The following is a 72089-nucleotide window of genomic DNA, read 5'->3' on the forward strand; positions in this document are numbered from 1 at the left end:
CAGGAGTTCCATCTCCCCCAAATGTTGACATCCCCACCCTCATTAATTACATTCTCTGCCAGCATGCACCAGTCTAGGTCACGTTTCCATTCCTCCAACCCAGGCAGGCTAGTGGCTTTCCAAGCACGGGCTATATTGTGTTTCTCCACTATCAATCCCAACGTCATCCATATCTGATCCATATGGGTAAGATCGGTTACTCCCCATATATACTAGTACACACCACTTAGGTTGAGGCTCTGCAGTGTTTCCAAAAACAGTATTTATACAGGATACCACTGCATTCCAGTATCACTGTATCGTCGGGCACAATTTTGAGGACACAAGGGTAAAGCTGCCCTGCTCATCTTAGAATTTTCAGTTGCACTAATCAAAATCTTGCTTGCATGCCTGCTTCCCACCACTCGTAGTCATCTAATTCCTCAATATCATGTGCCCATCCTGTTCTCAGGCCCTTACATACATATGGTAGATTATTGATCATTTTATACGATATGTGAGGGACATTGCCTTTTTCTGTATATATTCGGATAGTACTCGGTGTTCAAGCAGTCTTTCCCTGGTGAGGTCCCATTTATTAAATCCTGGCTGGGTCGCCAGCGTGCCCAGTGCTGCAGTCTCCCATTGGGAAGAGCTTTGCGTGATAGTATTTTCCCACCCTAGGACGCCCAGTGTTTCATGCCAGAGAGTTAGCGTAACTGCTGTAGGAGAAGGGCAGGTCTGAGGTCTCTGCCCACCATACAAAGCCCGCAGAACCCCTCCCGGCTGCATGGCATCTCTGTCCATTCGATAGGCTGGCTCCGTTACAGGCAGAAAGGTCCATTGATTGATAGCCCTTAGCTGGGCTGCTCGATAATAGTTACGTATGTCTGGCAAGGCAATGCCTCCATCACACCAGCTTCTCATTAACTTAGCAATAGCTATCCATTGGGTACCCCCATCTCATAAGAGAGTATGCATCTCTGTTCAATATCTCAGAAATAAGAGGTAGAAATCGGATACAGGGTATTATGAAGTATATAAGGAAACGAGGCAGCGCCATAATTTTAAACAGTGCGGCCCTACCCAGGAGCAACAGTGGAAGAGATCTCCATCTCTCAAAGCCTCTCCTAAGGCGTCACAATGGAGGTGCTAAATTGCGTGCATAAAATCTAGCAGGAGCTCCAGTTACATACATACCCAAGTATCGAAACCCTTCCGTAGCGATGTGGGTGGAGCAACCCATCGGAAGACATGGACCTGGGCCATATAGTAGGTAAATCACTGATTTGTCCCAGTTAATAGTATAGCCAGAATAGTGGCGGAGGAGTGTACGGATGTGCATTACCCTATCAAGGGGAATTTGGATCCTAGATGTAGAGCAGAATATCATTGGCATAAAGTGATATTATATCTTCCCATGCCGCTGACCATCGCAAACCTCTGTTTAGAGGATCACCATGTATCCACGCCACCAATGGCTCTAGTGCTATAGCAAGAATTAAGGGAGAAAACAGGCATCCCTGACATGTACCACACTGAAGTCGAAAAACAGAGGATGTACTTTGGTTGACAATCACCTGGGCCAAAGGCTCGGTACATAGGAGGCGCACCCAGACTATGAATCTTGGTCTGAACCCAAACTTTTTTAAGCTTCAAAGAGATAATCCCATTCTATGGTATCAAAGGCCATCCGTGCGTCCAGTGAAAACACCAGCGCGGCCTCCCTTATTCTAGATATCCGACCCAGAACACCGTGTAGGCATCTGTCAACACCAGGGCAGTGCGTGCTCTACGGGCATCTAGAATGCAAAAACCCAACACTCGCAAGATAATGTAATTTATGCATTGTGATGATATGTTATTGTTTAACCTTTTGCATTGCAGAATTCCATCCAAATGATTCATTTTTAAGGTGCTTATAAATACTGTACATTTGCAATGTATTGCTGCAGACATTCAGAGTGAGTTAGGGTGTGGCAGGGTGTGGTCCCTTTCCAGGGCCTTTCAGAGACTTTCCTTGAAACATGCCTGGGCGTGGTTCTAGGCGGGGCCAAGACTCTATAAAAGAGAGTCAGCCCAAATCCCAGTGCTCACTATTCAGAGGTCCCAGTGCAGAGCAGCAGCTTCTTCCTGAGCTCCTGTCCCGGCGGCCTATTTGGATTTTCCTGTCTTCTGCACTCATCTCTCATTGGTGATCACTGTTTCCAGGCGGTAAGACGGTGTTTGGACATTTCCCAACACCGTAATTGAGAATTTTCATATTCTTGATTTTAATTCTTAAATGAATAACAGATTACTTGTGCGCTGCAATTTTTTGACATTTACATGGTGGCATTCGAATCTGCGAAACGCGCGATTCACTTCTCGTGTGTAATTCATGCTGTTCATTGTGCGCTACCATTTTCTGGCATTTACATGTTGGCATTCGAATCGGCAACACGCGCGATTCTTTCCTTGAGTGTTTTTTCATGTTATTCATTGTGCGCTACCATTTCTTGGCATTTGCATGGTGGCATTTGAATCGACAAGACGCGCAATTCTTTCCCTGAGTGCTTTTCATGTTGTTTATTGTGCGCTACCATTTCTTGATATTTGTATGGTGGCATTTGAATCGGCAAGACGCGCAATTCTTTCCTCGTGTATAAATAATGTAAATTACTGTGCGCTACTATTCTAAGACATTTTCTTGGTAGCATTTCAAGTTGACACGTTGCGTGATTTATTCCTTGAATCTACGTTGTGTGATTTCATGGTGCACAATCCTTTATGGTGTTTAATACTCATATAAAAATCTGCAATGTGCGCAATTCACTTCCCAATGTTTTTTCTGAGATGAACACAACAATACCAGAATTCTAGATGTAATGCTGTGTGTTCCTGATATGTATTCTTAAAAGGAGATTCATATGGTTGTTTAGAAATTGCTCAGAGTGTTTCCTGATTCTCATGCTAAAGAAAGTACTCGAATCTGAAAGTCCTATTTAACTTTTCCTGTTTCCTCCTCAGGTATTCGGTCATCTAAAGCCTAGTCAGTTTTAGGTCTATTCTAGGGTTGTTCATGTTTTTTGGAAAAGACGAAGCTTAGAGTTGTAGCATGGTACTGAATTCATGAGATGTAATTTTGATGTTGTGTTTTAACCTTTTGCTTCCTACAGGTCTCCTTCCCAGCTGTTCCTGTCCTAATCCCATTTTCCCCACTTGGACTCTCTTAGACTCTGTGATAAATCTAATCAGAGTATTGGAGCTGTCTTGTGGTAGAAGTGTTGGGAACGTGCACAGACCCCGAGGATCTGGTGACTCTGACAGAATAGTGAGCCCACAAATTATTATCCTCCTGGTTTGTGTATGTTCTCAGCATGGCCACACTGAACGAGCTAGTCAAGGCTATCACCCAGCTCCAGTCAGAAGTGGTATCATCAAAGGATTTGACAAATAGTCTAGCTGAGAGGGTGAGTCAGTTACAGAATAAGGTTGAGAAGAAAGAACAAAGTCCCACAGGTGTGTCTTGGCCAGGTACTTCTTCTCAGACTTCTGGAGGTAATCCGACTAACATTTCCCTCAATGTTCCTTCAGCCATTCCTTTAGCTCCCCCAGAACGCTTCTCAGGTGATCCCTTGGAAGCGCAATCTTTTCTGGTTCAAGTGGAACTTCACTTCACCTGCAGACCACATACTTTCCCCGATGCCCAGTCTAAAGTAGCTTTCTTGTTGTCATATCTGTCTGGAGATGCAGCTACCTGGGCTATTCCTCTTGTGCGTAAAAATAGTCCCCTGTTGTACAATTGGAAAAATTTTGTTCGTGAATTTGAGAGAGTTTTCGATCGTAGAACTGTAACACAGTCAGCAGATCGTGAATTATTAGACTTACGCCAAGGGAATCAGGACTTAGGGGGTCATTCCAACCTTGGCGGTCGGTGTTAAAGCGGCGGCTAAACCGCCAACAGTCTGGCGGTAAAAAAAATGGAATTACGACCCTGGCGGTAACCACCAACAGAGACCGCCACTTCAACACACCGCTCGCCACGGCGGGACAAACAAACAGCGCGGCGGTCACCGCCAACAGACAGGCGAGAGTCAATGTACCGCCCACCCCATCACAACCTACCAATCCGCCCCCTTTTCCGGGGCGGTAGCCCCGCCGATAAAAACACGGCGGAAACAGCCATTTCTAACGGAAAACGCTCACCTCCATACACCCCACGAGGAATCTGGACAGCATGGAACCCGAACTCCACATCCTCCCAGCGATTGTCTTCCTGCTCCTCTACCAGGAGCACGAACGCCGGCGCAGAAGACAACAGTGAGTACTGCACCTACGACACAGGGGAGGGGGGAGGGAAAAAATTACGGGGACACATATATGCGACACCCCCACCCCCACCCTCACCCACTACAACACACACATCAATGCATAGCAACAACTCAGAGTTACACCCCCAAACCCCCCGGAAGAATACAAAGACAAAAGGAAATGATTCTAAACATTGGAATATATTGTATCACTGGCTTAAAAATATATCACACATCTAAAACCTTTATATACATACATTTTAAAGTCCGATCATTGTAGCAGGCATTGTCCGTGGACCACTGGGCCCAAATCACATGGGCAAAGCCCACACAGGATACCTGACTCCAACAGAGAGAACACTGCAGGGGCATCAGATAGCAAAACTACAGGCACCTCAGGGGGAAGGGAAGGGGGGCACCTCAGCCAGATGAGTCCATGACGCCAGATCCACGAGGGGCCTCCATGGCCACTGTTCCATCCTGGGGAGTGCAAAGCCACAGTCTCTCAAGTCTCTACATTGGGTGGTTTGCCCACTGTTACATCCTGGGGAGTGCAAAGCCACAGTCTCTCAAGTCTCTCCAGTGGGTGGGTTGCCCACTGTTACATCCTGGGGAGTGCAAAGCCACAGTCCCACAAGTGGATAACAGTCTCCACTGGTTCTGGAGGGGGACTGGTGCCCAGACTGCTTCGTGCAGCCCTGCCCGACACAGAGGCGGGCCTGCCCCTTCCGCCAATGGGCCAGCAGTGCTTGAGACGGCGGTGCCCTGTTCAGCGGTGCTTGAGACGGTGGTGCCCAGTTCAGCGGTGCTTGAGATGAAGGGCCCAGTCCAGCGGTGCTTGAGACTGCGGTGCCCTGTTCAGCGGTGCTTGAGATGAAGGGCCCAGTTCAGCGGTGCTTGAGATGAAGGGCCCAGTTCAGCGGTGCTTGAGATGAAGGGCCCAGTCCAGCGGTGCTTGAGACGGCGGTGCCCTGTTCAGCGGTGCTTGAGATGAAGGGCCCAGTTCAGCGGTGCTTGAGATGAAGGGCCCAGTTCAGCGGTGCTTGAGATGAAGGGCCCAGTTCAGCGGTGCTTGAGACGGCGGTGCCCAGTTCAGCGGTGCTTGAGACGGCGGTGCCCTGTTCAGCGGTGCTTGAGATGGCGGTGCCCTGTTCAGCGGTGCTTGAGACGGCGGTGCCCTGTTCAGCGGTGCTTGAGATGAAGGGCCCAGTTCAGCGGTGCTTGAGATGAAGGGCCCAGTTCAGCGGTGCTTGAGACGGCGGTGCCCTGTTCAGCGGTGCTTGAGATGAAGGGCCCAGTTCAGCGGTGCTTGAGACGGCGGTGCCCAGTTCAGCGGTGCTTGAGACGGCGGTGCCCTGTTCAGTGGTGCTTAAGACGGCGGTGCCCTGTTCAGCGGTGCTTGAGACGAAGGGCCCAGTTCAGCGGTGCTTGAGATGAATGGCTCAGTTCAGTGGTGCTTGAGATGAAGGGCCCAGTTCAGCGGTGCTTGAGACGGCGGTGCCCTGTTCAGCGGTGCTTGAGACGGCGGTGCCCTGTTCAGCGGTGCTTGAAATGAAGGGCCCAGTTCAGCGGTGCTTGAGATGAAGGGCCCAGTTCAGCGGTGCTTGAGATGAAGGGCCCAGTTCTGCGGTGCTTGAGACGGCGGTGCCCTGTTCAGCGGTGCTTGAGACGGCGGTGCCCAGTTCAGCGGTGCTTGAGACGGCGGTGCCCTGTTCAGCGGTGCTTGAGACGGCAGTGCCCTGTTCAGCGGTGCTTGAGATGAAGGGCCCAGTTCAGCGGTGCTTGAGACGGCAGTGCCCAGTTCAGCAGTGCTTGAGACAGCGTTGCCCTGTTCAGCGGTGCTTGAGACGGCGGTGCCCTGTTCAGCGGTGCTTGAGATGAAGGGCCCAGTTCAGCGGGGCTTGAGATGAAGGGCCCAGTTCAGCGGTGGTTGAGATGAAGGGCCCAGTTCAGCGGTGCTTGAGACGGCGGTGCCCTGTTCAGCTGTGCTTGAGACGGCGGTGACCTGTTCAGCGGTGCTTGAGACGGCGGTGCCCTGTTCAGCGGTGCTTGAGATGAAGGGCCCAGTTCAGCGGTGCTTGAGATGAAGGGCCCAGTTCTGCGGTGCTTGAGACGGCGGTGGCCAGTGCAGCGGTGCATCGGATGAGCGTCCAGCTCAGCGGATCCGGTCATGGCATGGAGGTCATTCGCCACCTGACCTGTGGCTGGCGGTGCCTTCCTGCCCATCTGTCGTGTGGCTGGCCGGGCCCTCCTGGGCTGCAGTACCGGGCCTGTGGGTGCCCTCCTGCCCACCTGGGATGGGGCTGGCAGGGCCCTCCTGGCCAGCTGGGCTGCTGGCGGACTTGTCGGGCGTGCTGCCCTTCCCAGCCTTGCCTGTTCGCCTGTGGCCCTTCCCCACCTTTGGCGGTGTGCCAGGTGGCACCACACTTCCTGCCGGAGCCATGGTAGGGATTTTGGTCCCTGGTGTCTTCGGCCTCTCGCGCCAGCCACTGACAATCTTCGGATGTTTTACCGGGGGTGGGCTGGCCGTGCCTTGGCTCCTTACTGAACTGGCTGCCCTTGAGGGTGGGGGACTCCACAGTCCATGGCACACTGTCATTACAGGTCCCGCTTTTGTGGTGGCTGAGGTGCTGACTGGAGTCCTATGAGATGGACGGGGTGGGGGAGTTTTTGGAGAGAGGTCAAGTTTGGAAAGGAAAAGCAATTTAGGAACAGAGGGACGGGTAGGTGTAGTGGGTATGGGAGTGGAGGAAGAGGTTGTGGTTGTAGGAGTCTTCAGTCTGGTGTCTTTGGGTGCAGGTGCTTGTGCTGGATGCTGTCGTGAGGTGGATGGCTGTTGGGTGGGTGGCTGCCTGCGTTTGTGTAGCTTGGAATAGGGGGTCACAGACACAGTGGGAGAGGACACAGGGGACGTGTAAATGGTAGTGGGGGTGGTGAATGCACGTGTGCGGGGGTTCTGGTGGGTGTGCTGGTGATGGACGTAGTGGCTGAAGATGTTGTGCATGCAGGTGTGAGTGGAGACGTGAAAGGGAGGGAGGAGGGAGACGAGGAGGAGGGGGATACAGTGGAGGCAGTGGGTGTTGGTATGTCTGTATGTGGATGTTGCTTGTGTGAATGCTTGTGTGATGTGTGGTGCTTATGTCTGGATGAGCTTCCCTTGGGTGTTGAGGTGTGTGCAGGCTGGTCTGATGGTGTGTCTGGGATAGGCAGAGGTACAGGTGATAGGGTATGGGTGGAGGAAGTTGGAGGGGGGAGGTTAGAGACAGGGACAATTGCTGCCATCAGTGCTGAGGCCAGAGTGTTGAACGATCGCTGATGGGCTGCCTGACCAGAATGAATGCCCTCCAGGTATGCATTACTCTGGTGCACCTCCCTTTCTACACCCTGGATGGCATTCAAAAGGGTAGACTGCCCAACAATGAGCGTCCTCAGGAGGTCAATGACCTCCTCACTGAGGGCAGCAGGGGTGACAGGGGCAGGGCCTGAGGTGCCTGGGGCGAAGGAGATGCCCACCTTCCTTGGTGAGCGGGCACGGGCCAAACGCTGAGGGGCTGCTGGGAGGGCGGTGCTGGTGCGCTGGGTGGGGGCTGTACCTGTTGGTGCGGGGGGCACGGATGTTGCCGCCACCACAAGGGAGCTCCCTTCAGAGGACGAGTCTGTGTCACTAATGTCTGCACGAGTCCCCGCTGTGGAGCTCCCCTCGCCCTCCGTCCCACTGGTGTATTCGGAATCCGTTGCATGGCCCTCCAGGGCCATGTGGGATGCAGCTCCCTCGTGCTCCAATGCCTCTTCTCCTCCGCCTGATGATGCTAATGCACACATGAACAGGAAGACCACAAAAAAGGGGGGGGGGAAATAAAGACATGTTGAGTGCATGCATTGGCAACACCGTTGGCGGAGAGGACAGACACAGAAGCCCCCTGCACTACGCCGCGCACTTGGGGTCCACTACTCAATCTGTGGGACATGGCCTACAAGCCTATGGATGACAACTGCACACATAGATGACACAGGGCCATGGATAACTGTACTTGGCACCCTACAGAGGTGGGGTGCGGGGGCACAGGGCCATGCCTTACGGAGGGGCCTAGCCTACAGAAATCGCCCTGGCCTAGGGATTCCCACAGCCCTCCTCCCCCACCCAGACACCCCCACTGCGCGCAAAGTCAGCAGAATGAGGTTGTACTCACCCCCTTGTGTCTGCTGTGATGTCCTCACGCGCCCATCCAAATCGGGGTAGGCCATCGCCAGAATCCGGGACATCAGGGGGGTCAAAGTACGACTGGCACCCCTCCCACGTTGGGAGGCCATCCCCAGCTGAGCCCCCGCCGTCTTCCTACTCCAGCGTCGGATGTCCTCCCATCTCTTCCGGCAGTGGGTGCCCCGTCTGTGGTGGACCCCCAGGGCCCGGACGTCCTTGGCGATGGCACGCCAAATGTCTATCTTCTGGTGGGCGCTGACCTATGTGAAATGTACAGGGGGAGAAAAAGAGTCATCACCTTCTGCACCCTCAATGTGAGTGGCCCCCCATCCCTACCCTTGCCATGTGGCACATCCTGTCATCCGTCGTCTGATGCATGCGTCATTCGCTCCCCTCCCCACCATCTTTCATCCACCCGACTCAACACAGGCATTGGCCACAAAGCATGGTCCCAGTGTACTTACCTGTTGGTCTGGAGGACCGTAGAGTAGCGCATAGTGGGGGAGGACCCCATCCACGAGTTTCTCCAATTCCTGAGCAGTGAAGGCAGGGGCCCTTTCCCCAGTCGCATGAGCCATTGTCTCTTCCAGACCAAGGTCACAGCAGCACTTGCAGTGTAGGTCCTCTCCTGTCGAAAATCAAGTATCGAGTGATTAAGCAGATAGAAAATGGCGGTCACCCCTGCGGCGGTGCGTACCGCGGCGGTGCGTACCGCGACCGCCGGCGCACATCGTCATTGGCTCCTGAGACCCATAGGGTTCAATGTTAACCAATGCTGCTTTGCGCCGCGGTCTTCGACCGCCCACCGTCACGGTGTGCCACGCCAGCGCATTGATCTCACATCCCATTGTCACAGGTCACAGGTCAGGCAGCCGCCATTTCAAAGGCCCACATGGCTTACTTTTAACTCCGTCACACATACCTAGGCCTTGCATCAACACTCCTACAAACCATTCAATGCATTGGGAATTGTGTTTTGTGCAAACTGTGGTTACGTACCTGTGGGCTGATTGACTCTGTGCTCGCTATTGTCCTACATTGGCACCGTCAGCTGGGACATGCGAGGAGATGGAGGAATCTTCCCGTGTACAGACCGCTGGTAGACCTGTCGACAATGGAGGAAAGACATGTCATACTGACATACAGGCTTGACCGAGCCACTGTTCAGGAACTGTGTGCCCAGCTGGAGCCAGACCTGATGTCACCCATCCGCCAACCCACAGGGATCCCACCTCTAGTGCAGGTGCTGTCAGTACTCCATTTCTTTGCAAGTGGGTCATTTCAAACAACAGTGGCCATATCATCAGGGATGTCCCAGCCTATGTTTTCCAAGGTGTTGTCCAGAGTGTTGTCTGCCCTTCTGAAATACATGCGGAGCTACATTGTTTTCCCTGAGGTGGAGGATTTGCCTACAGTGAAAGGTGATTTCTATGCCCTTGGACATATCCCCAACATCATAGGTGCCATTGATGGGACACATGTGGCTTTAGTACCCCCCAGCAGGAGTGAACAAGTGTACAGAAACAGAAAGAGTTATCATTCGATGAATGTACAGATGGTGTGTTTGGCAGACCAGTACATCTCCCATGTTAATGCCAAGTTCCCTGGCTCTGTGCATGACGCCTACATCATGCGGAATAGCAGCATCCCTTACGTGATGGGTCAACTCCAGAGGCACCGTGTGTGGCTGATTGGTGACTCTGGTTACCCCAACCTGTCCTGGCTACTGACCCCAGTGAGGAATCCCCGGACAAGGGCAGAGGAACGGTACAATGAGGCCCATGGGAGAACTAGGAGGGTGATCGAAGGTTCCGCTGCCTCCATATGACAGGTGGATCCCTATTGTACGCACCAAAGAAGGTGTGCCAGATCATCGTGGCCTGCTGTATGCTTCACAACCTGGCTTTGCGACACCAGGTGAATTTTCTGCAGGAGGATGGTCCAGATGGTGGTGTTGTAGCAGCTGTGGAGCCTGTGGAGAGTGAAGAAGAGGAAGCCGAAGAGGACGACATAGACAACAGGAACACAGTAATACAGCAGTATTTTCAATGACACACAGGTAAGAGTCCAACCCGTCATATTACATATACTTAACCCCTACTACCTCTCTACTGTCTGACCTTTTCCCCCTGTGTATGGTAACTGAGTTGTGACTTTCCCTTCCACTTTCAGAGATGTGGGCCATACTGCGTGACATCTGCTTTATTTCCCCATGGACTACAGCTGTGTGACAGTGGTATGTTGGCATCACAATGTAAATATGCATTTTGGGACAGTAATGTCTAATACATTAGTACAAAATCACAGCCAGACTCCTGATTGTTTTGTCGAATAACTGTTTATTTCAGTGTCCTATATTGGTGGGTGGTTGCAAGTCGGTGAGGGGTGATGGTGGAGGATTGTCCATGGCAGAGTCCAGACTATTAGTCTCACAGGTGCAATGTCCAAATGCCTGTGGAAAGTGGATCATGGGCAGTATAAGAATGGACAGGGTGTCAATGTGGGACAGTGGGATGACAATCAGGGAGGTATCCTTTCCTGGCGGGGGTCTTGGCATCTTACTCTGTCTTCTTCCTGGATCTCAGGGCCCGCTTGCGGGGTGGTTCTCCTTCTGCAGGGGGTGGGGTGCTGGTGGCCTGTTGGTCCTGTGGCGGGGCCTCCTGTCCACTAGCGCCGGCGGAGGTGGTAGGCAGTTCTTGGTCCATGCTAGTGTCAGGGGCCCTTTGTCCTGCCACAGTGTCCCGCAATGTGGTGACTACCTGATTCAGAGCCCCTACAATGGTGGCCAGGGCGGAACTGATGTTCCGTAGTTCCTCCCTGAACCCCAAATACTGTTCCTCCTGCAGAAGCTGGATCTCCTGAAACCTGGCCAGGACCGTCGCCATCGTCTCCTGGGAGTGGTGGTAGGCTCCCACGATGGAGGAGAGGGCCTCGTGGAGAGTGGGTTCCCTGGGCCTGTCCCCCCCTGTCGCACAGCAGCCCTCCCAGTTCCCCTGTTTCCCTGTGCCTCTGTCCCCTGGACCGTGTGCCCACTACCACTGCCCCCAGGTCCCTGTTGTTGTTGGGGTGGGGGGTTAACCTGGGTGCCCTGTAGTGGTGGACACACCGCTGATTGACGTGTCCTGGGGACTGAGGGATGGGCCCACTGGGTGGGTGCTGTGCTGGTGTTGCCAGAGGGGGGAAGGTCTGCTATGGGCTGTGGCTGTCTGAGGGGAACCGACTGTCCCAAGGTCCCCGATGGGCCGGGCTGGTCATCTAGATCCAGGTCGACAGAGGTGCTGTCCTCACTGTGGGCCTCTTCTGGGGGTGGAGTGGACATTTGTGGACCCTCCTGCGCGGTGACGTGGCGTTCGGGTCCTGCAGGGGTATAAAAGTATGGTTATTGGATTTGTGTGTGCCATAGCCTGTAATGGGTGGGTGCCCTTGTACCCCAGTGCTGGCATTCCCGTGTGGGGGCTTTTGTGATGGTGATTTGGTGGGGGATGGGTATGTGCAGTGGGCATGCTTTGGTGATGGGTGTCCATGCTTTGTGGTCGCATGCAGGGCTTGGTGTTGGGATGGGTGGGCTGTGATGTGGAGACATTTGCAAGGAGCAGGATGTGATGGGGGTGAGGGTGAGGGTGGGGGTATGAGTTGGCATGCTGGTGGGGTGGGGGGGATGAAGTAGTGAAGATGAGACTTACCAGAGTCCATTCCTCCGCCTACTCCTGCGAGGCCCTCAGGATGCAGGATCGCCAAGACTTGCTCCTCCCATGTTGTAAATTCTGCGGGAGGAGGTGGTGGTCCGCCGCCAGTCCGCTGCACCGCAATGTTGTGCCTGGATACCATTGAACGCACCTTCCCCTGTAGGTCGTTCCACCGCTTCCTGATGTCGTCCCTATTTCTTGGGTGCTGTCCCACAGCGTTGACCCTATCGACTATTCTGCTCCATAGCTCCATCTTCCTGGCAATGGTGGTGTGCTGCACCTGTGTCCCGAAGAGCTGTGGCTCTACCCGTACAATTTCCTCCACCATGACCCTGAGTTCATCCTCGGAGAACCTGGGGTGTCTTTGCAGTGCCATGGGGTGGTGTGGGTGATGTGTGGGGTAGATTGTGTGGTGATGTGTATTGGTGTGTTGTGTGAAGTGCGTGGAAATATTGCTGGGTGAAAGTAAAATGCGCGTCTGGGTGCTCAGTTCTCTTTTTCTCAGTGCGTGGTCCCCATTCTGTAGAAGTGGGGGTTTGTGGGTGATGTGGGTGTGTGTTTTATATTGTGTTGGGTGTGTGGAAGTGGTGTGTGTATGTGTATCAGGTGTGTGTTTTTCGATTTGTCCAATGTGGATGTGTTTTGTAAATGTGTGTGTATTTTGAGCGCGGCGGTGTGTACCACCAATGGATTACCGCGGTTGAAAGACCGCCGCGTGGATTCGTGGGTCGTGATAGTGTGGGCGTATTTCTGTTGGCGTGACGGTGGAGGTTTGGTCATCGCCAGTTTCTCGCTGGCCTTTGGTGTGGCAGACTTTTGTGGATGTCTGCATTTTGGCGGTTTGCCTGTTGTGGGTCAGAATGACTGTGGCGGTTTACCGCGGCCGCGGCGGTATGTTGGCGGTCTTCTGACAGCGGTAAGCAGCTTTTACCGCCAAGGTTGGAATGACCACCTTAGTGTCATATTTAGCCAACTTTAATCTGCTGGTCGCTGAGACATCCTGGCCTGAAGAAAAACAAGCGGCCTTGTTTTACAGGGGCTCAAAGAGGAGCTAAAAGACATCTTAGCGCAAATCGACCCACAACCTGCAAACTGTCAAGATTTAATAAACCTTGTCTTGAGGCTTGATCATCGTTTAAATGAACGAAAAGGAACGCGTAAAAAGACTGAAAAACATTCTTGGCATGCTCATGATAACAAAGACTCAAGAACTCCGAGAGAAAGAACGCCGGAACCGATGGAAATTGGAACCATCATGAGACCTTTGACCAAAGATGAAAAGGACCTACGCAGAAAAAATGGGCAATGTCTCTATTGTGGGCGGAAAGGTCATTTCGCCAAAGATTGTCCAATCAAAACAAAGAGCAATCGAGGCCCAGTTCAGAAAGTTGCAACCAATGCATCAGTCGAGTCGGAAAATCTAAAGCACCCAAGTTGCAGAGAAGGGTTGCTCTTGGGTGTCACCGTGGATCCTTCACAATCCAAACATCTAAAATTGGGAATAAGAGTTCAGGTCAAGAAAAATACCTATTTCAAGAAGGCTCTAGTCGACTCTGGGGCTACCGGAAATTTTGTTGACGCCCATTTGGTTTGTGCATGGGGGATCCCATGTACTGAAAAGAAGACCCCAGAAACCATCCAGAAAACTCTTGACTGGAGGTCCGATAACTCTTCAGACTGTCCCCTTGACAATAATTTGTGAAGGTAAAAATCAAAGAAAGAAACATAAAGAGGAACTCATCCTTGACGTGATCCATGCTCCCCAGTATGGGATCATCCTTGGCTTGCCATGGTTAACTCATCACAATCCAGAGATTAATTGGGCAGAACGAAAGATCGTGTTCTCATCAGTGCTATGTAAAGAACATTGTCTCCAAAGGACTCAAGAATCGGAAGTTCGCCATTCTTACATAGCTGCCGCTGCAGAGAAAGAAGTTCAGTTGCCCAAACAGTATTCGTCTTATGAAGATGTATTTGATGAAAAGGAAGCAGAGAACTTACCTCCTCATAGATCTTATGACTGTCAAATTGATCTAGTCCCAGGGGGGATACTTCCCAACTGTCGTGTGTATGCCCTGTCAGAAAATGAAAATCAACATTTGCGAAAATACTTGGATCAATTCTTAGAGAATGGTTTCATCCGCCCCTCTAAGTCTCCCACAGCTTCTCCTTTGTTTTTTGTTCCAAAAGCGAACGGAGAGCTTCGACCTTGTATCGACTATAGGGGCTTGAATAAAATCACCATCAAGAACAAATATCCTTTGCCTCTAATTCCAGTCTTACTGGACCAAGTAAAGAAAGCAAAAATCTACACGAAGCTTGATCTTCGAGGTGCTTACCATTTGGTCAGAATGAGAGAGGGTGACAAATGGAAAACTGCATTCAAAACAAGATATGGCCTTTTTGAATACACCGTCATGCCTTTTGGTCTGTGCAATGCTCCAGCAGCATTTAAATTTTTCTTAAATTATGTTCTTAGAGAGTACCTCGATATCTTTGCCATAGTTTACATTGATGACATTTTGATCTACTCAGACAATGAGAATGAACATGTTCAACATGTCAAGAAAATTTTGGCAGCCCTTCGTAAACACCATTTATATTGCAAGCTAACCAAGTGTGAGTTTCATGTTACCACAGTTGAGTTTTTAGGGGTTATCCTTACCCCTCAAGGTATGGTGATGGCATAAAGGAAAGTAAAAGCCGTATCTGAATGGCCCATCCCAAAGACTGTTCGTGATGTACAATGTTTCCTGGGCTTTGCAAATCTTTACCGGAGGTTCATCAATCATTTCTCCCAGACAGTGGCTCCAATTACTACGTGCTTACGCTGAAAAAGCACTAAATTCATGGACATCAATGCTCTGGTTAGCTGAGTTAGCCTACAACAACTCCTTCCACACTTCTACTGGCGTTACACCCTTCTTTGGTTTGTTTGGCTATCATGCTGATACCTTGCCCATCACAGTTCCTCAAGAAAGTTCTCTCACTCCAGCTGTGTCTGAAATCATTCAACATTTGCATCAAACTCAGAAATCGATTCAACAACATTTAGAAAAAGCCACAAAAAAAATACAAAAAGCATTATCACAAGAAACATTGTGAGGGACCGCAGTATCAACCTGGTGACAAAGTGTGGCTTTCCACAAAACATATAGACTTCAAGAAGAAGCACATGTTCAACCCCAAATTTATAGGTCCTTACACTGTTCTTCAGCAAATCAATCCTGTGACCTATAAACTGCAATTGCCAAAATCATTACGGATTCATCCAGTGTTCCATACTTCCCTCTTAAAAAGGGCAGTCCAAAAGGTCCACCCTCATCCAGCTCCTGTTCTAGTACAGGGGGAAGAAGAATATGAAGTGAAGAAAGTGTTGGACTCTAAACTGAGAGGGCGTAACCTATGGTACTTAATCTCATGGAAAGGTTATGGCCCTGAAAGCAATTCATGGGTTTCCGCATCTGATGTTCATGCTCCAGTACTTGTGAGACGCTTTCATCGTCTCAATCCAGATAAACCAGACCCTAGAGCACGCCTGGGAGAGGGGAGTACTGTCAACACCAGGACAGTGCGCGCTCTACGGGCATCTAGAATGCAAAAACCCAACACTCGCAAGATAATGTAATTTATGCATTGTGATGATATGTTATTGTTTAACCTTTTGCATTGCAGAATTCCATCCAAAAGATTCATTTTTAAGGTGCTTATAAATACTGTACATTTGCAATGTATTGCTGCAGACATTCAGAGTGAGTTAGGGTGTGGCAGGGTGTGGTCCCTTTCCAGGGCCTTTCAGAGACTTTCCCTGCAACATGCCTGGGCGTGGTTCTAGGCGGGGCCAAGACTCTATAAAAGAGAGTCAGCCCAAATCCCAGTGCTCACTATTCAGAGGTCCCGGTGCAGAGCAGCAGCTTCTTCCTGAGCTCCTGTCCCAGCGGCCTATTTGGATTTTCCAGTCTTCTGCACTCATCTCTCATTGGTGATCACTGTTTCCAGGCGGTAAGACGGTGTTTGGACATTTTCCAACACCGTAATTGAGAATTCATATTCTTGATTTTAATTCTTAAATGAATAACAGATTACTTGTGCGCTGCCATTTTTTGACATTTACATGTTGGCATTCGAATCTGCAATACGCGCGATTCACTTCTCGTGTGTAATTCATGCTGTTCATTGTGCGCTACCATTTTCTGGCATTTATATGGTGCCATTTGAATCGGCAACACGCGCGATTCTTTCCTTGAGTGTTTTTTCATGTTATTCATTGTGCGCTACCATTTCTTGGCATTTGCATGGTGGCATTTGAATTGACAAGACGCGCGATTCTTTCCCTGAGTGCTTTTCATGTTGTTCATTGTGCACTACCATTTCTTGATATTTGTATGGTGGCATTTGAATCGGCAAGACGCGCAATTCTTTCCTTGTGTATAAATAATGTAAATTACTGTGCGCTACTATTCTAAGATATTTTCTTGGTAGCATTTCAAGTTGACAAGTTGCATGATTTATTCCTTGAATCTACGTTGTGTGATTTCATGGTGCACAATCCTTTATGGTGTTTAATACTCATATAAAAATCTGCAATGTGCGCAATTCACTTCCCAATGTTTTTTCTGAGATGAACACAACAATACCAGAATTCTAGATGTAATGCTGTGTGTTCCTGATATGTATTCTTAAAAGGAGATTCATATGGTTGTTTAGAAATTGCTCAGAGTGTTTCCTGATTCTCATGCTAAAGAAAGTACTCAAATCTGAAAGTCCTATTTAACTTTTCCTGTTTCCTCCTCAGGTATTCGGTCATCTAAAGCCTAGTCAGTTTTAGGACTATTCTAGGGTTGTTCATGTTTTTTGGAAAAGACGAAGCTTAGAGTTGTAGCATGGTACTGAATTCATGAGATGTAATTTTGATGTTGTGTTTTAATCTTTTGCTTCCTACAGGTCTCCTTCCCAGCTGTTCCCGTCCTAATCCCCTTTTCCCCACTTGGACTCTCTTAGACTCTGTGATAAATCTAATCAGAGTATTGGAGCTGTCTTGTGGTGGAAGTGTTGGGAACGTGCACAGACCCCGAGGATCTGGTGACTCTGACAGCATCTCAGGTTCAGGGTAGTGCTTTGACCCAGTATAAAGCCAGACTGGTCTGGGTGTATCAAGGATGAGATCACCCGTACCAGTCTAGAAGCCAAAAGTTTCTCTAGGATCTTTACTTCAACGTTAAGAAGCGAGATGGGCCTATAGGAGGCACATCTCTCCAGTGGCTTGCCTTACTTGGGTATGACCACTATGCTAGCGAGCCTCTGGTCCTTAGGTATGGAGCCTCTGTCTCTACTCTCCAGAAACATAGCCAGTAAGTGAGGAGCAATTTTAGATGCAGTAGGTTTGTATAATTCCATGGGTAGCCCGTTAGGACCAATGGCTTTACCCAAGAGCAAGTCTTGTATTGCTTTTAGTATTTCGTCTTGTGTTATCTCTTGTTCTAAGAGATCTTTGTCCTGGTGGCTGAGACTCGGTAGGTTGATATCAGATAGTAATTCCTGGGTGTCAGTATCTGAGGCTAACGGGGTCTTGGAGTACAGGACAGCATAATAATCAGCAAAAAACTCCGCTTTCACGCACCCGGACTCCACTATTAGTCTCTATCTCGGGCACCCATCTACTGGTTCTCTCTTTTCCCGCCAGCCAGGCCAGCAGTTTACCCGCCCTGTCACCCATTTCGTGTAGCCAACGCTGTTCAGCAACATAGTATAAGCGAGCTGCTTTGGTATCGACGTCTCTATATTCTTTTTGTTTTAGAGCTAGCTGGTGTGATCTAGTCATCTGGTCTGTACCCACCAGTCCAGCCTCCAGGTCTTTGCTTTCTCTCTCCAGGGCCTCTGCATGCGCTCTTGCAGCCTTCCTGTGTCCCACTATCGCAGAAACCCCCTGTCTCTTTATTATCACTTTAGAGGCCTCCCATAGTGTCTGTGAGTACTCAACTGATCCTACATTTTCAGTAAAGTAGCATTGGGTTGCCTTACTCAAGCTAGTGCAGATCTGAGGTGTCTGAAGATACCAGGGACCGATCACTAACCATCGCTGTCCAAGTGGGGTCTGATTACCATATGCCACCCAGACCGGCGAGTGGTCTGATATTCCTTGAGCCATGTGTTTGATTTCCTTAAAGTAACATATCTGATGAGGGAGACTGAGGATGTAGTAAATTCTCGAGAGACTGCCATGGGCCCCCAAAAGAAATGTGTATTGTCTCTCTTGTGGATTACAGGCGTGGCAAGTATGAACAAGCCCCATTGCTGAAAAAAAGTCGGCAAGTGAGTGGTGGGGTTGGACCCCTTGCCAATGTGGCCACCTGTCTTTCAGCTTGTAGTGTGTCCCATTAAAGTCTCCCCCCATTAGGAGTTCTCCATCTGGGAGTTTTAAGAACAAAGCACTAAGTTCCGTGTATGCGTCCGTGTGAAAGCGGGGTGGAATATACACTGAGACAATATTTAGTGTGATTTCACCCTAGTCCCGGTGAGCGCTGCGTATCTGCCATACCTATCTACCCATATGTGTTTGATCGTAAAGGGCCAGGATGTGCAAAAAAGAATACCAACTCCCCGAAAGTCTGAAGTGTATCTTGCAGGGGCTGTCATTTTATACCCCCAGCGGTCTAGGACTCGATAGGTGTTTCTGCATAAGTGTGGATCCTGTAGGAGAGCAATATCTGGGGCATGCCATTTTAGATATTGCAGCACTACTAACCTCTTTATTTTGATCCCCAGCCCGTTTACATTCCAGGATAGCAATTAAATGTACATGAGAGTAGGTGTAATTACCCCAGGGAGAAGGGATCAAGGCCCAGATAGTCCATGTGTGGTGATGGGGGTGGCGCAACCTGTATTTTATAGTGGGTCGGCAGGTAGGGTCTGGCTCATGGTGGTATCCATTTGCTGCAGATCACACATAACACTTGTTCAAACAACCAACTGACAACACAGGCAAAACGTTCCCCCCTCCCTGCGTCCCTGCATTGTGGATCCAAAACTACCCACCTCCCCAACTCTGCAGAGCACCTGTCGCCCCAACCCAACATATTGAACTATAGGCACTTGTTGCCAAAAATCGTACATCCCCTATGCTTTATCCTTATATCCAAAGATTATGCCACATTTCTACTGGGCCCTATTGCATGGCAACACTATTTTATCACTTTTGCACTTCTCACCATTTATAAGGCTGAGGGGCCCGGGGACCCGGAAACTCAGAGACCACCTTACCAGCCCTCCTTGTGCAGGTAGAAAACAAAGTGATCTAAAGAGCACCCCATTTGTCAAAGAGAGCTGTTCAATTTTAGGTCTCTAGGAAGGTATTTAACTTGCTTCCAAGTCTGGTTTAGTGCTCTGATCTCCTTGTGGGCCATCCGTGGGCCTCTGCAGTGTCTCATCACTTCGCTAGCATTGCCGTTCTACTGTTGACTTCCTCTGTGGTTTCCCCACCATACACCAGCCCTTAAGCCATGACCAAGCATCTGTCGGAGTCTTGAAGTACCATGTTTTCCCTTCAGCGACTATCCGCAATCTGGCTGGAAAGATCATTAAATACTTAATTTCACGTTCTTGTAGTGCTTTTTCACCTTCCAGAAAATCGCGCCGCTGCACCTGCATTGTAAAGCCTGTGAAAAAGGTTATCTTTGGTTTTCATAGAGGACTGGGGGAGCAGCTAAGTTTCAAGATCAAGTCCTGATCTCTAAAGTTAAAGATTCTGGCTATTATGGGGCGAGGCGGTGCTCCTGATCGGGCGCCCTTCCAGGCACTCTGTGTGCACGCTCTACGGAGAAGAACTTGGAGAGCCCTCTAGGTTGCAGTTCCTTGAGGATAAGATCTTCAATAAACATATCAACTGCAGGTCCCTCTGATTTTTTGAGGCACTATCCGAATATTATTCCTTCTGGTTCCTAGTCCTCCAGGTTGGCCTGCATTTTGGTAGTGAGTACTTGCAGCTTGCTGACTTGGGCCTTTAAACTGTTAGGCCCTAATTACGACTTTGGCAGTCTTTTTGCAAGACCACCGAAGCTACTGCCGCAACAGACTGTCAGTGTTACAAGTTGTCTCGGATTTCTGCCGACGGAGGAAGAGAGGCGGTTCCACTGCCAGCACTGCCACACCAACTGGACTCCGCCCGCTGAATTACGATGCATAAAACACCGTGGCAGTGTCCTGAAAAGCAGTGCCGTGCTGGCAGTGGAAGACGCCAGGAACCATCCTCTCCCGTACGACCACTTCGCTGAAACAGGTAAGTGGACCATCCGAAAGTGGGGGTGTTGAGTGCATGTGTGTGGTGTGTGTGTGTGTATGTGTAGTGGAATGGGTGTGTGTGAGTGCTTGTGTGAATGTATGTGTGCGTGGAGGGTGTGTGTGTCTGCATGCGTGCGGATGAGTGGGGGGTGTATGTGTGCAAGTGTGCGGATGAGTGAGGGGTGCATGGAGGTGTGAGGATGAGTGTGGGGGCATGTGGGGGTGAGTGTGCCGGCTACAGGAATGGGGATTCCTGTCACTGGGTGCGATACCACCAGGCTTTTCGTGGCAGGGAGACTGCCACGAAAAGCCTGGCGGTATGCTGCTTCCTAATACGGCTGGCGGTCTGAGCACTGCCGCCAGCCAGGAGGAGCTCGCCGCTGGCCGTACCGGTGTGAGTGCACCTGCGGCCCGGACGGTTTTGTGGCGGTTTGGCTTCGGCCAAACTGCCATACTCGTAATGCAGCGGTCTTTACCGCCAGGTCCACAGCGGTAAGACCGCCACACGCGTGTGGTGGTCTTAAGACCACCAAACTCGTAATGAAGCCCTCAGTGTCTTCCCGTAGGGTGGCAGTGGAATCCTCGACTTCTCTCACCCGTGCGCCCATATTGCAAAGATCTGCTCACAGAAGAGCTTCTTCCCTTGTCACTGAGTCGATTCTTGACTCCAGGGAGGCACGGACTCCTTTTATGACCTCCATCACATCATGGAGTGTGGTAGTCCCCACCTCAGTCACAGCCTGGGCCGGCATCACTATACCCAAGTCTGGGGGTCCCTCCGCATCTGCAGTCCCCTTTGGTATGGCATATTTGTCTAGCTTAGTTTGCTGCACTGCTTTTCCTCCATGTCCCCCAGTCATGGGGCCACCTCAGGGCTGTCGCTTTAGATGGGCTAAACGTCTTTTCCCAGGAAGCAACAGGAGCAAAAAGTGGGGGTGCAAGCTCGGTACTTGCCACTGCCAGCCTGAGGGAAACAAGAAATGCCCTCAGCGGCCTGTCGGTTATCCCACCACGCAGTCCTCTACATTGTATGTGAGTTGTTGCTACTTCTCCAATCTGGACGCACCCTGACCTGCGGGCTCCATGCGTCGAAATGGGTGAGACAGGATCGCCACCTCCCCTCAAACTGGCTCCATACCTGATCTCGTCGAGGCCCACACTCTTTGCACCCTAATCGATGGCCACTGAGTCTGGAGACGCGGGCACGCGTCTCTTGTCACTTGGCAGTCAGGGGGCGGTGGGCCTTGGGTCATTCAGTTTATCTTCACAGCACTGTAGATCGTGATGTGTTCCATTTTGCTCCATCCCCCTGCTACAAATCTGGCACTCCAGAAAGGGTCAGGGGCCCTCTTATATCTCACCCACAAAGTGCGCCAGTTTTTCTAGGCAGACAGGGATCTTTTAGGCTAGGCCAGATGGGCAATTGGGAGAGACCCAAGGGCTCTGGAGATGTTTTTCCCTTGTCCAGTCACAGGCCTCCAGGCCCCCAGTAATTATAGCAGTCGTCGCCGCCTCTATTCTGGGCCGCCCGCTCTCCACTCCGGCGCGGTCCGACTTGACCACTGACTCTTCATGCCCCTCGCGTCCTCATCCCTAAAAAGAGAGGCCCTCCAATTACTACCCGAGGAGTGAGGGAGACAGTCACTCCTGAGAATGGGTGTCCCATACCTGGCTCAGCCAGTCCACCAGCCACCGCAGCCCCAGCGGTCACTCACCCTCCTCTGAGATCGCTGGGCCGGCTTCAGTCGGCAGCCACCGCCATTTCCTTGCTCCCTCGCTTCCGATCAAGTCTCCTCACGAGGGGCTGCAGCTACCACATCCCGGAGGTCCGAGTTTGCGTGCGGCTCCAAGCCTCAGTGCCACCAGGCCGCAGCACCTCAGATAACTCGTCACGCTCCCCCAGACTTGGCATAAGTCTTAACGGGGCCTAGATTCGTTCCTGCAAGACAGCATGCTCTGTGGCATTAATGTGCCGGATGGCTGGCCGGATGTTTAAGGATTTAAGCGAATTAGCGGAACAGAGCCTTGTTAGTTTGCGGCCATCTTGAAGTAAAACATACTTAATCATAGGAAAAAAGTTCTAGGATTCACACATCTTCTTTTCTGTGAGTAGGCAGTCATGAGTAAGACACTCATGGAGAAAGACACAGCCACTCACAGGGAAATCCATCAAACATCAGTTGAAATTCATGTCCAAGATCAGAGAACGAAGCAATAGTTCATAGAAAACGTTTCTTATCTGTCCCGTTATTTTTCGTTCTTTCCGGGAGTTAGATTTCTCTGGCATGTTTGCAGCCCTGTTAAACGTGACACACTAGAAAGCAAGTGATGCCAGGGACTTTCTAGAACCATTTTACAGGCATTCTTTCATTTGTAGATTTTTCTCCATTATAACGAGTAGATGATGAGTAACATGGCTCAACTCGACTTCCAGATCGGTAATTCAAATAAAATGGATTTCCTGAAGGCTAATTCTGGTTTCAATTTGGAAACATGTTCCCAATCCTTGTCTGTTCCTAGATACAACCGTGGGGCATAAAGTGATGCAGAACATTTAGGAATCTGCCCAACACAGGATGATCTGCTGACAAACATCGACATCAGACAACACTTGCATGTTCCTAGTTGCTTCTTTTGCTTAATCCTGCTTTTATCGTCCTGTCTGATTGACGACCCTCCCTCATGGATATGATCTCTTCGACATGTTGCTGCAATGTGTTTTTGTTTCTGTTCACCCCCTCCTCCAAGTTAGACTGACTCTGATGTTTAAATGAGTAAATTGAGCTTTTACGCGTTGCCAAGTTGTTGGCCAATAATGAGCTTTCCCTGCTTATTTGAGCTTTTTTCCCTTCAAATTATCAAGTACAACTTGGTCCCAAGTTTCTGGTAAAAATGTAAAATCGTTTTTATGTTTCCTGCGAAAAAAAGATGTAAGGATTAGTTATGGGGATTATTGCTCCCTCCACTTCCCATCGCCCTCCTATCTCTGATCTTTTCGGTTGTTCTTCATTACACACTTCAAATACATATAGTGCCTTTCTTTTTATTTACCTTTAATATTTTATGTAGGGCTCACTGTACCTTTGTGCGATTTCGAAGCATTTATGTCACACGATGATGCAGAGTCCTCCGGGAGACGGAAAGGTTCAGATCAAAATCATGCAAGACACTACAGTACTCTCTGCTGGCAAGATGCTCAGTGAGTTGAACGCTTGCTGCTGAAGCATGCGGTGATTTCCCGTTCACAAGTTCAGATATTGGCAACGCTGACTTACCCTTCTATCCTTTCGAGGTGGCAACCTGCGTACCATTAGACACTATAATAGCAAAACCTCGAACTTACACCACACAGAGGTGGCAGATGTGCGCTATGAAGCCCTGTATTGACAGTCAGGGGTAAGTATGCTGTAGGCAGTCTGAAACCGGTTAGTCTCCAGACTGTCGTGGACCTGGAGTTGTCCGCTGGATGAATGAGACTCAGGATAAAGTTCTAAGGGGTTGGATCTTAAAACTAGAGGATCCCCGCCAAACCATTTGCCGCAACCACGCCTAAAACATTTAGAAGCATATTTACAAGCCCCTTGTGCCACCTTAGCTCTGACATAGTGTCATTTTTTTGATGCTAAGGTGTTTTTTCTGCCGTGCCACATTTACAAAGTGGTGCAATGCCACATTATTCCTGCGTCAGGCATAATGTATGGGGGCGTTCCAGCACGGAGAGGCCCTAAAAATGGCACAGTGAAATCTGCAACATTTCACTGCGCCATTTTTAAAGCCTGCCCAGAGAAGGTGCTAAAATGACACACCCATTATAATCAATGGGCCTACCTGTGCTTTGTTGCACTAGCCTAAAAAATGTTGATGGTAGTGTAGCAATACGCCGCAATAGTATCAAAAACGTTGACGCCATTGTGTTAGCAACCGCCATGGTGCACTGTATTGTAATTACGGCGCAACCATGGTGTCGTTAAGTGGCGGTAGGGGGGGGTGCCCAACCTTAGTCACAGGGACAGCTGTGGAGCAAATTGGCAAATTAAGCCAGAGTTGTAACTTGCACAGCTCTTGCACTAGACATAGGGGCACATTTAAGAAAAGTGGCGCTGCACCTAGTGCACTGCCACTTTTCTTGTGCCCCTAGCATTCCCCTGAATTTTGGTGCTAACCCTGAACAGTACATAGGGACCCATTGTTACCAATGGGGTGTCCCATTTTTACGCCTGCTCTAAGAAGGCATTAATAATGCCGCATAAAATGTCACAAAGAAATCTTTTGGATTTCTTTGTGCCATTTTTTCAGCACCCCTAAGGGGGGATTTTTCCCTTGCATACATTATGCCTGGTGCAGGCATAATGTGGTGCAAGGAGTTACAAAAGGGCGCAATAAATGCAGTGCACCAGACTGTAAACATGGCGTGGCGATTTTGGCCTCATTGGGCCACATTAGCGTCAAGAAAATGACGCTAATGTGGTGTAAAGAGGTGCTAGACCCTCTTAAATCTGGGCCATAGATTCTTGGAATGAGAGCTTTCCCTTCGGGAAGAATGTTCAAGGCAATCGGGGTTAGTGACAAAGGTGAACTAAAAGTGTGCAAGCATACAAAGACACAGAAAATGTTGATTTAATGCTCTCGAAATTAGAGTACAAGTTCAACAGACTATAGTTTGTGTCTGTTAAAGTCAACATGGAAATGCTTCGAAGCAGGACCAGCTTTAGCGCTGGTGGTGCCCAGTGCGACAGTCACCCTATGACCACCTCCTTGGATTCCCTCCCTACCACCCGGCAAATGTGCCTCTCATCTCTCCATAGCCCCCCCATTTCACATACATTCATTTGTGTTAAATCGCTTGTAAAGGCTGGCTTTACAAATCCACTCAGCTATCCACATAAAATGTAGCTCTATTCTTTGCAGCAGGCAAATTAATCCTCTGTGCTACTTTATGTAGAGTCAAAGGTGCCACAAAACTCCAATCTCTCTCCCTAGCAGGAACATTAATCACAAGAGGTATCTTGACATTCTAATTGCTTCCTGAAGGCTGGACGCACAAGTAACCTTTCAGCAGGTGCTTTTGAATCGCAAGTTTCTAAGTTATTGCTGAACACAGCACCCCCCCAATCCAGGTCAGCACCCGGTGCAACCGCACCGCTCGCACCGCCCTAAAGCCATCCCTGCGTCAAAGTTTTGACCCATATAAAAGTGATTTCCAATGGGGTTTTCATCAGGACCATTCAGGTAACAACCTCTTACCCTAAGCCAGGAAACAGTCCTTAATAAAAATGCTTCCTTGAGCAGGATGGAAAATATTCCAGAATCAGCTTGTTGCAACCACAAATGATTGGACTGCCTTGTTAGATGCTGCTCCAAGAGGAACCCAAAGAAAAGTACAACAAAATCAGTCATTGAGTCGCAGGACTTGTTTTTGTTAAATGTTTACAAATGTTTAAAAATGGCTCTGGATTCTCACTTTGAATGTAACACATGAAGTCATAAATTAGCAGCTCAGTAGAAGTAAATCCGAATCCAACATTTTCTTTCGACTATTCTCCATTCCAACCAGCAATATACTCTTATAAAACAGATTGCTGTAAGCAAGATGTGTAATGTTGCAAATGTACAGAAAATAGATACTGAAGAACTCATACAAAAAGGCACAGTTTGGATACATTTCACATAGCAAAGCTGGCAAAACTCAGACATCTATTCCCATAGGCTTCCTCTGTTTAGTGCACCTCTAGACTTTTAAGGGTTGAAAAAGGATCCTTCAAGTACTCCCACAAGTCTGACATTGGTACATTTCAATAAATAATCCACCGTGTATATAATCTGAGAATCCCTCAATTATGCAGGAATCTGCATTTGAAAATTTACTTTTTATGGCTTTTTTCCTCTCCGATAGATTTTATTTCTCTGCACATAAAATCCTTTCCAGATTCAACAATGAAAAATTGGGGTATCCATTCCTTTTCTCACCTTGGAAAAGCACATACCCTTTTTAACATTTTACTTAAAATTATTGCAATAAACTGCATCCAAGCCTAGGGTATTTGAATGTTATCAAACAGTAGAGCACTTAGGGCCATATTTATACTTTTTGACGCAAAACTGCGCTAACGCAGTTTTGCGTCAAAAAAATTAGCGCCGGCTAACGCCATTCTGAAACACCATGCGGGCGCCGTATTTAATCAATGACGTTAGCCGGCGTTAGCCGCTGGCGCTGCCTGGTGTGCGTGAAAAAAAACGACGTACACCAGGCAGCGCCGGCGTAGGGGGATATGGAGCTTGGGCGCCAAAAAATGGGGCAAGTCAGGCTGAGGCAAATTTTTCGCCTCAACCCGATTTGCGCCATTTTTTTCGACTCCCAACCCCCATAGAAATGACTCCTGTCTTAGCAAAGACAGGAGTCATGCCCCCTTGCCCAATGGCCATGCCCAGGGGACTTCTGTCCCCTGGGCATGGTCATTGGGCATAGTGGCATGTAGGGGGGCACAAATCAGGCCCCCCTATGCCACAAAAAAATAATAAAAAAAATACTTACCTGAACTTACCTTAATGTCCCAGGGATGGGTCCCTCCAGCCTTGGGTGTTCTCCTGGGGTGGGCAAAGGTGGCAGGGGGTGTCCCTGGGGGCATGGGAGGGCACCTCTGGGCTCCTTCTGAGCCCACAGGTCCCTTAACGCCTGCCCTGAGCAGGCGCTAAAAAACGGCGCAAAAGCGGCCGTACGTCATTTTTTTTTACCCGCCCACTCCCGGGCGTGAATTTTGCCCGGGAGTGTAAATACGGCGCACATGCCTCGGAGTCGATTTTTTAGACGGGAACGCCTACCTTGCATATAATTAACGCAAAGTAGGTGTCCACGCAAAAAAATGACGCTAACTCCATGGACTTTGGCGCTAGACGCGTCTAACGCCAAATTATAAATATGGCGTTAGTTTTGCGTCGGAATTGCGTAAAAAAAAACGATGCAATTCCAGCGCAAACAGAGTATAAATATCCCCCTTAATGTCCCCAAACTAATTGCCCACTTGACAATTATTATACTAGATATTGTATAAAATACTACAAATTGTCACAATGATCAATATTAAAGGTTCAGGGCAGTTTGGGTTTCGAACAGTTCATTAATACTGATCTGAGGAATCAGGATGGGGTATTTTGAAGAGCAGATTGTTTTTTTAGCACATTCCTTTGCACCCCATGAAATATTTGGATTTTCAGTCTGCAGTACCAGCCTTTAGACCGATCTGTAATGCAGGAAACTCACACTGGAATTTTAACAAACCCTCAAGAGAGAAATCTCCATGATTGGGCGAGGTGTAATGCTATTCCCCTTGCAAAGCATTTAGCAAACGAAAGAGACACGGGAAGGAAGTAGATTTTCTTGGAACCAGCCAAGCAGCCGACAACATTTCCTACTACTGTGGACCCACAACAAGGTACAAAGAGAGCACCGGAGAAAATCCACACCTCATTGGCATTGGAATCAGAGTCACTGTGCGCCTCATCTACAGTTCGGCGGACGGGTTAAGGGTGACCAGAGTTTTTTAAAGCCAAAAACCGGGATATTTCACAAAAATAGAAGGACTCCAATTTTACTTCAACTAATAGTATAGAATGACTGCTTTCATCAGCATAGAGCTACCGAAGAGGCACTAAGAACATAAATTATAGGCATGATACTCGCTTAAAAAATTGCATTTGAATTAAATTTCTTTCTTACAATAGCTGATAACTATCCTGCTTTGGAAAACATAAAAACACCCCTCCCGCTGTTTTCAGTCGCCCTTCTCTGAAAATCGGGACATGAGCTAAATTTCCCGAAATCTGCTGGGACAGCTGGTGAAAAACCAGGCCTGTCCAGGCAAATTGGGCACGCCTGGTCACCCTAGTTACTGCGTTACAAACGTAACAGATATCCTGCCGGCCGTATTACAAGTGCATTATATCCAGTGGCACTTTTAATATGAACGAACTGTATATCCATCACACTTGCGACGGAATCACCTAGCTGCCATTTTCTAAATCAGGCCCTAAATCCGCAATCCTCTGTTTACAGGGTTACTCTGACCGAGAGTGAATGAATGGTGTTACATTTTCTTAGGTAGACATGGAAAATTAGAGCCAAAGGAGAGCTGACCTCCCCTTCTATGGGAAAAAGATTTTATAAAATTGTAAGCTGGATCCTGACTCTTCTATAATTGATCTCTGTAGTTTGATGAATATGTTTTATGAAGAATTGTACATGCTGTGTGTTTCCAGCTATTATAAAAGTGTTTATGTTTTCCTTTTTATGGGAGCAATACAGTTTGCTTTTCTCCTCCCAGGAGCACCAACAGCGATCCTCCTATTTACCTGTAGCATCAGACTGCGTATGTTGTCTGTTGACGTGACAAAGAGGACAGGCATCCCGAAAAGTCTAAAAAACTGTGAATGGTGTGGGCATGTGTGTGAGTGTGAGTAAGTTTGAACTTGTATCAATGTTGTGCCCACTGTTCAGCCCTGGTAAAATGCTGGCTCTGGCATAATAGTGGAAATACTTCAGATATCTTGTTTGAATCTATGGCATGATACTCACCTCCGGTAAACTACTAGTGATGGCATACTGACATAATTCTTGGCAAGTTATTGCAACGCGTTGCATGATGACAACCCTGGTATATACGTATGTATGTATGCATTTACAAGAGCACTGGGGCGGGACAAAAAAAACATAAAATTAATGAGTGATAGGTGAGGAAGTTTTGCTGTGGATGGGTATTGCCATGCAATGTGGTTTATATAAAGAGGTGAGTCTTCAGCTCTTTCCTAAATTGGAACAGCACTGCAGCGTCTGTGTTGGATAAAGGGATGTTGTTCCACATGCTGGATGCATTGATAAAAAAGGCCTGCTGCCTTGTTTTTTTGCACTACTTAGTCTGCAGTCTTAAGGTGCCCTTGCTGTAGGTGTGCTGAGAACCACCAGAGGTGGTGAGCTTGTCTGCAAGATTAGCAGGATGCTGATTGCAATCACTTTATGTAGCTGGTTTTGAAGATGGCTGGCAATGAAGTTCCAGCAGGATGGTGGTAAAGTGATCATATTTCTTCAGGCTTTGCATGAGAAGTGATGCATTGTGTAGGGTGCCCTTAAAGGGTGTCAGTGTGGAGTCTGGGATGCCATGGAGCAGACCATTACCACCATCCAGATGCAAGAGTACAGGGGCTTGAGCAGCAGTACTGTGTGCTTTCTGGAAGAACAGTTTCATTTTCTTTAGAACAAAGAGCTGGTACCAGGCTGTAGGAAAGCTGTTTTTTCTGAGTGGTAAACCCATGTTATTCATCTTTTGCTGGACCATATATTTTTGTTGACTTTAGAACTCTGTGCACTACTAACCAGGAATAAAGTGCCGGTATTCCCTCTTTAAACATTGTTGAATTGGCATATTCCTGATTGGTATATTTACCTTACCTTGAAATCCCAAATATAAGGTACAAAATGTACCCAGGGCCTCTAAGTTAAATATCACTAGTGGACTGCAACACCTATTTTGCCATCCACTATAGTAGCAGTGTAAACCATGGCTTTAGGGATAGGGGCAGTGGCAGTTTAAACACTGTGATTAGACCTGTAAAAATAAACCCTTTTGATAGGTCAAAGCCTCCCTTTTAAATATGAATAAATCATCCCTATGTAAGCTTTGTCACACTCTAGACAGGGTGCATGGTATTTTTCACTGTGGCAGGCCCAGATGTTCCATGTAGAAAACCAGAGTACAGATTATACAATCAAACACTGTATCTTGGGAATGGAAATAGCTGGAAATAACTAAACAACTATAATAATAGTTGTTAAAAGTCCAATTGAATGGTGAATTTAGATTATAATAAATATTAAGGAAAAATACTTTTTAGAAAGTTACCTCTTCTCTCCCTGAATTTCCTAGAGGCTAAATTTGCATTTTCTGTTCCACTTCTGCCACCCAGTAATTAGCATCTAAATAGGTGTACAAAAGGTGTGAAATTCTTCTGAGGAGCAAACAAGAGGCTGACCTTAATGGGTAGAGATGACTCCTTGGAACCTGACAGAATATGCAGGGTGGAGGTATGAGAATCTTTCTTGACTTTACAGTGTCAATTTCTGCTTGAATGTCAAATCCTGCTTAACAGGTCTGCCAAGATGTATATATGTCACTGGTGGCACAAGTGATAGGAAGGGAAATTGCATGGCATAACAAATCTTGCGTATCCACTGTCTGGTTGCTGGAAAACCCTCCTTTTGCTCTAACAGACATCTGTCTTTGAGTTATACATGTAACACTTGGGGAGCACTTGAAAGAAAGGGGAAACAGAAAGCCAAAACAGTTCTTGTGTAACCACTGTCTGGTTGCTGGAAACTGTACTTTTATTGTACCAGACTTCTGTTTCTGGGTTTATTGTGGGCAGAGTAACTGTCAAACCAGACTTTACTGTTCGATGTCGGAGAACACTAGGATTACACTAGTACAATACCCACTCACAACACCAGCACTCAGAGCTCAAGTTGAGCGCAGCCAAAGACTTTCACCATCTTGAAAATGCCCAAAGTATGTTGGGTTGGTCCAGGGAATTTTACCACATTGGATAAGGTGTGCCCAGAAGTCATTTTCGCCCACTAGCTCATGCCAACTCTAACTGTGGCACTTCCAGACACCTACAAGAAAATACTCCTGCACCTGAGGAAGATCAGAAGAAGACTGAACATGTTGTCTGAAACCTGAAAAGAGCCCTGAAGGCCTGGACATGCTCTCTTTTGTATCCAGGACAAATAAGTGAATTCCAAAGATCATGAAGCTGACCTTCTGTTAAATGACACAACAAGCCACAAGAGGCCTTTTTCTGCAACTACCCAGCTGACCCGTGGCAACTGGACCTGGACTGGTCCCTGCTGCTTGGCCTCTGTCTTACACCCTGTAAGTTTCAAAGTACCTCCCCTGAGGTCTGGCGGGGGGAAGGCTCATAAAGTGTACTTCTGTGGTGGGTAGGGACTAAAACGACTAAAGCCAGAAAGCAAAACCTTGCACCAGAACAAATCTGGTTGGTGTATACGACCTGCACTTCATTGTGGTCAGTGTCAAACTGAGCCTAGGTTCCAGTGTACTGCAACCATTGACTATCATTGGCTCCTTGGTGGTATTTCTAATATAACTTTAAAAATTCATATCTCCAGATCTCCTTATTAGATTTTTTGCCATTTAGTTGTCATATTACAGTATTTTTCTAATTTGGTTGGGTGTTGTTTTGCATTTCAATTTTATTCCTGTTTTGGTACTGTATAAATACCCTAGCTTAATATTGGCTCTTCGAAAGATAGTCGCTATTCCTGTGAAATTGTGGCCATCCAGCACTTAATTGTACTAATGACAGTATGTTGATAATTCATTCTATATTATGGACATTCGTTATTCATGGTTAGTAAATCTTGACCTATTCTGGGCATCCATGGTGTATGTTGACCTGGCCCTTTTTGTAGGCTCATTCTCAGACCTTTTGCCCTCCTCCTTCCCTTTTTCCTGACGTGGGTTTTGTTGGCTTCAGTACTCTGGGCACTTTACCACTGCTAACCAGTGCTAAAGTGCAGGTGCTCTCTGCTTAAAACATGGTAACATTGGCTTATTCACAATTGGCATTTTTAATTTACTTATACGTCCCTAATAAAGTGCACTATGTGTGCCCAGGCCTCTAAATTACATGCTACTGGTGGACCTGCAGCACTAATTGTACCACCTACTTCAGTAGCCCTCTAAACATGACTCAGACCTGCCATCGCAAAGCCTGTCTGTGCAGTTTTAAACTACCATGTCGATCTGTCAAGTTAACCCTCTTGCTAGGCCCAAACCTTCCTTTTTAATGCATGTAAGTCACCCCTAGGGAATACCCTGGACAGCCCCAATGGCAGGGTGCAGTATATTTAAAAAGTTGAAAATGTACTTTTAAGTACTACATGTCCAGGTAGTGAAAAAACTCTTAAAGTCGTTTTTCACCACTGCAAGGCCTATCTCTCCAGAAGGTTAACATTGGGATTGCTTTATTAAATTTACTAAGTGAAATTTTCCAACTGGAAGAGATGGACCCCCAAGTTTAGTGTCTCTGGAATCACAATTTAAAAGCACAACCAATAGTATAGTCAGATTTTTAATTGCAACTCTGAAAATGCCACTTTTAGAAAAGTGGCATTTTATTACTTTAATTCATCTAGTGCCTTCTGACTGTCTCTAAATACATGCCTGGGTAGGTGACAGCTAGGCTTTTGTGCATTTCCTTCAGACAGACACACACAAAAGGAGTTTAGGTGTGATTGATGGACCATCAACATCCTGATGGCCCACCCTGGGCAGGATCGGAGGGAGGAGCTAACACACCTGAATGGGTTGTGTTCTGAGCCCACACAAAGGGCTGCATAACCCCCTGTAGTGTGTCTGGAATCAGGGTAAGAAAGGCAGGCATCCTGTGTTCTTCCAAGGCCTCTCTTTGAAGTCTCCCACATTGCAAAGGCACCACTGTGTATAAGAACTGGGCTTCTGGCCCCACAAGACCTGTACACATCTGGACCTGAGAAAATTCTGCCAGGTAGAAGGACTGCTGTGCTGATGAAGGGACTGTCACTCTGTTGGACTCTGCAAGACCTTGCTGGTCTCCTGTTCTGCTCTGCCTGCCTTGCTGCCTGCTGCCCTCATTGCCTGGGAGTGAGAAGGATCGGACCCACATCCCTACATCACCAGAGTCAAAGTGACTCCAAGGGCCTACTAACTTGCCTCCTGTTCTGAAGTCTCAGGGACATCAAAGACTACACTTCATCCTGCAACAGCACCTGGACTTTGCTTGCTGCAAGTCTAGCACTGTCAAGTGGTGCCAATCCAGTCCTGGGCCCATGGAAATGTTTTAAGGTTGGCCCCTGTATCTGACCGCGCTCCATCGCGGTCGGCCTGACTTTTATGATTTCACCTGGTCTAGCGCAACCAGATAACCCCGGTTTGCGTGTCATGCTCTAAAGCCCTATATTTGCAGATATTCTTTAAAAATTCATATCTTGCCATCTACTTATTTGATTTTTGAAGTTTTGGTCTTGTTTAGTTTTTTTGTTAATTAAATTAAGATCTGTTTTGAGGTATCTTTTGTGTGTTGTTGTCACTGTTTTACGTGCAAAAATACTTTACACATTGCCTCTTAAGTTAAGCCTGACTGCTCTGTGGCAAGTTAACAGAGGGTGAGCACAGGTTAGTTTAGGTTGTGTATACAACGCACCCTCACTGGGATTGTGGTTTCTTCTTGGACAGCAAGCATACCTCTGCCAACCAGAAACCCAATTTCTAACAGTAGGCATGACATGATGGGGCCTATGCTGTCATAATGCTGACCTTATCTTAAAAATGACAGTAGCTGGCATGTTAATGTCAACCATGATAAGATAGCACCAATGCACATATGTAAATATGATTGACTTAATTAATATTTAAGCACTCATAGAAGAGAGCATTCAGTGCATGTGAACATCTATAAAATGCACACCACAGTACTTGCTTGGACAATCTCAACTTCAAACCCCGGGATACATACAACTTTGTTGATGCCCACGTTTTGGCAAGGATGGCAATAGTGTTCACATGAAAGTAATGTGTCTGTTGAGTGTTACAGCAAAAAGATGGGAAATCAGTGGATCATAATATGAGGTAGCAGATTTCAGTCAGCTGTAGGATAAAAGGATATCAGTTTGGAGCTAGTCTGAATGCTGAGATGAGATGTGCATTCAGATCTTTCCTGAACTTTTTTGAAGCAGTCTTAAGAATCAGGCAGGCGGGTACTGCAGCTGGGAGATCATTACTACCCTGGTCCTTCACTTTTCAGGGCCCTGCTCTTGTGGTGCAACATAAATTTATAGATGCTAGAGCAAGACTCTTCTGTTTATTAATAAGAAGACACATAACACGGTAATGCCGGCATTTTGTTCAAGGTTCAATGAGTCTATGACCCAGTCTCTGTCTGGCATAAATGATCTCAATTCAGAGGGCTGTACAGATGGAGGGCCAGATTTACAAGAAAGTGGTGCATCAGCTGTGATGCACCACTTTCCATGCTCCCCCTTGCGCCCCACTAATGACACCATGTGTGCGCCCTATTTACAATACGGCACACCATGGAATATGTTAGGAAATTAGCGTCAAACTTTATGACGCAATTGTGGCATTTTGCAAGATTAGAGTAATAAATTGTGGCACTAATCCTGCAAAGTAAAGAGAGGCCCATTGAAAGCAATGGGCACGACATATTTAACGGCTTCTCTAGTCAGGCGTTAAAAATGATGCTAAAAATAGCACAGTGAAATGTTGTAAATTTCACTGCACCATTTTTACGGGCCTCTCTGCGGGGGAACGCACTCTTGCATACATTATGCCTGGTGCAGGCTTAATGTGGCGCAAGGGGGCGCAATGTGGCGCAATGTGGCGCAATGCAAGCATTGATTCACTTTGTAAATATGCCGAAGGAGAATGGCCTCCTTAATGCCATATTAGCGTCACAAACAGTTACGCTAGTGTGGCGCTAAAAGGCGCTAGGGCCTTGTAAATCTGGCCTGGGATGCCATAGGTAACAGGAATGGAAGTATGTGAACTGGCTGCAACAATAACTTAGCTGGGAGACTGGCAGCCCTGTCATCGAGAAGCATGGGTCCCATTATCATTGATTTAGACATTTAATTGCTGCCAAGGTAGCCTTAATTGGTCTCCCTTCTCTATGAAACAAAGGACCTACTCTTCATTTTTTTTCGTTTATATATTAAGAAATTTAATAAAATGTGCCTCCAATGGAGATACCCACAAGGCAGAATACAAAAAAACATGGAAACCATTCATAACCTAATTGAGTCACACTTCATTACGTGCCTGAACATTATACAAGTATGGTAAGAAAAGTTCATTTTTTTTGTCTGTAAACAGATTTCTAATAAACAGTATGTGGAATTGCCCGCAAACCAGAAAGGGTAATTTAGCTTGCTCGGGCATATAATTAAGGAGCAGAAAATAGCCTGCTACAGTTATTTCAGAGAGGGTTCTGTTCACCTAAATTCCTAATAGCAGAGCAATTACTCTAAGAACAGCAGCTAAATCTTAACACTTTTCGGAGCAATTTTAAAAAAGTGTTTTGTGTAATTAGTTTTGGTTGTGCCATTTTGGGATCTATAACAGGTTTCACGTTTTGGAAAGTGATTTTATATAGTATAGATTGCAAATGGAGTCACAACGCGGAACTTGGCTAAAATGAGTGAATTTAGGCCCATATTTATACTTTTTGACGCTAAACTGCGCTAACGCAGTTTAGCGTAAAAAAATTTAGCGCCGTCTAACGCCATTCTGAAGCGCCATGCGGGCGCCGTATTTATGGAATGGCGTTAGCCGGCGCAAGCAGACCGGCGCTGCTTGGTGTGCGTGGAAAAAAACCACGTAGACCAGGCAGCGCCGGCGTTGGGGAAAATGGCGTTAGGGCGTCTTAAAATGGGGCAAGTCAGGTTGAGGCAAAAAAATCACCTCAACCCGATTTGCGCCATTTTTTACGACGCCCAGACGCCATTTAAATGACTCCTGTCTTAGTAAAGACAGGAGTCATGCCCCCTTGCCCAATGGCCATGCCCAGGGGACTTCTGTCCCCTGGGCATGGTCATTGGGCATAGTGGCATGTAGGGGGGCACAAATAAGGCCCCCCTATGCCACCCATAAAAAAAAAAAAAAAAAAAAATTATACTTACCTGAACTTACCTGAATGTCCCTGGGATGGGTCCCTCCATCCTTGGGTGTCCTCCTGGGGAGGGCAAGGGTGGCAGGGGGGGTCCCTGGGGGCAGGGGAGGGCACCTCTGGGCTCATTCTGAGCCCACAGGCCCCTTAACGCCTACCCTGACCCAGGCGTTAAAAAGTGGCGCAAATGCAGGGTTTTTTGACCCGACCACTCCCGGGCGTGATTTTTGCCCAGGAGTATAAATACGACGCATTTGCGTCGCCGTCATTTTTTAAGACGGGAACGCCTTCCTTGCATCTCATTAACGCAAGGAAGGCGTTCACGCAAAAAATGACGCTATTTGCCCATACTTTGGCGCTAGACGCGTCTAACGCCAAAGTATAAATATGGCGTTAGTTTTGCGCCGAATTTGCGTCGAAAAAAACGACGCACATTCGGCGCAAACGGAGTATAAATATGCCCCTTAGTGTTTTGCAAGTAGCCCCTCACTGCCAGCTGATGTACCTCAAAATTGCTCAGTAAAGGGGAGAGGCAGTTTTAAGGTCTTGTACTGAAATGTTTGAGTGTGTTAGAAAATGGAGATCCAAAGATACACCGTGAAAAAGAGAGGAAATTTGATATATTCCTACTTAAGTTACAGGAGTGTAAAGTGTGGCGCAATGGAGAAACTGGGCCTGGGCCACTAATGTGACTTATACTTTTGAGTAAGTGTACTGTTTTATATTCACAAATTGCACTTTTGTAGTAACTTACACTGTTGTAGTAATTTGCACTTTAGTAGTAAGTTCAGCATTGCACTTGGTCAACCATTGGTACTGCAACATCCTCCCATAGAAAATAATGGAGGTTGCGCTACCAGTGGTTGGCCATGTGTGGAGCTGGAATTACTACAAAAGTGTAAGTTACTAAAAAAGTGCAGTTTGTGAATACTGAAAAGTTGTAAACTTACTTACAGTGTATATTGACTCAAATGAGCAGTTTGTGAATCAGGTCCTGAAGAATGAAGAGTAAGACGTCTGTGTCTTGTTTAGTGACTACGGTTTGTGAGACACCTGTGTGAGCAGTGAGTGCAAAGAGGTAGAGTGGCCATCAGATTTCAGGTGCATGATCAACCTTTCAATGGCAGTTCTACACTATTTCTGGACTCTATGAAATTAAACAAAACTATACCGTTGTAAAAAGGTAAATATTTGCTACGCATTATCTTTGCAAGAAAATACTTTGGTGGCAGACATACGGCATTGGCTGTGTTTTTGTCCAAGGGGAACTGTATTTGCTGACCACTAACTTTAAGTATCCATCACTTGCCTGAGTATTTTACTGAAGGCTGACTGAGAAATGTGAAGCACCGATCCTACTGTTTGCACTGTGATCCCCAGTGCAAAGACATCTAGCACTCATGAAGAGGCAATCTCAGTGGATCCCTATTTGGGATCCAGGCAGCGGCATAGTGAACCCCCACTTCCACAGCTTAAGCAGGGGTGGTGTTGACAAATATAGTTATTTATGACCCTGTCCTGTCTGAAGCTCTACAGACAAAAGCTCTTAAAACATCAAGAGTAAAGGAAAACGATTCCAGAGAGCAGAGGTTAACGATATCAAACAAAATAAGAGAAAAGGAGAGGGAATGAAAAAGAGAGAAGGTTGGAAGGAAGAGTGAAAGGAAGGACGTGAAAATAAGGAAGAAACTGAGGATAAAAAGAGGAATGAAAGGGTAAACGGAATGATGGATGGAAGGGTAAAACAATATTTGCATGGGTGGGTGAAAGAAAGTGGCTAGAGTCATGAAAGGCTGGATGAATGTGTGGATGGATCAATGGATGACTAAATGGAAGGTAAAAGGGTGGATTGATAAAAGGCCAGTGAATTGGTGGATGGACGGGGCGGCTCCCCCGCTAGGGCAGAGGAGCATCGCCCCCCGCCAGAAGCTGCAAACCCTTTAATACAAAACGATAATAAACTATGATAATAAACTGTGTTTATTATCATTTTGTAATAAGAGGGGCGGGCCACGGATTCTGACGAGCACTAAGAGGAGTATACTGTGCACTCCTCTCAGAACACATGTGTGTTTGGCCGGCTGTCTCGGGCTGGCCAAACACACATGCACAGTGTGCTCTCTCCAGCTTGGAACTGTGCCGAGCTGAAGAGAGCAAGCCCAGGCTCCCAGTCTCCCTGGGAACGCCCTGGCTGGGCGCTCCCAGCCAACCCTAACACTCCTCAGAGCAGCGTCAGGATTGGCCACAGGCAGGATGGGAGTCTGTGCCTGCAGTTGACTCGAGGACGCAGGAGCGGCGTAGCGGAGCAGCACAGCGTGGAATTAAGGTAAGTTTAAAAAATATATATTTTATTTAATTTCTGCCCCCTCTACGTGCCATGCCACCCCACCCCTTTTGCCTCTCACAAGCCGCCACTGTGGATGGATGGATGAATAGACATGTGAGTGAGAGGATGGATGCAAGACTGTATTGATGAAAAGGTAGGTGGATGGAATGGTGGAAGGATGGATGGATGGGTGGAAATATAAAAAGATGGATAGATGGATGGATACATGAAAGGCCTAAAGGATGGAGAGTTAGATGAAGTAGAGTGGGTAGAGTTTATTCACTTTGGTCACATGATGGCATTAGAGGGATACATAAAAATGGGGGGTATTCTAATTGTATGGCCTACATTTGGCTCCCGGTATCAATAATGATGAAAATATGTTTTGTACGGTGTCCATATCAAGTCTGTATACCCTCAAGCTCCCTCATGTTCATAGGTTCCAGCTGTACTGTCAATCCTGGATCTCATCCATTGCTGCCGTGCCGTTTAAGGTCATTGCGTGTGGCCTGGCTTCCGTCTTCACGCTACTTGGTATATTGTAGCATTTTGGCAGAACATGGATCTGGTATAACACAGTATAGTGGCCTAGCAGTGCCGAATCCAGGATGGTGGACTACGGAATGGAAGCACGAGCTGCTGCAATCAACCTGTGAGAATGTCGTCTGTCCATGACTGTTTATTTAGGTGTGACCCTGTGTGGCGGTGTAACTGTATGTGTGGTTTTGTTGTTTCAACTCAAACGGTCTTTTTGCATTGGTCTTAGTTTTTTGCATTGGCTTGCACCTTTTCTTTAATTCCCTACACTTTCAGGAATTTTTACCACCTGCTTTCGATTGGAGGTATTGTATTTTAAGGGAATATTTTTTAAAGGTTTTCAATGACTTCTCGTACCTTTAAGTGGGTGTTATTTGCCACATGTTATTTCTTGCATTTAGTAAATAGCGTATGCTATGAGTAATATATGTGGACCACAGCGGTAATTAGCACATTATGAATATCTCATGCAGTTTGTAACTCTTGATCAGATGAGTCTGTCAGTTCATGCACTATTTACCCAGGCATGTGGTAATTACCCCTACACCTAACTCATAATCAGGGCCAGTGAGTTTTATTTTCAGGGGTAAGCAGTGACTCTTTTGTCTCAGGTGTTAATTCTCCTGATACTTCTTCCCTGCGTTGGGCAGCACTTCATTTAAGTAATTTTGAGCATTTGTCTGAAGTTTATTTATGGATATAGTTCTTGCAAGTCTAAGGGCTTTTTTGGTTTCCCTGAGCTTCTCAAGTCCTTTTGCAAATTTTCTCAACACATTGGAACATTGTCTACGGGCTCTTCCCCTGTTCTGCTTGAGTTGGAATTTCGGACGAATAATTCCTCAAGTGTTTTCCGAGGGAAAGCAGGTTTTGTTAATCTATGCTCTTTGTTATGTCATATGTACCTTTCATAATTTGCTGGTTAGCATCAAATTTCCCAGTTGTTAGAATACATTGCATCACAAGTGGTGAGAGTGAGGATTTTACATTCCAATTGTGTTTGCAAGTGTCTTACCAGTTCCAGCTACTAATTTGTTATTTCTTGGTTCTCAGTTCCTCGTCATTGCACTATCCTGCTCTACAGCTGCAGGGCCCACTCCCTCTTCCAGCCAGAAGGAGAAGCCAGGGGGCAGTTGTATAAAATGAATTTTCTTTATTTTACCACATAAGATTACAGATACTAAAACGTCTTACCGGTGCTTAGCTTCCCAGAGTATCTGTGATTTTCACAGAGTCTACGCTCGTGCCAAACTGCAACATCAATCAAAGATGTCCAAGGCAGAGCAGGTAGCCAAACAATCCAAAATGCTCGTTGGGTAATTTCCCGGGTTTACCATATGTTCATCGCACTGTGTCTTCGTGCTGTACTTTCTCCTTGCCACAGCAAAGAATCTCAGCATCCATCTTGAGGCCCTACCCTCGCCTATAGTCGTCCAGCACACCAAATATGGAAAATGGGGAATTAAAAAGTGATTCCCAGCCATTTTCTTGCAATTTTGGAGCCCACACAAATTTTCTTGAAATCAAAAAATCTAACACACTTTCTACCTTGTGATGCCGGGCAGGCTCACATGTTTCATTAGGCCTGGGAGAAGGTTTGGCTATGCTGTTTTTTTTCTGTACTTTTGGCATTCTGCATTATGGGGGTCATTCTGACCCCCGCGGGCGGCGGGAGCCACCCGCCTGGAGGGAGCCGCCATATGGCCGCTCCGCGGTCGAAAGACCGCGGAGGCCATTCTGGCTTTCCCGCTGGGCTGGCGGGCGACCGCCAGAAGGCCGCCCGCCAGCCCAGCGGGAAACCCCTCCCCACGAGGAAGCCGGCTCCGAATGGAGCCGGCGGAGTGGGTATGTGCGACGGGTGCAGTGGCACCCGTCGCGTATTTCAGTGTCTGCAAAGCAGACACTGAAATACAAAGTGGGGCCCTCTTACGGGGGCCCCTGCAGTGCCCATGCCATTGGCATGGGCACTGCAGGGGCCCCCAGGGGCCCCACGACACCCCTCACCGCCATCCTGTTCCTGGCGGTCGGAGCCGCCAGGAACAGGATGGCGGTGAGGGGGTCGGAATCCCCCATGGCGGCGCAGCAAGCTGCGCCGCCATGGGGGATTCCCAGGGCAGCGGAAAACCGTCGGGAGACCGCCGGTTTTCCTGGTCTGACCGCGGCCAAACCGCCGCGGTCAGAATGCCCTGCGGGGCACTGCCAGCCTGTTGGCGGTGCTCCCGCATCCCCGGCCCCGGCGGTCCTTGACTGCCGGGGTCGGAATGACCCCCTATGTCTGTTATGAAAAATACTTGAAATACTTTCATTAAACCTGGCTGCGTATTTTCCGAACTCTCAGGTAAAATCCCGTTATAGGAGTATAAACCCTTACTCAGATGCTAACACCACCTCCCCAGTCCCTCTCTTTCCATCCATCCATTGTCTTTCTCTTCTGTCTCATGATTGGTTTCTCCCAACCTTCCTCCTCCTCCCCCCTCTCTCTCTCACTTGAAGCCTCCCTGTGCCTGCTACAAATAACTTCGGGGAGCTGGGCACAGTGAAAGAGGCACCAGGAGTGTCCCTGGGATTTAAAAATTGGCTTCCAAGGCTCCAGCCCATTGGGGAAATGCCCAGTGGAATAAAAGGCCTGCGGGGCCTTGACAGGAACAACGCAAACCATCAGATGCAAGCAGCGGTTGTTTGCCACACTTGAGTTTTTCACTTTTTTTTTAGCTAAATACATCCTTTCATCCAAAATGGATGTGAAGATGCAATTCCCACTAAAATATAGTACTACATGCCAGATTGCCATTTCACATAATTGTGCATATTTTTGGACATTTGATATCATTACGCATAAGAAAAAGACTATGCAAATTTCACATGCCCCAACTCTCCACTTGTGGGCTCTCTCTACCCTTTGCAGATGCCTCTAACCCCAACAGGCTCTTTTACACTTCATGCCTAAACAGGGTATTTTTTTAAATTTAATTTAATTTGTTTATTTCGGAATAGTATATCCATAAAACACACATAAATAATTAAAAATCATCACAATCCAGCACTGTACAATAAACTAAAGTAGAGATTAAAATACAAAATTCAAGGACAAAATCTACTCAATAAAAAAAAGTTAGTAAATCCTGATATGGCAATAAGTAGCAAACATACACAACACAACAGCCTGTGAGATTGCTAATACATTGTAGTTGCCAATCATAACCTCACATAAAACGGAAAATGAATCCTTACAAAAGAATCATAAGACATCAATATTATTGCACCTTAGTAATAAAGTGCAGTAGAAATACCAGTAAAGTGCAAAGGGCAATTAAGAACCACAGCTAGATGTGAGATGCAGTAGACTGATAACTAACATTAGACTTTAGAAATTTCTTGTATAATGCAAACAGAAAATTAATATTGAGCGAAACTAATGAAAATCATTTCATTTGTGTCAGTCCTCGGGATTCTCAATGCAATTTCATACTGTCTGATTCCAAGGAGGAGGCAAACCGGCTTAATCCAAGAGAAAATGGTGCAAGGGTTCAGACTCCTGATGACATCACAGGAATAAAGTGCTAATACAGTGATTTTCTCCCCAGCGAATACGCAAACTGTTAATTGATACCATTCCATGCCTAAACTTTATGTACAACTATTTTGCTAAGGGGCACATAATCTTATCAAGAAAAGGTTCAAATGATGGAACAGCTCTATGATCTAAAAACTGATTATCAAGCCAATCAATTTACAGTTACATAATTCCTCAGCCCAAAGGATAGTCTTTAATCACTGGTGTAAGCTCAAGGGCAGCATCGGCAGGAGATTTCCAAAGAACTACAATATCAAACCTAAATAACAGTTCTTTGACATACACTAGCGAGGGAATTTTCTGAAAGCCATTTGAGTGCATAATTTCCATAAGGGGCAACCTATAAGGGGCTAATTCCTTATTAGACCTCAATCTTGGCCAGTACAGTAATGGTCTAAGTTTATACACTGGGGAAATCAGGTACAAACCTACATTAAGTAGTTGTGGTAAACGAGGGGCAGATTTAATAGAGACATAACAAATTTATTTTCTGCCATCATGAGTCCCCTATCCTTTGCGTAGGTCCAAAGCTCTAAACCATAGAGAGAAGACCCTTTAGTCTTAACATAAATTCCCACTGCAGGAGCGAGAAACCTTGACTAATATTCTATACCAGCTTCAAAATGAACCTAGACTCCTACTGAAGCTCTAATACACTCTTGGTAATCTGCAAGCACCATGATAGCTCTTTAGTCAATCTAAATCCTAACTAATCAAAATCTTCAACTTGCTCGAGCGCTTCATTATGTGTCATGATGCCACTTTTCACAGCTCTACAAGGATTAAAAGCCATAAATTTGTTTTTTTAATATTCCGTTCCAATCACCTCGCAGTACAACAATTTAAGAAACACTCCACTAAGGCTTTTCGACCAATGGGGGTTTTAGAGATAAGAAGCATGTCATCTGCAAACAACAGTGTAGGAATTTTGAAACCACCGACCTTTGGGGCATCATTGCCAGGGAAATCCAAATATTGCACTACCCCATTTATATAATGTAAAGAGAGTTGGAGCCAAAACGCAACCCTGGTGGACATCCCTCTCAATTCTAAAACAGTTTCACATCTCACCCCTTTTTCCACACCTAACACGGGCATAATTTATCTTATTAATCTTATCAAAGTTGATAGTATATTGTCTGGGACTCCTTTATTTCCCAAAACATCCCGAAGCTTCTGGCGAGGGATGGAGTCAAAGGTGGATTTTCATTCCACAAATACCACATAAAGATGTCCCTTCTCAAGTATCACTGTTTTCCAGTATATGTACAAAAATAAAAAATGTGATCCATTGCACTAATCTGCTCCCCGAAGCCTGCTTGGAGGTCAGACAGAATATTGTTCTCTATAACCCAGCCAGTAAGTCTCCCCGAGAGTTGACGGCAGAAAGGTTTTTGGAGTCCATCCACGAAACTGATGGGCCTATATTTGCATGGATCATTTTACCTACCCTTCTGATAGATGGGATCGATCTCCGCATACAGAAAGGAGTGAGGGAGAGGTCCACCACTCAAAATAGAATTTGTGAGCAAGTTCAGGTTGGGGCCCCATCTTTTTGGTTCAGCAGCGTGCAAGTCACATTGGGATACTATACTATCCCGTCCCGGAGCTTTCCCAGGAACAATAGCACACAGAGTATTAATAGTTTCTTTGAGTGTCATTTCCGGGGGGCGGTAGAGGTTCATTAGAACTAGGTATAATTAGCTATATTGTGTATCCACAAGTCATTCCAGTATCAGAATACAGCACTTCAAAATGTTTAACCAAGTCTGAGGCTGAAGGTGCAAATCTACCGGAGTTGTAGTAAATCAAATTCCATGGGCATGGATATTCCAGAAGGATTTATTGTCACCTCCTCTTGCTGCAGATGCCAGGTCACCCCACATTTCTTCCCACCACTTAGATCTTGCTTGTTTCAACTCAGCCTCACAATTCCATTTGGCCAGTATGATTTGCTCATGGCTGTTCATTTTAATAGACTGGATTAGAGCCACCGTGGCAAGTCTACACTCCCTATTAAACCATGAGTGTTTCAATGTTTTTAAAGTGAGCTTTTATATTGCCTGTAGAAGACTTCCCCTAACTAAACAAATAAATCATTATGCTGTTTAAGAAGATGATTTGCACCTTTGCCAGAGGGCTCTACATTGGCGATTCACTCGAGAGCTCTTGCTACTCTGTTATAGATTTGGGCCATAAGACTGGGCTGATCTGAAACACAATACCATTTTAGGGCCTGTTTATTGTTTGAAAGGCATAATTCCCCCCTAATACCCAGAATGATATGTATTACTATCAGGTGACATAAACTCTTTTATTATTAAATGTAGTATATTGTGGTCACTGTCACTTCTATCTAGAATCCTCATGTTAACTATGAACAACCACAATTGAAGGAACAACCCTAGATAATCGATTCAACTGAATTGATTAAACCTCTTAAAAGTGTAGACACTTAGTAAAGCTGAGAGGGGTCTAACATTGCAAGTTCTAAGACCAAGATTCGGTGTTAGCCCCAAGAGCTGAGTGGCTAGAACAGACAGCCTTTTCATTGATGTAAGATCTAATTGAGGAATGCTCCGGGCAGTATCTTCCTCCTCAGTAATGCAAAAGTCAGAATTGTTAATGGTTCAAAGGTGATGTTAAAGCCATCAGCAACTATAACAGGCCCCATAGGTAACAAACAATCAATAAAATGCTCTAGACTAGTCAGAATGTAAGACTCCTGGTTCTGACCACTTGGCTTGTTGTAAACATAAACACTAGAGCAATACTTATCATCAATTGAAGAGATTAACAGACCAATTATATCAAGAGAGTCCAAAGTAGACCCTTTAATACTGGAGTTTTCATCCCTACTACAAGACCACCAGTAAGATGCCCTTTGCCCTGGGATATTGACTTGCACCAGAAATTAGTGAACCCCAATCTATAGACCGGATTCACACTCAATGTCTCTTGGAATATAGAAATATCAAAGGACTTAACAAAAGAGCCCTAAGCTGGATCCACCAGTTTTGAACTGAGCCCCACAACATTCCACTCTTTATTGGGAGACAGCAATGTTTTGGTAGTCCATTGATTAAAATCATCCTTAGTAAATCAGTCTCTTCTGGTAGCACTCTGGTGGAGAGGGTCCGGATGGCTCAAGGAGTTGGTGAGGAAACTTAGGTGCAGCGGTGGTTGACATAAAATAAAAGTGGTGGGGCGGGTGGAGGGAGTGGGAGGGAGTGCAAGGGGGAACATAAGGGGGGGTGTGGGGAGTTAATAAAAAAAGCACTTACCTGGTGCTGCCGTCTTCCTTGTGCTCCTCTGTTTCCTGGTCCCAGCAGTCCCTGGAACAGCATGAACGCCTCCCTGTGCAATCCCCGCACTTCTCTCATGCTATTACCTAGCATGAGAGCAGCACGAGGATTGACCTCAGCAGGCTGATTTGCCGCTCACTCAGGCACAGGGAGTCTGTGCTGTTTCTCCAACCCAGCTGCCAAATACAGCTGGGTTGGAGAAACCTAACTGCGCATGTCTGTTTGGCCGGTGTAGAACGGCCACCCAAACAGATATGTGCAGTTAAGGGCACACTCCACTCCCCACTTCCTCCCTCATCCCAAGGCCCACCCCCACCCCTCCCTGCACTCGCTGGCTCAGCAGGCAGCAGAAAAATAAAACAATATGAAAGATCATTTTATTTTTCTGCTGCCCGGCTCAGAGCCAGTGAGGCGACGCTGCTTAGGCGGCAATCTGCCCCAGGTATAGGAGGATTGTACTTTAAACTAATATTAGAGGACACTATACATGTAGTCTGAATCCCCCAAGCAATTAATCAGTCGGCCAACTTCTAAGGTGTCAAAAGAATTTCCACATAGTCAAAATTATCTCTAGGTGCTTATCTCCAGTCACAGAAGCACCACTATTCAAAGGAACAAAAGGTGGTACAGTACTTTGAGAGAATACATGATTTTCTTCCCTCCAAAGGTAGAGAGCTGTGCGCAGATATGACAGCAGGGTTTTCACAATGCAAGGAATTCTTAAAATGAGGGGTTATCAAAATTAAATGCCATAGAAAATGGGTGATTGACACGAACTGAGATTTTAATTGTCTCACTTGTTCCCCGAGATCCACAATTTCAGTTTTAAGGATATTCATCAAAGAAGCTCACTGCATGGAACTGTCTGACATCAGCGGACTATGATCCCGGCCACAGGGGACAGTCGGTTCCTCTTCAGATAGGACAGGAAAACAATTCTTGCATGCTATTGAAACTTCACAATCCACCGCCACAGGAGATGGTTCCCATCTCACCTCTTTCTGAGGGGACTCTATCAAAAGACACCCATGCACAGCATCAGATGAATAAATCACCTGAAGTTCTGTAGTCGTACATGGCTTAGTGGGTTTCTTGGTGAAGATTTTTGCCACAGGATTCTTTTTAACTGTAGATTTAAGGGATGATGGAAAGGAAGGTGATGGTGGCTTGAATATTGACTGTATTTCATCAATTAGTTCATTGATTTCTTTCAATGTATTAGCTTCAAATGGATGGTTTGCTGATTTCTTAGGAAGGGATACTGCCGAAGGAATCTCTTGTGCCTTCCTCTTCCTCATTTTGTCCCTTTCTTTTGTCCCTATTTTCCCTCATCCAGGCTTCTGTTACGCCAATCCTTCTTGTCTGTGTCACTGTAGACATAGACGAAAGACTATTACATTCTTTTATCTGTTTACTCTTCCAACACAAAATTTAATTGGAGTGCTTTGTATTTCCTGCTACAGACATGCTGTGGATCTTGCATACTTCAGAGAGGTATTTGAAATGTGGAGCACTACAAATGAACAGAAGATACCTGCACTACTGCAGCCTGGCAGCAGAGGTCTGATTCACTGCAGCCAGAAGCCAAGGCCCTTTCCATTAGGGCAGACAGATGTCAGAGAACTGATCCACAGAGGTCAGTCTCACTGCAAACAGTAACCAATAAAACTGAACTGTCACAGAGAAGCGTAATAACTTGTTTTTTTACATAAGGCTTCATTCCACACTTCTGCCGTTTCTGAGCGCTGTAAATAGGAGACTTTACGATACCCCAGTTTAACTGAACTCAGTTTAAAAACCCCCAAGAGGCCTGAGTCTGTTTCGATGATGTGTGAACTCATGATCTAATGATAACTTCTTTTTACCCAGTGGTGGACGTTCAACTCACCTAGCTATGAACCTAACGCAGCTTACCTATTGCGCTAGAGACGGGAAGCAGAAAACACTGGCGCTGAAGAAAGAAATCAGAGACTGTCTAATGAAAGCTGAAACATCACCACTCACGCTGCACTCATGTCACTCTTACTGTGCAGCAATCCATCTATATCATAGTCCAGATAAGATGCCTCCTGAAATGGATTGGGATTTTTAGTTTTAAACCGAAATAGACAGGTTTCAAACCGAATGGTGATTCCCTGTGGTAAGACACAACAACCAATAAAGTGAAGCAAGAGTTTACTGTGCTCCAGGGTGTGAGGCTGACACAATGATTGAGACATGTGTGGTAAGGTGGTGTCTACCATGAAGGGGAGTGGTTGTTTTACTAGCGGATGAAAAACTGCTCGTCCTAACGTCTTCAGACCAGGTCAGACTGCAAGAATTGAGGGCCTTCTACAGTCCAGCTGAAAGTTTTTGGTCTTCAGGCTCTCAACACACTGGACAATGCTACTAATCCCACATGCCCCACTGTTAAGCATCTGGTGGAGCAGAGTTCAAAGTCTCTCTAACCCAAGCTGCAACCCACAACAGCTCCTCAACTATGGCGGAGGAGCTTCGCCCCCGCGAGCAGCAGCCACTGCAAACCTTTAACAATAAAACAATAATAAACTGTGTTTTGTATTGCTTTAGTGTTAAAGGGACGGGCCTATGGGATGACCGGCACAGCACTCCCCCTCAGTGCGGATGGATGTTTTGCCGTCCATCTCGGGCCAACCAAACACACATGTGAACAGGGCTCTCTCCAACCTGAAACTGTGTTGCTGGGCTGGAGAGAGTAGGCACAGGCTCCTAGTTTGCCTGGGAGCGCCCAGCCTGGGCACTCTAGCCAATCCTAACGCTGCTTTCATGCAGTGTTATGATTGGCCGCAGGGCAGGCTGGAAGCCTGTGCCTCCAGTGACCAGGAAAGAGGAGCAACGAGGTGCATCAGCAAGGCAAGTAAGTTATATATTTTTTCTTCTTTAACTTAATGTTTATTTTGTTCCCTTCCTCACTGCACGCTGCCCTACCCCTTCACTGCACAGTAAGCCGTGACTAGCTGCAACGTGACTGAAGAGCAGCCAGCAAGAGTGGCAGCCAAGCAATAAGCCTTCAGGCTGCAGAAGGTAAATCATCATTTAAGGAGACAAATATAGAAGGGCTGAAAGTGTAAAATGACTGGCATTCTTCGCTGTCACATCCTTCCTCAATGCCAAATGTGAACACAAAAGCCATACTGAAGTAGCAGGATTTTGTGTTTTGCTTGGGGCAGGTCAATGTTAAAAGTTATACCTGAACTTAATGTCAGATATGTACATGACACATATATTGAACATTATTGGGGAAAAGTGCATTCATTTAAATTTTATGCATGTTTAAACTGAAGTACTATTTCAACCTTTGCCACTTCCTTCACCCTCCCTGGAGCTCCTTTTGGCTTTGTTCTGCAAACTGGTCTTAGATGGACTTGTGTAATTAGGTGAACTGTGGGATGATCATGCTATTACATGCATTGCATTTAAGGTCCATAAATCTGTCAAGGACAGTATTTTTTTAATTTTTACCAAATAGTCACTATAGGCCGACTTTCGATCACGTTGCTTGGCCGCCCATAGAGCGCTGTTAATTGTAACGTCCTGCGCTTCTCGTATTTTGAACCAGCTTTTTATAGTAGTTGATCTACTATTCAGGTCTTGTTTCTTGAGTCCGAATTCAAGACGAATTTGAGCTGGTGATGATGTATATGGCAAGGAGAATGTTCTCCTGCAGGCATGGATCTTCAATTTCTCCAAGAGGGCTGCATGTTGGCCTCTTAGGGCTGTGCTTGCATAGGTGACTGGTGGAAGCAGTTTTGCTGAAATCACTGCTAATAACGGTTGAAAAGAAGGGCCGTCCAGCTTTTCCCTTAATACACTAAAGGCATAAGTTAGTGCCTTCCCTTTTTGTGCCATAAACAGCCTTTGGTGTTGAAAACTGCAGTATGAGTCCAGATACATGCCAAGGTAGATGTAGCTATCTACTGTTTCCAAAGCAGAATTATTTACCAAGCCGCAGCCCTGCACCCTAGCCAGCTCGAGATTTTGAGATAGACATTGTTTTCAGTTTAGTTGTGTTAACCTGCAGATGGTTTGTTTTGACATAGGTAGCCAGAGCGTTAACTAGTTTTTGCAGGCCCACTTTCGTCATGCTAAATAGCATGATGTTATCTGCGTAAGCGAGGTGGGAAAGACATAGCGGACCAAGCCGATGGGGATGTAAATTTTCCTGGTCCAGTGCAGGAGAAAGGTTCGCATAAATAAGTCCAATACACAACCCTGCTTAAGGCCTTGACTTGACTAATCAACATTAAAGAGTCCATCGAGAAAATAGAGCTTGAAAAATGTCCTTGAGCTATTGTTTCATGAAGGGACAGCCTTCGGGGACTGTGGAAGGCGCCAACAGCACTGAGTATGTCATACTTTGAGGGGTCATCAGTGACACTCAGCATCTGTTGGGGCTGATTGAGAGGGGTTGGGAGGAAATATGGGGCTGTATGAGGCTTTCTGGAAGCAGACATGTGCACCCATTAAGAACATAAATGTTAGTGTTCAGCAAATATGCTCACATCAGTGGCAGTAATTGCATGTGTGCAATTATTGCAATTCCTGCAGTGAAATTACACTGCCAAAGGTTTAATGAAGTCAGTAGCAAAATATAAAGTTCTCCATTGCGCCCTAGGTTTACTGGTAGCTCAATCAGCTATTGTCTAATTTCCCTTTTGGAAACAATGACCTATTACTTCGAAGGCACCAGTTTTTATAGGGAATGTTGCTGCCATACTCCAAAATTTTATTATTTGGGAAACAGCCTCCATAAGTCCATCATGTTGGCACCACCGAAAATCCTAGGGTATGAAAAAGACAAACTTTCAATTCTTTTCACGTTTTTTAGGTTTACTTTTTAGGTTTGTTACATTTCCAAACAGAAATGTCCTAATAGAGTCATGGAGGAATATATAGGATTTGAAAAGATGCCAGCACATAAATGTATGAGTAGAGTAAGGAAAGTTGTGTTGAAGTTCATCTTTATTCTCCTTTCGTCTATCATTCTGAAATTTTTCACCTTGTGCCAAATGCTTTTTTGTTGTTGATTATCCACGTTTTACCTCAATACTGATGTCTAATATACCTCATGTGCTATGTCATTTCCCTTGCTAAACCATCAAGTGTGCTATTGGTCTCTGTCCCCTGTGCAGCCACTTGAGCAGACAGTGTTAGCCTTTATGCTGTCAGGAAAGTATATGTACAACCAGTGCTTGAAATGGAAAAATTAAAGTGCAGGTACTCTGTACCAGAGTACCTGCTTGTTTCTGGGAAGTGCCGGTACTCTCCAATTAAAAGTATTACGTTTTTCTTGAGATGTGCCGGTACTCTCCCTCTCAAAATAAAAAAGTGCCGGTACTCAGTACCGGACAGTACCGGCCCATTTAAAGCACTGTGTACAACCTTATGTTAATTTTAAAATTATGTATTGCTGTCTTTCCAAATCGGGCCCATAAACTAGGCTGGATTTTTACTTTGCTCAAGCGTGAGAAGCAAGAGTGCCAACGAGCGATGGGAGAGTGTGAATTAACTATGCCTCACCACGAAAAGCTTCATGGTTCTTGCAGAAAGGATAAACACAAAACCTGAAATACCAAGTGTAAGGTAAACACACTTAGGGGAATAGTTATAGTCCCCTAGCGCCACCTTGCTCACATTAGTGTCATTAATTTTTACGTTAATGTGCCCCAACGAGGCCGAAATCCTGCGCCGTATTTACAGAGTGGCGCAATGGATGCATTGCGCCACTCTGTAACCCTTTGCGCTACATTGTGCCTGCACCAGGCATAATGTATGCAAAGGGGGCGTTCTTCTGTTTGGGGGGGGGGGGTGAAAAAATGTCACAAGGAAATCTCTGAGATTTCCTTGCTTCATTTTGTACGGCACTTTTAACGCCTGCTCAGAGCAGGCATTAAAAGGGGGCTTCCATTATCTAAAATGGGCCCCTTATATTCTCTGCAGGAGTAGCGCCAATATTTTGTGCTACTCCGGCAGAGTGTATCAATAGCATCATGAAAAATGACTCTATTGCCCCCTACCCTGCACCAGGGTGCAACATATTTTAAATACGGTGCACACATGGTGGTGGTAGCGGGGTGCTAAGCACAGGGAAAGAGGCGCTGCACTTGGTGCAGCGACACTTTCCATAAATCTGTCCCTTAGTGCTTTCTGCTGAGCCACACCACCACTGTCACTGTTCACTGCTAAAGGGCTTTTGCAGTGGTTTATATCCATATGACAACAGTGTGTAGGGCCTGGCTGAATGGAGGGCAACGAGTAAGGCTAACATGTATTAGTATTATCCTCATGACTGCTGGCCATTTGAAAAGAGAGGCATTCTTGACTGAGCCCATTAATGGGATTTCCCTTTTCACTCTGTTCAAGCAACACCTGTCTGACACATGCGCTCCTAGACTTGCATCAAGTGGGCAGCATGTTAATGCTTGTAACGTGAATGGTCTTGTATTTAAAGATGCAGTTGTGTAGATGGAAACCTCAACGTCTGGATTACATTTGTAAATGGGTGAGGAGACATCTAGAAGTTAATGATGGCTGATTAGAGTGGTGATCCTTGAGGAGCATTTTGGCAATGTTGCAGTTTTTTGGATAGGAAGTATGCCTTTCATGACTTTTATGGTTTCAGTTATTTTTGATGGGACAAAATGTTAATTCTGCTTCTCCAGTTTCCGCTGATCTATACAGGTGGCTTCTAATTGGTCATGGCCAATATTGCCAAAGGTAACTGAGAAGTCCTGTAGAACTGGACTGTGTAGGTGGAGCAAATATTGCAGGAATTTAGGAGTTCTTCTGGATATTCATAGGAGTTCTTTCCGTCCCTCAGTAAAATCATTATGCAAACCATTGATATTAATTTAAGGGGGAGTATAAGTCACTATATTGAGCATAAACATATTGTGATACAAAAAATCATTACCTAAATAGCTCCTACAACAATATTGACTTTTTTACAAGATCCATATAAAATACTATAATATGAACAATAAAGGTATTGACATAAAAAAATCACAAAATAGAGAATACAAAAGTATAATATTCAAAGCAACGTAATTGACATCAATAATATTGAGAACAAAAATATCAACAGCACATATACAAAACATTATGAATAAACATAAACCAACAACAAATTAGGATTTATATAATAAACTTACAAAAGCCAACTTTAAAGCATATATTAATTAAAAAGTAACATTTACCTAATTAAAGCACGCAGAAAAAAACACAATTATAGTTTGAACCAATCACACTAAAAACTATAACAATTAGCAAATAGAAATCTCAATGTAATATAGAGGAGGAAACATCGAAGATGCCAAAAACATTCAAACCAGTTGCTAGCCTTGCCTGGGGTGAGACAGAATCACTTCAAATCAAACTGAAGTGAGTGCACATTTACTTATATACAATTAATTAACAGACTAACTATAACAAGCCTTAACAATCCCCTACTCTTAATACCAAATTATATTTATAAAGTCAATATATCATTTTAACTACCAATACATATACTGATAATCTATATTGTGGCATTAACAGCAAAAGAAGATGTCTACAGACTTTTGAAGAAAATGTAATGTCACGTTACCCAAAAGTAGAATCAAGAGGAAATAAAAAATATAATTTTAAGTATAAAAAATAAATGAATGGTAACATATCCAGAAAATATAACCCTACTCAAATAATTCTGTTTTATTTACATTTATATCATTTACAGTACCCACAATTCTAACGCCCCCAACATATGCTAATTTAACTTATTTAGTGTACTCATAAACAATACGCCTACTCTAAAGAAAACACTGTAAATGAAAGAACACAGTGTGCTAAATACTACTCCAATGATTGCTATTGTAATGCTACTTCGGTTAGTAACAGCTAAACAAAACAATGTTCCTTTGGAGTACATTTAGGGTAACTTCATTTGGTTTTGAAGGGCATTTAGTGCACACCTACTAAAAGAAAAGTTGAAAAAGCATAAAGCCATGAGAAATAGAAATCAATAAATAACACATGGAATTATAAAAATTCAATACAAATGATAAGTATAGTATACAATGACTTTGCAACAGTGAAACAGAACAGGTGAAGGTGTGGTGCCGGTGACTAATGCAAGAGAGGAGGTGAACACTGAACCAAAAGACAGTTTTAAGAATAGTAAGATACAAAATATTTGACTGTAGCGTCAGAAATCAAACAAAATGGTTGTAAAAGAAATCAGATGTTTGAATGAGTAGCATTAAGGAGACGTACAGTCCAAAAACATTACTAGTCATCAGCGCACATTTCAATCATGATGGGACCATTTGAGAGGGGTCTTCATCAGGACGGAGCACGGCAAAGGGGCCCTGCATGCCAGGTGAAAAGGAACCTGAAAATTAGGTTTGTGGTGGTACAAATGGATTGGAGACCAGCACAATAGAGGAATGTGGATGTGCCCAACATTTGCTAAAATTTAAGTATCTCACGAAGCAGGGCAACCATTCCTGTCAGTTCAGAAAAAAGCAGTGCAAATGTGTCTTAACTTTCCTCTAAAGTAACTATTGTTTTGGTTACTACTGATTGCCCAGGTTCTTACATATGTAGGGCTGCCATTTTAATTACCTACTACAATTAATATAGCAATAGAAAAAACAGAGTTCAACCATCCATCTTCAATGTCTGAAATAAAAACAAGAGGCATGTTAAATCACTTAAAAGCCACAGCATGAATTCTGCAGCATCCGCAGACATAATAATAAAAGACGATAAGCCCCAAATCCAATGCTAACTAGCTGGTCAAATGATACCAGAACAAAATCTTAAAAGAGTCATCAACGGAAAAAGAAGAGCAAGAAAACAGGCCACAGTAGCACCAACATTTTTAAATAAATAGGCATTCCTTGTAATCTATCGCACACCAAGAACAGTAACTTCTCCATAATAACAAAAATTATGTAAAAAAAGAATAATCATTTTAGTAGTGAAAGTAACACTGTAACTTTAACATAAATCATCAAATTCATCCTACAGCTAAATCTGCAATGTATACAGAAAATATGATAACAACAATATCTCTTTAGCTTGCTCCCTAAAGTCATTCAAACCAGCCTCATCCTACCAAACAATTATTTTAATGGCACATCAAAAGACCAATAAATATCCACATGCTTAAATAATAATTGACTTTGAATATGCTACGGTAAACATCATAATCAAAACCTACACAGAAACTAACATTAAAAGCTGCTATTTCTATCTCAATCAAGCTATTTGGTTCAGCTTACAAAAATCTGCTTTAAGGGCCCTGTTCATAAAGGCATTTGTGAGTATAGAAAGTAGTGCTTCAGTAGTACTTCTTCTCATACTCACAAATGCTATTCATGAATCTCAAGTCAGAGATTTCCACACTCACCTGTTCTATCTTACACCTTGAAGAGACCATCACAACAACTGCAGAGATCTCTGCACACTGAGGTATCTGGTTTTGTCGTAAATATGGAAGGTAAGATGAGAAGTGGCTGGAAGATGGAGAATATTTACTACTAAATGGGACAGGTTAAGGGAAATTGACTGAGAGCTTTGGGGAGGGACATCCAAATAATAAAGCACACCCACAGAATACGAAGACCATTGCTATTCACAAAAGTTAAACTTAATTCTACTAAATAGTACTATTGACAAAACAGGATAACACCTTCTCCATCCAAATCTTGGAGTACCTCAAGCACCATTAAAAGACAAAGCAAAACACTCTAATATAACTCAAAGAAGGAAAGTAATAACACTATCACTATAGAGGGTAAAAAAGTGAAGTATTTTGAAAATTTGTTTTGAATTAAAATAAAAGTTATAACTTCTTATTTGTATTTATTTTAATATAATTTAAAACATGTTAACAACATTTTCTAGATACAAATGATATACATAAACTAACAAGACATCAAACACAAGTTACACACCTGCTACTACAAGGGGGGTGAGACTGAACTGTCAGGACTCTGCCACATCTAACAACATGTGGAAATCATAACACCAGCAACAAATCACAAAAAACCCACATGAGAAAGGAAGTCACACACCAAAAACAGCATTTATTTGATTATGTTGGTGAATATTTTTGTTTCTTTTTCCTCATTTTTAGCAACAAATATTTGAGGAGTTGAAACTGAAGGGGGGGTAAACAATGATTTATTAACATGTCTGTTACTATGTAGGTTGTTTAGATGCAGTTTAAGTCACTTTGAGTTTAACATGTTGTAAGATAGGCAGACGTGTGTATAAAGTCAGCCTGTCTGTGAAGAGTAGGGAGAAGGGCAGAGTTGCATGAGTGGTAATGGAGGACCTAGGTCCTGATGTACGCTTCCCATTCACAAACCAGGGATGTGTAATTTGCATAGCAACTGGTTACGAATGAGAATGCAATTTGTAATGCGACCCATTTACTAATATGCCACATTATAAATTGTACATTGGCATGGGGTTGAAAATGAACTTGCCTAATGAATATTAATTAGGGAGGTTGCAAAGTGTCACCCTGTGATTGGCTGCCAGCAAGGGAAAGGGGCCTGCAAAGAACCGCAAACCTCTGCCCCTGTACTCCCAAACTGGATTTCTTTTTTTATAAAAAAGCCCCTTTACATTGAAGAGACCGTTACTGCTTAAAAAAAAAAGTATTTCCCATTTGAAAAGACATCAAAGAAGAAACAGTGGTTAATAAGTTCAACCAGCAGTGATTAATTTGGAAATTAATGTAACAATATTTTAATTAAAATATAACTAAATTAATTGTAATTATTTCTATGAATGACTTTCAATTGATTATTAATGCATAATTATTAATGTTCTTTATGTAGGAATTCATTTGTTTATTTAAATCTCAGAAAAATAATTGTAATTTAATTTAATATATTTTCATTAATTTTAGAACTATCCAAAATTAGAACAATAGTGTTGTAGCATTTTTACATTTGTTTCACATTTACAATAAATATATAAAATGAATTTACATGAAAATAGTTCTGATATTCATTTTCAAATTAAATAAATTTCGTAATTTTTCCCTATACTTTACCATGCAGAGAACTCCGCCTCAACTGCAGTCTCCCATTGGTCCTTGGTCACTGGAATGGCCTGAACTCCTCCTTTTAAGCTTTTGTGATGCAACTTGTCTTCATGCAAGCATTTCACATGAAAATGGTAATGTCTTGGTGAGTGTTAGTATATACTCTCTCTGAATTGCTGTAGGATTCTGAGCATGTATAGGAGACCGTGATGATGCATGGAATGTTGGCAGGTGTGATGATAATGAATCCCTTAAAAAAACTATATAGAAGAAGTCATACTTAATGGCCTGGGATGTAAGTGAAATAGATCCAGCCTCTCACCGAGGAGTCTCTTGACTCATTTTTGTGAAGACATCCCCTCCAGTTTGAACATGCAGGAGAACTTTGAAGGAAGAGACAGCATATTTCTGTATGAGCTGAGAGAAACCACATCAGGATGGGGACAGACCCTATGTAAAGGAGGGTGTAAATGAAGAGGCTACAACTCTCAAATCATCAGTGAGTTGTGTCAGCATCAGCTGTCGAGCAGGAGGAGCACAGGGAGAAGAGCAAGCAGTCAAAGAGATCAACAACTTGACCCTTGTGCTGAGATGTGTCATATCAGGAGCACATTAAGACAATGGGAATGCTGGCTGGATACTGAACACCACTCCCTGTATGGAGATGTGGTAAGACAGGAAGTGATGGAATTAAAGGGCAGTAGCTAGAAGAGTACAGAAACAACATGGGAGGAGACAGGCAGGAGTAGGGGAAGAAATGTATGGGGTAAAGCATTCTTCATAAAGTATAGATTAGTCCGGATAACTCTCTCTGGGTCGGAGCCATCTGCTAATCCCTGTTTACAGAACGTATCAAGTAGGAAAAACAATATGCAAGAGAGCAGTTTTGGCAGTAACATCCCAGACAAGTACATACACCACAGCCCAGGTTTAGTGAATGTGCATATGGAACGTTCAACTGCTTTGCCTGACTTCCACTTGTTTGCTACCTCTTGTGTGTGGTTTAAAATCATGATTTAACACATTATTGTAATTTGGAGAAGACAAGAAAGCCAAAGGTTTTGCAGGCTGAAGTGGCCAGCGGTTTTACAAGTAGAATGCACTTCCACACGTAGGAGGGAATAAAAACACCAGTCCATGCAGAGGACACATCTTGTATAGCGGTGCATAGGCTTTGATGCAAAGGCACTGGTCGCGAGGAACGAGCGCGTAAAATCTATCTCAGGTTGTTCTGTCCTGATTTTCGTAAGAGGACACATGCCTCTTTACACTACTGTGTGCACTGCATGCAAAGCTATGAGAAGGTGTGTTAATTATATGGATGATTGTGAGCATACCTGTCTGACATCTAGCCTTCAGATTTGTTGTGTTGATGAGGGTGGAGCCTTGGCACAGGAGCTCTTAAATTAATCTGAGCACCATGGAAGGGGAGATGGCTTCCATCATGCCCATTTCAAAGTGGAAAACATGGAGTGGGTGTAATTAGCACACCCGGGGCACAATTGATCAAGAAATTATAGTATTTACAGGTTGTGGTAAATACCTCAATCCCATCTGCCCACTTGTGGCCTAAATGTCTAAAGGATAACTGTTTCTCACATTCAGTATTTCACTTGCCACTTTGATATCTCATTTTTCTCTATACACTAATGCCTTGATACGAGTGAGGCACTGGGAGTGATTTTTTCCTAGAACAAAGGACGAAAATGGTAGATGGTCTATTGGTATTACATTTAAAAGACATTTGAGAACAGTGGTAAGGCAGGAATGGTCTATTGAATCCCTGCAATTCACCTTAATTATTGTATGCAAAGCACGCGCCACTTACATAGTGCTCCTTTTGCAAACTTACTAGGCTTGCAGCCTTACTGAGGTCTGGGGTAACCAAGATCTTTTGATTTTATTAACTTTTTATGTATAATATGCTTACCTTTACGGGTTTTCACCCAACTCTCTTCATCCACTCGTCTGTTGTTGAGTCATTCACATTTTCTTTAACTGAACTACAGTTTACAGAACGAGGGAAAAAATTTATCAACATATGTATATTAAGACTGTGGGCTGGCAAGAGGGAGAATGAGGCCAACTTGATTCATTGTTTCTTTCAAGTCAGTGTGTAAACAGAACAGATGGAGCCCCGGTGTGAGCACATTCATCCTTGAGATATTATCCCATCAGAAGACAGTGGTCGAAAAAAAATCTAACACTGGGACAGATTCAAGTTTTCTGATGACTGGGACAGACTGGGATAGATTCACACTTTCTAATGCTTGTAAGAAAACTCCTTTGAAAGTTAACATTCTATCAACTGAAATAAAAAATGATTGTAATAAAGTAAACTCTTACAGTAACTTGTGAATATTTACTAGCCACTGATAGAGACTGTGAAAGACGAACACATAGGGGGTCATTCTGACCCTGGCGGCCGGTGACCGCCAGGGTCACCGACCACGGGAGCACCGCCAACAGGCTGGCGGTGCTCCCAAGGGCATTCTGACCGCGGCGGTTCAGCCGCGGCCAGAAAGGGTAAACCGGCGGTCTCCCGCCGGTTTACCACTGCCCTTGTGAATCCTCCATGGCTGCGGAGCGCGCTCCGCAGCCATGGGGATTCTGACACCCCCTACCGCCATCCTGTTCCTGGCGGGTCTCCCGCCAGGAACAGGATGGCGGTAGGGGGTGCCGCGGGGCCCCTGGGGGCCCCTGCAGTGCCCATGCCCATGGCATGGGCACTGCAGGGGCCCCCGTAAGAGGGCCCCGCAAAGTATTTCAGTGTCTGCTAAGCAGACACTGAAATACGCGACGGGTGCAACTGCACCCGTCGCACCCCTGCAACTACGCCGGCTCAATTCTGAGCCGGCGTCCTCGTTGCAGGGGCATTTCCTCTGGGCCGGCGGGCACTCTTTTGGAGAGCGCCCGCCGGCCCAGAGGAAATGTCTGAATGGCCTCCGCCGTCCGCCAAGGTCAAAATGACCCCCATACTTTTGTTACAGTGTGACATATGTTGCAAGAGGGAGACCAAGACACTCGTACAGGAAGAATTGTACACTGGGTCTCACAATACACGTGCATTGAGACTGACTTTAAGCTGACATCAGACTCTAGGGTTGAGAAAATGGTGATGCTAAAACACGGAAAAGATAACGCTGATAGCACAAGATTACAAGATAACACTAAGAAGTTGGAGACTCACATATTGGGATAGACTGAGATGCAACATGTGTTGTGGAGACTCTTGAAGAATACACAGACACTAAGACAAGGAAAGTGTAGACACTGCAGAAAGAGAACACATAAACAGTAAGACAGTCAGTTGGCAGTAATTCTTTATTGATAGATTAATTAATATATTTTCAATACACATAATCAAAAAGTGAATACAAAGATAAAACTTGTGTGAGGCATTACATGCAGGGGCCAGAACAAAGCAACTATAACTTGGTTGCCTTGCATAACTGCACGTGTGTATACCATACTGTTAGACTTTTCATCCTTGGCGTGGTCTCCCTTAACTTTTTGCCTCTGTTCCCCAGGTTGTTGATGTGTGCTGGACTCTGATTTTGCTGTTTTTGTTACTCTGGGCACTTTACCACTGCTAACAAGTGCTAAAGTGCAAGTGCTCCTATACAAAATGTGTATGTAATTAGTTCATCCATGATTGGCATATTTGATTTACCAGTAAGTTCCTAGTACATTCCACTAGAGGTGCCCAGGGCCTGTAAATCAAATGCTACTAGTGGGCCTGCAGCACTGGTTGTGCCACCCACATAAGTAGCCCGGTAATCATGTCTCAGACCTGCCACTGCAGTGTCTATGTGTGCAGTGTTAAACTGTAAATTCGGCTTGGCAAGTGTACCCACTTTCCAGTCCTAAACCTTCTCTTTTCTTACATGTAAAGCACCCCTAATGTAGGTCCTACGTAGCCCCAAGGGCAGGGTGCAGTGTATGGTTAAGGTAGGACACATAGGGGGTTATTCGAACTTTGGAGGAGGTGTTAATCCGTCCCAAAAGTGACGGAAAAGTAACGGATTTACCACCAGCCGTATTACGAGTCCATTATATCCTATGGAACTCGTAATACGGCTGGTGGTATATCCGTCACTTTACCGTCACTTTTGGGACGGATTAACACTCCTCCAAAGTTAGAATAACCCCCATAGTAATTTGCTTTATATGTCCTGACAGTGAAATACTACTAAATTTGTTTTTCACTGTTACAAGGCCTGTCCCTCTCATAGGTTAACATGGGGGCTACCTTTAAATATGGTTAAAGTGTAGATTCCCTTTGGGGGCGGATCGACATGTGGAGTTTGGGGTCTCTGAGCTCACAATTTAAAAATACATATTTTAGTAAAGTTGATTTGAAGATTGTGTGCTTGGAAATGCCACTTTTAGAAAGTGAGCATTTTGTAACTTAAACCATTTCTGTGACTCTACCTGTTTGTGGATTCCCTGTCTGGGTCCGTTTGACAGTTGGGCTGGTTGCACCTCACACTAGACAGTGACACAAAGGGAGCTGGGGTGTAGCCTGCATTTCCTAATGAGCCATCTGTGCTAGGAGGGAGAGGAGGAGTAGTCACTTACGCCTGAAAGGGCTGTGCCTGCCCTCACACAATGCAGTCTCCAACCCCCTGGTGTGTGTCTGTGGCCTGGCCTTGGCAAGGCAGTATTTTACAAACAAGAGAGACTTTCCTTTGAAGTAGGCCTACTTCAAAGGGTAAAATGGGTATAAGAAGGGAACCCATAACCACCGACTTGAGAACACTTCTGGAAACCAAGAGGAACCTCTTCCTGGAGAAGAGCTGAAGAGCTGAGGAAGAAGAGCTGCCCTGCCTGTGACATTGCTTTGTGGAGCTATCCTGTAGTTGCTGCTTCTGCCTGTGCTAGAGGACAAAGACTGGACTTTGTGTTGCCTTCCTTCTTGTGAAGATCTCCAAGGGCTTGATTTAGAGCTTGCCTCCTGTTGTTTGAAGTCTCAGGGACAGCAAAGACTTCTCTCTGCCAGCACCTGGAGCCTCTGGAGAGACTCCTACTCTGCCAAGTGGTGCCCATCCAGTTCCTGGGACCCTGAGAAGAGAAGCTGGCAGCCCAAGAGTGGGAAGTCCATGCATGCCGTGCGTGGAAAAGATCAACGCAACTCTGATCTGCGGCTGAAATATCGACTCACCGCCAGCTTCGCAGATGAAAATGGATGCTTGCCTGCAACCCGACCGGATAATCGACGATGGCGGGTGGAGAAACGACACACAGCATTGCTGACGGAGGCTGGTGAGGTCGTAACCCACGCTGTGTGGTTTTTGGACTATCATGTGGCTGAATTTCTGATGCAAACACCACTGCGCGTGTAAAAACGATGCAAGGCCTGCCCGGACCTGAGAGTGCTGTTCGAATCGATGCATCGCTCTCCTGCGGAGAGAAGAAACGACGCACGCTGACTCGACTGAAGGAGAAACGACACACAGTCTTGCTCGTGAGTGATATCGATACATCGCAAGCCCCTTTTGAAGCACACTTGCTCGTGCGGGGTTATTTTTGACGCGCCCAAGTACATTTTAACTCTAACAGTGTTAGCGTTGTGTTTAAAATTACATGAAGACTCTTTTTGGTTTTTAATTGATATCTTGACTCGTGTACCGTTGTTTTTTGTCGTTTTAGTCTTGTTTTGTTTAGATAAATATTTTCTATTTTTCTAAACCTGTGTTGTGTCATTTTGTAGTGTTTTCATTAGGTTACTGTGTGTGTTGGTACAAATACTTTACACCTAGCACTCTGATGTTTAGCCTGTCTGCTCGTGCCAAGCTACCAAGGGGGTGAGCGGGGGTTAGCGGAGGGTGATTCTCCTTTACCCTGACTAGAGTGAGGGTCCTTGCTTGGACAGGAGGTAACCTGACTGCCAACCAAAGACCCCATTTCTAACACATACTAAACAAGCATCTGCAATGCAATGGGTCTCGCATTTGCTCGAGTTAGAGCTACTAGCATTGTAAACTCCTAACCGGACTTTTCTTGCACATAAATTGAAAATGAAAAGTAATATAGTTTCACATAAGTAAGCTGACTCAAAGCACCAAGCCATGAGCATGAAGGAGACACACAAAAGGAAAAAGAAGTTCACTTGCATTCAAACATATCGGCAAAAGAGCAATTATCCATGTACCAGGGTCAATGTCCAAGGCGGTGACCAAACCGCCCCAAGGAGGGACAAACGTAAAGCATTTACCAATGATAACAAAGGATTTTTGAAGGGCAAGCCCATGAACGAGTGATAGTGATGGGTGTTAGGTAGGCATGGTTAAAAGCCCAGATAGATAACAACATGTCGGAAAAAGCAGCGCTTGTGCGCTGCTAGGCTCGATCTAAAAATGAGGCCTCTATTCACGTTTGGGCTAACGATAAATAAAAAATTGAGAGCCTCAATCCTTCCTCATTATTATTAAAACCTGGGTTTAAAAACCAGTCCAGTGAAATAAAGTGGATAGTGCTGGGGTATTAATGTGATGGTGCCATCCAAATCGGGAATCTGTCAATCCCATCTCAAAGTCTGATTGATGCCAAGCTGAGTTGCTGCCAAAGTGATGTTATGGTTCTACTAGAAGAGACCCTCGGATGGCAGATCAAGTTCGGGGAACAAATAATTTTAGGTGCTGAGCTCTTCCAGCATCTTGCAGGCTGACATGGGAGATCTAGGAGGTCCCCTCTATGTGGGACTGGTATTGCTAGATGATGTTGAAGTAGTGCTGAGAGGGGCCCTCTTATGGCACATTGAGTTAGAGGGTCATGTCAAATCGAGTGCTGTGCTCTACCAACTTCTTAAACGCACAATTAAGAAACTTTACAGCCTTGCATGATAGTTGTACCTGATCCTCTCTTATTAAGGCTATTACAGCTGAACAGCATGACTTGACTTGCAAGGATAATAGAGATGGATGTGAGGGGTTTGCCTATGATGTAACATGGCCAGACACACACATAGGAGATGAAGCAGTCTTTCATTGGTGTATCTGCAAAGACAGCACTGAATGGTGGGCCAAGACTGCTTCCAGGAGTGCACAAGGTCCATGGATGGAGAAACGCCAGGGCGAATGAGCATCAGGTCTTGTTTTCTGGCTTCAGAAAAATCAGAGGACAGGTAGGGCTGGGGCCCCAAACTGCAAATGTTGGCATAACTGCCCACACATGCCATTTGCTCGCTAGTAAAGCCTTATCCATAATGTGTGATAAGAGCTTGATTGCTCTATTGGTGATTCGTTTGAAAACCATGGGGGTGTGCCAAGTTTCCTCTAATTGCGGTGCTTAGATTGTCTGCTGTATTACGGGGAACAGTGACTTATTTTTGTGAATCTGCTTTTTATTTCCAACCAGCATTGATGTGAGAGCGAGTTTACTTTGGCTGACCTCAGCCTCCAACTTAATTTCACTAAGGCCCCATTCCTTACTGGGTCCTATTGGTGCATGCTGAACTCGAGCCTCATTTGGGCTTGCGAGATGTGCTGTGGAATCGCAAAGAGATTTTAATAGAGGCTCGATTGCGGGGTGATCAAGGTTGCTACGTCTTTCCCTTTGAGCAGTTCTGAACCGTATGATATTGAGGGCATGAATTTGGCTCCCACCACCTGAAGGAGCTGGTGTGTCAAGGTGTTTCAAATTTTTTGTTCTAAGGATTTGAATACAGACAAAATGTTGTTTGCTATGCTTGTCTTGATTGAAAATGTGTTTTATAAGTTAAATACAAGTCTAAATGGACAGCAAGATACTTGTAGAATTTCACCAGTTCAAGGAGACTGCCCTTGGCTCTCCAGGTGTATTTGGGCTGGCTTTTGGTATGTGGGCTCGAGAAGCAAAGTACCTTGATTTTAGTGTAGCTCAGCTCCAGCTGGAGATTGGTGATGTATCCCGATAGTTGGTCTATCGAACGCCGCAGGACAATTGGTGTTTTTCTCAGCAAGACATTGTCGTTTGCATATTGCAGGCTTCTGAGTTGTTCCTGTCCCAGCTTGGGGTAGTCACTCAACACTTGGACCAGATGGCTATCAGGATTAGCCGTGTAAATATTAAATAGGCAGGGGGCCAGGAAGCACCCCTGTTTTAGGCCTATGTTGTTAAAGATGTTTTAGTGATTCTTCAACAGTTGTTGATCTTGATTTGTACCCAAGTGTTGGTGTAGAGATTAATAATTGTCTCCAGCAGTTTCGCTGGTGCTCCACAGCGTGACATTTTTTCCCCACAGCTGAGCCCTTGGAACTTTATCAAGGGCTGCCTTTAAACTGATGAAGCAGGTGAAGAGCTTACTGGATTTTGCTATTGCTTGAGCAGCAACTAGAGTTACCATCAGCAGGTTAAAGTGCTCATTCCTGCTCTGAAGCCTGTGTGTGTTTTCGGGACGATGTTTGAATGAATAACCCAGTCCTCTAAGCCGATGAGCAAGTTGGAAGCAAAGATATTGGCTTCAGCGTTGATTAAGGCGATTTATCTGTAATGTGTTTGAGTGCTCGCCTGATTTGTACATTAGTTGTAATATGCTACCTTGTCAAGATCCTGGGATCATGTTTGTTGACAAGGCGTAATTAAATAGCGGTGTTAATTGAGTGGCCTAAAAAGGTGGGTCCTTTTCAATAATTGCATTTGGAAGGCCATTGGGCCCTGGAGCCCCCCTCAGGCCTAAGACTTTGCAGAATATGAGCAACCTGTGTGTGGGTGATCATGGGGTGAGTAGCCTTTGTTGGGTGAGTGCTTTGATGGAGCTGCTGTTGGGCCTCTGCTTGCATTCTTAGGGGCTGCAGCTATGTGTGTTGTCCAGGATAATTCTGCAATACTGGCATTGTAGCGCGGGTGACGGCTGATTGTCAATTTGTTTATTTCAGCCCAGAAAACTTTGGAGTTTTTTTGTTTGCGTGCATGAAGCAGTTTTACCAAGAGACCAATCATGTAGTTGGGTTTAGCTGCCCAAATAGCTTTTTTGGCACTTGTTTAATGTTTATGATTTTGGATTCATTATTTATTTGGCCGCCCAGCGGAAGAGTACATCTGAGCTCACTTCTGGGTTGCATTTTCATGATCCACAGTTGTGGTGTGAACCATTTGGCCCAGATTAAATCTTGGCCTTGTGTACTGGGAGGTTTGGTTGGAACTTTTGTTGTGAGGGCTTTCAGAAAGACCTCCAAGGCCTGAACCGGCGAGATTCTAGAGGCTGCACATGGCAGCAACGATTTAAGGTGGAGGGTGATTAAATCCATGATTCTCACTTTCATCATGTATTTTAAATATGAGATGCCTCATATTGAACAGCTTTGGGGATGAGGCCAGACCTTTTGCTTCTGCGGCGTGAGGTGGAGTGATTGCTAATACAACTGTTTGCCAGAGTGATCGCTCCCTAGTCTGCCAGAGTGTAATCTAGCATGGAATTTGCCCTATCAGTCACTCTGATGAATGCTGCTGGTTAGACCAGTGGGCTCTGCCCAGTTGCCGAGTAAAGGCCCAGGGCTTCATGTACGATTATACACAACCTGCAGAGTTGATCTGGTCTGGTTGCAGATTATTTCTGGGTTTGAGTGGGAAGGGGCCTGACCTCTCAGCCGTGCAGTAAGTTCATATTGAAATCGACCGACATTATATTGGCTTGTGGTTTCCTAGGTTGAAGAAATTTAAGTAAGCCTGTTGGGTCTAAATCTTTGCCATTTTGCTCTTCTGCATAGGATGGATGTAAAGGTTCAACATTATTAGTGTGGAATGTTGCATTTGATGCGGTGCCATTAAGAATTTAACACCTTGTATCATAGATAAACCCAGGTCCACCACTTTGTGGACTCAAGTGAAATTGGTGGAAGTATACAGCGAGAGCCCCCCTTTTGCCCTACCGGACTTGGATTCTTTTATTGCAGCGGTGTGATCAAATTAATGTAGAAAGCTCAGGAAGTCATCCTCCCCAACCTTGCTGCCCAGGCCATTCACATTCCAGGAAAAATATTTGCAGAGGTGGTCCTTGGGGGTGCGCTTGATTGCTTCACTCATGCAGTACTATTGGGTCTGCTGCTGGGGTGCCAGGCTTACTGGTGGGCACCAAGATTTGCTGTTTGTTGTGGTACCCTAGGTGACAGTAATGGCATCAATATTTGTAGGACTTCCCTAAGTGCTGTTAGGTGCGTAGGACCGATCTTCCCCATCAGCAGACCTGGCCTTGGCTGAGTTGATTGTGGTGGGAGCAATGGGCTTGGTTAGGTGGCTGGTTCAGGTTTCTTCATATCGATTCCCCATGCTGCAAATTGTTCCTGGTGCTGCCAGACTTGTGATGCAATACTTTGACCAGTTGATGGTAGTGATTCCGATTGTTCAGGGTTAGGTCTGAATTTCACCACTCCTTTGTTATTTGACCTGATGTGGTGCAGACCTTGTAATGCATCAACCAGTCTTTGAACTGTATTGCAATATTAAATGTCACAATACCCTTTGGATTTTGAATCAGCTTGAGCTCTGCAGTCTCCTGATTTGTGCCACTAACCACTTGAATCTGATTCCATGAAGTAGTTGCAGCTGGCAGGGTGAGCAGCTGGGCCCCAGTTGGTGAGACCTGAATTACAGAGTAGTGAGTCTGGGTCACTCTTTGCTTTTCAGGGTGGAAAGTGACCAAGGTCATCAATCTTTGAGCATTTTCTCCCCGTAGGGTGAGTAAGTTGCTAAACTGGGGCTTAGTCTGGTCAGTAAAATGCAATCTTTTGTCATTGGTGATGGCACCGGAACTCGGGGCACTGGCTTGTTGTGTTGCCGTGTTGCTGTTGTGACTGCTGTGAAATACAGGTAGACCTTCTGTGTCTGTAAAAGTCAGCTGTTTCACCTTCTTCAGATTCTGGCATTGTTGGCCTTTGTGGCACAGGATATCCACTTGACAGGGTGGCCGTGCCTGGCTCTGTGGCTTCCATGCGCTTCTCTGTATGCCAAAATATTGGGTAAGAAGTGGTAGTAAGAACAGTGTCTTGGTCCTGATCTGTTTCCTTCCACTTTTCAGAGTTGCTGCAATGGACTTGGTTTTGTGAGATGTTAGAAATGGGGTCTTTCATTGGCCCTCAGGTTGCCCCCTCTCCAAGCAAGGACTCTCACTCTAGTCAGGGTGAAAGAGAAACACACCCAGTTAACCCCCGCTCGCCCCCTAGGTAGCTTAGCACAAGCAGAAAGGAATCACTCAGACCCCAGGTACAGTACCTCGTGAAAATGAGGAAGCAAGCTGGTGCACGGGGATCGAAGGGTCGCTAGATCCAGTGCGGCTTCGGTTCCGGTGCTGTTGGGTGAAGGAGTGGCGGCGTCATGATGAGGTGTCAGGTCCTTGCTGAAAAGCGGTGGAGGTGAGGCAGCGTCAGTGTGAAGCGTTGGATCAGCGCACTTCCGGCTGAACAGATATCCGGTGGTCATGGCGTTGTGCGGCGAAGTCGGGTTTCACGGACGTTGGTGACACAGCACTTTGGGACTTACGGAGTTGCAGACTTTGGCGGGGCTGCTGCGGTGTTGGGCTTGCGGGGTTGTCACACTCCAGCGAGGAGCACGGCTTCAGTTGCAGGCAGCATTGTGTAATCCGGTAGTGGTTTTAGTCAGGGGTCGCTTTTCCTTTCAAGGGCCCAGGGACTGGATAGGGCACCACTTGGCAGGAGTCTCAGCAGAGAGTCCAGGTGCTGGCAGAGGAAGTCTTTGATGGCCCTGAGACTTCAGAACAGGAGGCAAGCTCAGTCCAAAACCTTGAAGATACCTCTCAAGCAGGAATATACCACAAAGTCTAGTCTTTGTCCCCTTTCTCAAGCAGAAGCAGCAACTGCAGGATAGCCCAACAAATCACAGTCACAGCAAAGAGCAGCACTTCTCGTCAGCTCCTCAGCTCTTCTCCTGGCAGAGGTTCCTCTTGAATCCTTGAATTAATCTGAAGTCCGGGGTTTTGGGTCCAATACATATACCTCTTTCTGCCTTTGAAGCTGCCCAACTTCAAAGAAAAGTCTCTGTTGGTTTACAGGATCCTGCCTTGTCCAGGCCTGGCTCCAGACGCACACCAGAGGGTTGAAGACTGCATTGTGTGAGGGCAAGGACAGCCCTTTCAGGTGTAAGTGACCACTCCTACCCCTACTCTCAAGTCCAGATGGCCCATCAGGATATGCAGGCTACACCTCAGCACCTGTTGTGTCACTGTCTAGTAGAGATGCACGCACAGCCCAACTGTCAGTCTGACCCAGACAAGGAATCCACAAACAGGCAGAGTCACAGAATGGTTTAAGTAAGAAAATGCACACTTTCTAAAAGTGCCATTTTCAAACTAACAATCTAAAAAACAACTTCACTAAAAGATGTATTTTTTACATTGTGAGTACAGAGACCCCAAATCATATTTCTATATTTCTATTTGCTCACAAAGGGAAACTGCACTTAAAAGATATTTAAAGGCAGCCTCCATGTTAAACTATGAGAGAGATAGGGGGTGCAACAGTGAAAATCGAATTTGGCAGTATTGCACTGTTATGACATGTAAAAACACATCACTACATGTCCTACCGTTAACATACACTGCACCCTGCCCATGGGGCTACCTAGAGTCTACCTTAGGGGTGCCTTACATGTATAAAAGGGGACGGTTTGGGCCTGGCAAGTGGGTACACATGCCAAGTCGAATTTGGCAGTTCAAAACTACACACAGAGACACTGCAGTGGCAGGTCTGAGCCATGTTTACAGGGCTACTCATGTGGGTGGCACAATCAGTGCTGCAGGTCCACTAGTTGCATTTGATTTACAGGCCCTAGGCACCTCTAGTGCCCTTTACTAGGGACTTACAAGTAAATCAAATATGCCAATTATGGAAAAACCAATTACACATACAATTTCACATAGGGAGCACTTGCACTTTATCACTGGTCATCAGTGGTAAAAGTGCCCAGAGTAACAAAAGAAGCATAACCAGAGTCCAGAACATAGCAACAACTTGGGAAGTAGAGGCAAAAAGTTAGGGGAGACCACGCCAAGGATGTCAGGTCTAACAGAAGATATTGTATCAGTTATTTTGTTGCCTCTGTTTTTCCTTGCTTTTTTCAAGCGCTTGCGTTCTCTCTTTCTGAGGGAAGTTCATAGGTTTGTGGGCAATGAGTCAAGTGCAAGGTCTTTTTAAAAATCTGCCTGTTTCAGTGAAAAGGTGTCTTGTCTATTCGTTTTTGGTGCCCCATTAGCTGTGTTGATTTGTTATCTGACTTGTTGCGTTCAATAGACTCCTCCTTAGAGGAAGGTGGGTGCGACATCCCTGTCGCTGGGCCCTTATGGTGGGGATGCTCACCGAATGCCTGTGAGTTGCGTGAGAGGTCGAATTTAGGAGACCTTGACTTCCTCCAATAGTTCTGATAATATTGAGTGAACCTTAGCAAGGAGGTCCATGGTTGAAGTGCATTGGCATAATTGATAGGTTGTGGCTGGATCTTGCAGGACACTTGCTATCATGTCATTCAGCGCCTGCAGTTTGTGATCAATTCCCTGTGCATGGACTGCGACGGCATTAAGAAGGTCGACTTGTATAAACACAAACAAGAAATGGTGGCAATGCCAATATGATGACACATCTGTAAGTAGCCTAGTGTGCCGGGTTAAGGTCTACACAATAATGAATAACAGGTGCAAATCTGCTGAAAACAACCGGCCACAAGGTGAACAGCCTGGCCTGAAAAATCATAGCAGAGAATTATTATAACAAAACGCCAGAGCACACTGAGTGAGTATCAGATAGAGTCCAGATAAAATAGTCATCCTAGTTTGGTAAAAGTGTCGATTTATTCCACTGATGACAGAGTTAACAATGTCCACAGCAATACGGCAGCCACATTGCTGTGGACATTGTTAACTATATCAGTGTGCTCTGGTATTTTGCTCTATGGTCGACTCGTATGTCCAGCTTGTCAGTGTGACATGTTAATGCACATGAAATCATCTCCATAGTGCTCAGCAGCTGGCGCCAAATGGACGCAGCTGGTGGGTGGTTAGGCATATCTGAGTGTGGCCTTGCCATCTGGCCAGGAAAGGTATTTGCTAAGTTACCCACTTTTGAGCATGCAGATAGTTCATGTGAGACAGAATTTCTTGCTGTCTGCTCCTCCTTGTCTCTCCTGGAGTAGGAACATTGGACAAAGGGTGTGGATTCCCCAGTAGCACTTTAATAGGCGAGAGCAAGATGTTGAAGTCATGATTCAGGGATGAGGAGAGAGATGGGCTGAGTTGTTCAGGGGCAGGGCCTGCGGCTGGTTGAATGGGCTTACAAGCTTCCCCTTCTATACTGCACTATCTGGGGCTTCCTCCATTACTGCATTATTTAGACCTTTGTAGGGCTGACTTGTATAGCCCGACAGGGAGTGTGACTGAGGCCTTTTCTGCATGGGTGCCCCGCCCAACTGTTTTATGTGCATGCCTGAATGCGGGGAGACAGAACGGTCCATGCTGGGGCTTTTACTGCTGTGCTGCTACTTCATGTAATGGACATGGACTTCAGCCAGGCACTGGGACTTGGAATGGGTATCCTGGATGGACTTCATTAGGGAATTGGGGGAGAGCTGAAGTTGTGGCTCCAGATCGTATACCAGCTTCTCCTCTCTCCTTGTCAGGTTAAGCGCAACATGTGATGTTGGCTGACTGGGAATTGTCTTCACTGTAAAGGTATGTATTAACTTCAATAGATACGATTTGTGTTTTGGGCCTGGCACACAGCCTGTCTGGGCAGGGTACCTGCGATTCAATGGCAGATTTTAAGTAGTCTCTTATTTTTGCCTTCTAAGGCCCAAAGGCATAATGCAGGTGGCTCCTGTTTTTGTTTTACTTGTTATTCTCCTTGCTTGACGCCTCTTCTCTCTTTTATGTCTCTACTTCGAAAGATGGGGGTAGTGGTTCTGAGCTGGTCATGAGCTTCTCCTTCCCAGTGCCCCAAATTTTCTGTCTTCACTGTCCCACGGACCTTCCCTGATCTCATGGTGTCCTACTTGCAAGTGTGGCAGACTGGGCGTGCTGGGCAAGGTGGTAGGGGGGCAGGGGAGTGTCTCGGGAGATGCAAAACCACACCCCGACCTAGCTGGGCTGCTTCCTCTCCAGTCCAGGCTCAACCCTTGATACCAGTCCCTAATGCTGCCTCAC

The sequence above is a fragment of the Pleurodeles waltl genome, chromosome 8 (assembly GCF_031143425.1).
Source record: "Pleurodeles waltl isolate 20211129_DDA chromosome 8, aPleWal1.hap1.20221129, whole genome shotgun sequence".
Classification (NCBI taxonomy): domain Eukaryota; kingdom Metazoa; phylum Chordata; class Amphibia; order Caudata; family Salamandridae; genus Pleurodeles; species Pleurodeles waltl.